A 72,089-nucleotide genomic window follows, 5' to 3' on the forward strand; every position below is an offset into this window, starting at 1 on the left:
TTAAATTTATTTTATCTCTTGGCAGTTGCAATATATGTCAAGCCATCTAAAAAGATAAACTCAATGCATGGACCAACAATCCTCAAAGAAATATATATATATATATATATATATATATATATATATATATCATTAACCAAAGGTAATTAACTTTCAATCTTAATTTATTACTCATTTTATTTATCAATATTAAATCATTTGGTGCTCTTACTTGAATTTTGTAACCTGAACCCTACATGTTTAACAATGTGAGGTCGATTTATGCATGTCGAATGTGAAAAATTTTCGAAAATTATTAGAGCTAAACTAGTCATCCTTGGGGTCGATTTGTGCATGTCGAATGTTGAATGTCAAACTTTTCAAAATTTTCAAAAGTTAGTTCTTATAATGATATTTTAAAGAAATAACAATGTTATATGTTGTTTTATATTATATACTTGTATTGTTCCTAATACATCTTTCCAACATAGAACTCTCTCTTTCATCGTGACCAACAAGTGTATTTACGATCAAACCTCTCATTGCTGGCACAATATCATTCCAAAAGTGATAATCCATATTTACATCATTGCTTTTCAATTCATCCATATTATATAGCCCATTTATAAATTATATGCTCTATTGATATATCTCAAGATCTAGAACCTATGTTAATCTTCATTGATCCTAATTTTTGAAACAAACTTTAACATTTACATATCCATAATTTTTCTCCTTCCTTTGCATTTTTTTTAATAAATTTTAAGGGCAATACTTAATGATGCATTACTTGAAGATATAATTGAAAAAGAAAACTTAGATCACACATCCAGATCAGACTCAATTGTTGGTCTCCAACCGATAACCAAGATTTGTGATGTTGCATACTTTACAATCTATGACGGTAAAATTCTATTCTTGGCAATAAATTGCCACTTATAGCATGTAACTATTAGCACAACCCAGCAGCCCGGCTTGATTTGGGGGATTCAATGGAGCGATAAGGTGTCTCAAAATTATTTGAGAAATACGGATGAGAAATCCTGCAAATCATGCAATGTTGATGGAGTGATGTTGAAGGATAAGGAGTCCCAAGGAGTAACGGATTCGATCCAAAATGGTAATTCAAACAAGATAAGGATCTCCTAGGAAGGAGGTGAGCATATCTCGGGATTAACCAAAAATCATCCACCGGAAATATTTGAATTTCAAAGATGATAACAGAGCAAATCATGGAGGTTTCGGACTTGAAGCTGCCAGCACAAATTCGGATATCATGCAATCTTTTAGGATTTTTACGTTATTGGTCATGCTATTTTTCCAGAAACAAATTGTTCCTTTTCTGGTATTTAAATAGTTGATGTTACTCTTTTGTGAGTATGCTTTTTTGAAGTCGAGTGTTCATGTTGAATAATAAACCAACAGTATTTCCTTTACTATTTTTTCTGTTTTTCATCTGTAACCAAAAAAACATACTAAATCCACTTTGTTATAACAAAATCACAATACTTTCCAACACTATGAAATATTTACAACCATTTTGTTTGAATATATGTCACTAATATGATGTAGAAACCAAAATTCTGGATAAAAGCAAAGATACACTGGTTGACTTGCACCAAATATTTTTTTATATGTCATGCATCTGGTGCAATAAGGGAACAAGCTATGAGCACAACAAAACGTTTCTCTATTTTCATTGCAAACATACAAGTATTTCACAACCACGGTATGTATGTTTTGTTCAAATTTTCAATTTTGATCACTCACATAAAAAATTTAATATATGGTTTCTATCCATTCTAACACAACTATATTTTCATAACTAATAGTTGTCGAGCCTATGTTGAAGTCGATGATGGTACATGATGACTAGCTACAGTTTTGTTTGGGGTAATTGTAGGGGAAGCATTAGGCTGCACAACAACAGACTTCATGAATCATACTGGCAAGGTAATCAACATGTACACATCTAAAAAACACTAGGTTGATAGGTGCCCCAACATGTACACATTAATATGTTATAATCTGCCAATACTCACTAAAGAAATATCTCAAAACGTTCATCAAACAATAATATATCTCTTTTAAAATCACTTTTTTCTATTTAGTCTCATATTTCACAGAACTAATGAGTACACAACACAAATAGAGTACAAAATCAATTTTATTTGGCCTTTGTGCCTATGTGTAAATTAAGTTTTAGATTTTGTACTATTTTTCGCCATTAATCTTATGTGCCTCCTTGTTTTTATATTTTGATTTTTCTTTCTTCTTGAGTAATCAAAGTATACATAGGGATGATTTTGTGGTTAGTATTTTTGAAATCTTTGAAATTGAATTAAAAAAATCTAGTACCATGCTATATATCATCAACTGGCAAGTCATATACCATGTATGTACATGCCAAATTTTGTTCCCCATGTAGCATAATATTAGTTTTTTTTTTTTTTTTTAATTCATTGAATTCCATCCATAAGTAATTTCTAGGAGCTCATTATGGAAAACTAACTTACAATCATTTTCTTTAATGCAACTGCATATCACTATCTAGAATTTCATTTCAATGTTAAGGTAAATTCTTTCTATAAAAAAAAAAAAAAAAAAAAAAAAAGGGATTCTACATTATCCACAAAAATGTGAGGTATATTGTGATGATTAAAAAAAAAAAAATCCTGAATATTTCTCTTTTCCCCAAAAAAGAGAAGTTTGATCGATTATGGAGATTTTGATAAAATAATGGAACAATATTACAAAAATGGTTCTAATTTATTTAAATTCCTTAGGGATAAATATAGGAACAAAAAATCTATTTAAAAATTTTTTCATATCTTCAACTAAGAATCCAACAACGTAAAAAATTAAATGCTCTAACGAGACACTTGCAATCTGTAGGCCCTTTCATCCCGTTTAGAGCATTTAACTTTTTGTTGTAATTTTATTAGTAGATGCTACGAAGAAAATTCCTTTAAATGATTTTTTGTTCATAATCATCTCCAGGGAATTTAAATAAAAAAAACTATCATTATAACGTTCCTCCATTATTTTATCAAAATTTTCCTCATTCATCTTCTTCTCTTTGGAAACAAGAGTTATGATCTTCTACGTTGTCCATATTTTACTCCTAGAACATATCCTCATATTTTGGTGGAATATACAATAACTATTACAAATCATAGAATCTTTTCTTTTTACAAGAAAGAAATTACCAAAAAAATTAGAATAAAAATACTAGAGAATTACTAGCTCTTCTCTTCTTGAATTCTAACAATTTCTCTTCTTGATCACTCTTTCATTTTCTACATTTCAATCACTCTAATTTCCAAACCAAACGTAAAAACATTTTATTTAAATATTATTTTCATCTTCAACATCCAGAACAATCTAACGACAAACATTCCACTATAGCATTTGTATTGATTTACCATGCTTTGAATTTTCTTCATTTACAATCTTTTTTTCTTTATTGATCATACGTAAACATCAAATTCATATCATCTAGGAGCATTTACTTTAACACCCCGTATTTTAGTGTATTTTTACTGAAGGATTATTTTTATTTATTCAAAAATTTATTCTCTTGTTTTAAAATTGTTGGATTTTTAGTTGGTTTATTTTTATGATTTTTAATTTTGTGAAAATTATTTTGAAGTGCTTTCTTATTATTAATTATTGTTATGCATTTAAATTTCTCTTTATTCTAAGTTAATTTACTGTTGGATTTAATTATTTTATTTTCATTTTATCATTATATTTAAATTATTTTATTTAACTTACTGTTTTAAAATCGTTTTCATTAGATCATTTTTCCGTGACCCAAGACGTGAGGATTGAACCTCATTTATTTTCCTCCATTTTCTCTTTCCTGTCTTTTTTTCTTTCTTCTTTTCCTTTCTTTGTTTCTTCTTTCTTTCCCCTGCTGCTCCCCTTGCGCACGACACCCACTCCCTCTCTCCCCCCGTGTGTTGCTTCTTCCTCACCCAACCCACCGCCGTCGCACTGCCGTGCGTAACACCGTCCCTCTCATCAGCTTCCCCACCGGCCGGCGACCACCTCCCTCCGTTTCCAGCTTCTCCATCGCCGCCGATAGCCCTCACGCCCAACACCAAGCCGCGACACCTCTTGTGTTCACGCGCTGCCGTCGCACCACCACCGGCCACCATCTCTTCACCATTTCCTCATCAACCTCCTAGCAACTCAATGGATCCAACCTCAGCTCCAATCCGTCACGTTGAAACCTATTTATCTCCATCTCTGATTTCGACATTTTTTGCCTAAAACCACCATTTGCGCCGCCACTCACAGCAAACCACCACCACCATTGATTTCACCGACCACTCTAGGCCTTACCCTATCAATTTTGGGTCTTGGTTTATCTTCGTTCAAAAGTGAGTTTTTGAGACCCACGACCACAATGCATTTTTGCACTGTTCTGCAGCTGTGTTGCCACTTCTTGCACTTCCGGGATCCTTCGAAAATTATTATATAGCAATGTAAGTACTTTTCCAAATAACTATTGTGATTTAAATGTATTTTTGCACTAATTCACATTATTGTGATCTGGTTGGACAAGTTGGACTGAGTACGAGGAGTTCGGGGGTCGGATGGATTGTCGACGAAGTTGTGTGTTTGGTTGGTATTGTGAAATATTGGTTGTTGGTATGGTATTGTTCATGTACATGGCATATTGCATGTATGATCATATTTGTAAAGGAAATTGAGTTTTCGTGTACTTGCATTCATGGTCATGTGTTTCATGAAAACTGAGTTTTCATATGTTAAAAGATTTTGGGTGCGTGTGTATCATGACCCCAAGCCGAGATAAGATATTATCTCGGTGGAGCTCCTCTGGTCACTCGAGAGCGGAATATACTAAGTGACGTCCTCTGGATTGTCGCTGGGCGACAACGTGATTGGACGAGATGGTCTCGTGCCGACTCCATGGCCCCTCTGCTGGCGAGGGCTAGAGGATGCTTGGCCACGAACGCGCTGGGTGCAGAACTGAGCATTGCTACGAAGCCAGGACGTGTGAATGATCCCTAGGGGAGATCATGGTACATTGGTTAATGGAATAATGGTCTATTTTCTGGGAAAATAGCGTGTGTGGAATAAAATGATTTTATGTGATTCATTTTCTGGGAAAATGAGATGTTATTGATTTGGGTTATTTTTTGAAAAAATGACGGAGCATTATTTTTTGGCCAAAATGGGATTTTGGCGTGTGTTGAAAAATATTTATTTTCAGGAAAAATGATTTTTTTTATTTGAAGCATATTTCATCATATGAATACATGTTAGTTGCATTAATGCATTTTTACCTCGTGGTTGTTTGTTTTATACTTACCTGCGGTATCGTTTTAGGGTAACAGATTTCGATGCAGATGAGGCTGAGGGTGTGCCTGACGATTTGGCTCCGCCCGAGGAGTGATTTGGGATCACTCGTTTTGGTTTGAGATTTGTAAAATATTTATTTTGGATAACTGTATAATTTTTAAACCTTTTTACTGATTGTTTAAATTGTATTAACAATTCTGGTATTTAGTTGACTTAATTATCCGTTGCTTTGTTTTTGTACACTGTTGCATGTACACACACTTGGCACTATCGTTGGGATGCGTGACCGTGTTGTCATCATCCTGACATCTCGATTCTCGTGTCTCCTTACATGGGGGTTGGGGGCGCCACAGGTGGTATCAAAGCAGTTCGGCTCTGGGTAAACTCATATGTCCCTTAGGTGAAGTACCAAAAATTTTTATTTTTAAAGTTATAAGTTAAATTATTTAATTTTGTATATTATTTTAATTGCTTTATTTATTTTATTTTATTGTATGTTACTTTGTTTGTTTATTTATTTTATTTTAGGTTACTTTATTTTGTTTAACTATATTATTTTATGGTAGGCTATTTTATTTGTCTATATTATTTTATTGTGTACTGCTTCATTATTTTCTTTACTTTTTCTTATGATATTTTATTGTTGGTTTTATTTATTTTGTCGTATATTATTTATTTATGAAATTTTATTTTATTTTGTTTTGTTCGGAGTTGAAAGGCGGGTTAAGAGTTGTGCTATGGCAGGAAGATGGTACAATTGTGAATGTCATTGTTAGACTTGAATATTTAGTGTAGTATGCCTGAACTCTTGGCAACTGGTTTGTTTTAATATCGAGGCTCAAACGACATGGTCTGGGTGAACTCTATGGAGTAGGAACTCAAGTCGCAACTGAGGAGGGAAATAGTTTTAAATCGCTTAGGTTAATTGAGGTCGTAGCTCCATAGAAATTATGTAGTGAATTTATAGAGTAGGAGGTTGTAAGTTCAACGAATTTCAAGGTTAGATTTTTGAGAAGTTCATCTAAGGTTTGTGATTCTATAGTTTTTTTAGGAAATAAGTTTATGGGATTTAAGATAGTAGGTTCAACAAGCAATTAAGGGATTACTTAGATTAGAAGTTTTTGATCTTGCCAACCTTGATAAACAACTTGTTAACATTTGAGATTTTAGAATTTACAAGCTTTATATGGTGAATGTTTTAGATTTAAGGTCGTCGATCTTAAGGATTTCAGGGAATGATTCTTATCTGGTTTATGATTTTATAATTGCAGAGTTGAAGGGTTGAATTATAATAGGATTTGAGTTCTTAGTTTTGTAGACTTGGTACACTAGCTTGGTCTATTCTATCAATTGATTAGTTGGTAACCATTAAATTGGGATTGATCAGAGTTGAGTTACTGATATGAGAATTTTTAGGAGAGAACTTCTTTGGAGATGGAAGCTAATGATCTAGTTTGTGTATTTTCTGAGGATTGAAGATGTTGATCTAGTTCAGAAAATGATTATTTTTAGCTCGAGGTTAGTGATAGGTTGATGATTTAATCCATATCAATTTTAAGGATAATAGATGGTGCGGACGTGGGAAATTATTCTTGTTGATTTCGAGGATATAGGTCCAGATGATGGAAATGGTAGTGACAGATCACTTGCACGTTTGGAGGATTATTGGTTCTGGCTAAGTGTGCATGATATCGATGCGTAGTAGTGGTGAGTGTGTATGCATTTCGGACAGTACAGGGGTCCTTGTCTCATTTTTGGCTTGGAAGAAGTGTCTTGGGTAGGTGTTGAAGATGAATAAATACAATAGTATTAAATTCAAGAGATTTTGGTTTGGAGTTTTTGGTGAGTCAATCGGAGTGTGTAGTCGAAACGGATTACTCAATGGAATGATGGTTCACAATAATTATTGTGATTATCTACATGAATTAATTGTGACTTAAGGTTACCTAGGAATTTAAATTTTGAGGTTATACTTTCTTTGGAGATTGAGCATCCAATTGATTGAATTAAGGACATTGTTATTTAACTTGAAGAGATTGATGGGTCGTCATGTATAGTGTATGATAAGATCTTGGAAGTTAAAGCTTAGGCATCAATGATGGATAATATGATCAAGTATGTAAGTCAATGAAGCATTAGGATCCTTGGGTGCTTTGCAATAGCTTTTGCTGGATTAAAGATTTGAGCAGTATGGCTTGCCTTGAGGTTTAATAGTGATGTGCTATTGAAGGAACTAGCCATACTAATACTAGCTTATAGGAGTAGAAATAGGTGGGCAAGTTACCAAGTAGGTTTTGAAAATGTTTTGGTGAAGTCAATGATAGTTCATAATGAGTTTAGTCACCGGTAGATTAGATGTTATTCTAAATGTCGGTGATGAGCTTTTGGGTTTAGATTATTGGGTAGAAGTTTATAGTTGTTGTTTTTGGTTGGTCAGGTTGGAATCGAACCTTTTAAGGTATGCTCCTTATCTTAGATGAGATGAGCGTATTTTGGGGTAATGTTACTTGTTTGCAATTTGAGATGTTAAAGTTGATTGATATTAGTTTCCTGTCAATGATCATGGATGTTTTTGCGGAATATTGATTTTGATCAAGGCAGCGGGAGTTAATTGAGTAATATGAGTGATAACTCCTGGTTTTGGGAAAGAGAGTATTTTCTTCCGAAAGGTGGTAAGAGTTTTCTGGTTAGTAGGTATGGAGTCACCTTGTACTCGATGGAGTTTTTTTATGAGGACATAAATTTTATACATGTGGTGAATTATCAGAGTGCGCAACAGAAACGTGATATTTGTGGTTGTAGTTAAGAGTTCGGATTTTGTGCTGATCTTGAGGAATTAGTGGTGACTTAAATTTTTTAGATGATGCTTGTAGTTGGAGATTAATCTTTTGGTTGTGCAAAATTTATTATTGATGTTTAACTTTGGAAGTGGCCATTAGGTTACCAAAGGTAGAATTCAATGGAGGTTTAGAAGTTGTAGCATAGGAGCTGATTGAGGTTAGCATGGATTATTGTATGGAGCTATTGATCATTGGAATTTTCTGGATATTGTATTAAGGTTCTTGTGGAAAATAAGATTTTGGATAGCATAGTCACCTAGGAATACTGGCCGTGATGTGCTGCCGGGGGACTAATACGAGTATGTTGGATATCGCCATGTTTTTTTTTTTTAAAAATGTGCCACGTGCCGACAAGTTAAGACTGAGCACCAAAGACCTATTGGTAAACTTCAACCTCTCCCTATTCCTGAGTGGGAGTGGGATGATATTCTATGAATTTTGTTGTGGGTTTGCCGAGGACCCTAGTGGAAAGAACTCAGTTTGGGTGATTGTTGATCGGTTGACCAAGAGTGCCCATTTCTTGCCTATCAATAATACCGACTCTTTGGGTAAGATGACTCGGTTGTATGTCAAAGGGATAGTGTGTTTGCACGGAGTACCCAAGAGTATTGTATCGGATCGGGACCTGCTGTTTACGTCTCATTTTTTAAAGAGTTTGTAGGCAGCTTTAGGCACTAAGTTGAAGTTTAGTACTGCATATCTCTCTCAAACAGACGGTCGATTAGAGCGTACTATTCAGACTCTTGAGGATATGTTGCGGTCTTGTGTCATGAAATTTCAGGGGAGTTGGGAGAATCATCTGCCGCTAATTGAGTTTGCTTATAATAACATTTTTCATTCCTCCATTCAGATGGGCCCCGTATGAAATTTTTTATGGAAGGAAGTGTAGATCACCGTTGTGTTGGGATAAAGTTGGCGAAAGTAAATTGATTGGGCCTGAGATAATTCAAAAAATGAAGGATCAAGTTCAGTTTATAAGGACTAAAATGGCAGAAGGTCAAAGTCGCCAGAAGAGTTATGTAGATACAAGGAGAAGAGACTTATCATTTGAGATAGGTGATTGGGTTTACCTTAAAGTCTCTCATACGAAAGGGGTTAAGCTATTTAGTAAGAAGGGAAAGCTTAATCCAAAGTATGTTGGGCCTTTTCAGATTATAGAGAAAGTTGGGCTAGTTGCTTATAGAGTTGCCTTGCCGGACTATTTTGGGAATGTCCATGATGTGTTCCATGTGTCGTCTTTGAAGAAGAGTTTTGGACAGCTAGAGCCGCGTTTTGTTGATCCTGAACACATTCAACTTCAGCCTAACCTTACTTATGAAGTTGCCCCGACACATATCGTGGATTGGAAAGAGCAAAGGTTAAGGTCCAAGACAATACCTTTGGTGAAGGTGTCATGGGGCGAACCATTGGCTCAAGATTTTTCTTGGGAGAGAGAAGCTGACATGAGGAAGCAATATCCATATTTGTTCAATTGATTCTGGTGGTATGTTCTTAAGTTTACCCTTAGTTGAATCTTATTCATGTCTTAGCCTTAATGTGGACCTTGCCAATTTCGAGGACGAAATTTTATTTAAGGGAGGAGGATGTAACACTCCGTATTTTAGTGTATTTTACTGAAGAATTATTTTTATTTATTTAAAAATTTATTCTCTTGTTTTAAAATTGTTGAATTTTTAGTTGGTTTATTTTTATGATTTTTAATTTTGTGAAAATTATTTTGAAGTGCTTTCTTATTATTAATTATTGTTATGCATTTAAATTTCTCTTTATTCTAAGTTAATTTACTGTTGGATTTAATTATTTTATTTTTATTTTATCATTACGTTTAAATTATTTTATTTAACTTGCTGTTTTAAAATCGTTTTCGTTAGATCATTTTTCCGTGACTCAAGACGTGAGGATTGAACCTCATTTCTTTCCCTCCATTTTCTCTTTCCTCTCTTTTTTCTTTCTTCTTTTCCTTTCTTTCTTTCTTCTTTATTTCCCCTGCTGCTCCCCGTGCGCGTGACACCCTCTCCCTTTCTCTCCCCGTGCATTGCTTCTTCCTCACCCAACCCATCGCCGTAGCACCGCCGTGCACGACACCGCCCCTCCCATCAGCTTCCCCACTGGCCGGCGACCACCTCCCTCCGTTTCCAGCTCCTCCATTGCTGCCGATAACCCTCACGCCTAACACCAAGCCGCGACACCTTTTGTGCTCGCGCGCTACCGTCGCGCCACCACCGGCTACCATCTCTTCACCACTTCCTCCTCGACCTTCTAGCAACCCAATGGACCCAACCCCAGCTCTGATCCGTCACCGGTGAAGTCTGTTTATCTCCATCTCCGATTTCGACATTTTTGGCCTAAAACCACCCTTTGCGCCGCTACCCACGGCAAACCACCACCACCATTGGCTTCACCGACCTCTCTAGGCCCTACCCTATCAATTTTGGGTCTTGGTTGGTCTTCGTTCAAAAGTGAATTTTTGAGACCCACGGTCACAGTGCATGTTTGCACTGTTCTGCAGCTGTGTTGCCACTTCTTGCACTTCCTGGATCCTTCGGAAATTATTATATAGCACTGTAAGTATTTTTCCAAATAACTATCGTGATTTAAATGTATTTTTGCACTAACTCACATTATTGTAATCTGGTTGGACACGCCAGACTGAGTCCGAGGAGTTCGAGGGTTGGATGGATTGTGGACGAAGTTGTGTGTTTGGTTGGTATTGTGAAATGTTGGTTGTTGGTATGGTGTTGTTTCTGTACATGGCGTATTGCACGCATGATCATGTTTGTAAAGGAAATTGAGTTTTCGTGTACATGCATTCATGTTCATGTGTTTCATGAAAACTAGGTTTTCATGTGTTAAAAGATTTTGGGTGCGTGTGTATCATGACCCCAAGCCGAGATGAGGTATTATCTCGGTGGAGCTTCTCTGGTCACTCGGGAGCGGAATATACTGGGTGACGTCCCCTGGGTTGTCGTTGGGCGACAACGTGATTGGATGAGATGGTCTCGTGCCGACTCTGTGGCCCTTCTGCTGGCGGGGGCTAGAGGATGCTTAGCTACGAACGCGCTGGTCGCGGAACTGGACATCGCTCATTAGGTAGTGGGTGCTTGGCCACGAACGTGCTGAGCGCGGAACTGAGCATCGCTATAAAGCCAGGACGTGCGGATGATCCCTAGGGGAGATCATGGTGCATTGGTTAATGGAATAATGGGCTGTTTTCTAGGAAAATAGCGCCTGTTAAATAAAAGGATTTTATGTGATTCATTTTTTGGAAAAATGACGGAGCATTATTTTTGGGCCAAAATGGGATTTTGGTGTGTGTTGAAAAATATCTATTTTCGAGAAAATGATATTTTTAGATTTGAAGCATATTTCATCATATGCATACATATTAGTTGTATTAATGTATTTTTTACCTCGTGGTTGTTTCGTTTATACTTACCTGCGGTACCGTTCTATGGTAACACAAATTTTGATGCAGATGAGGCTGAGGGTGAGCTTGAGGATTCGGCTCCGCCCGAGGAGTGATCTGGGATGACTCGTTTTGGTTTGAGACTTATAAAATATTTATTTTGGATGACTGTATAATTTTTAAACCTTTTTACTAATTGTTTAAATTGTATGAACAATTCTGATATTTAGTTGACTTAATTATCTGCTCTGGTGTTTTTGTACACTGTTGCATGTACACATACTTGGTACTATCGTTGGGATGCGTGACCGTGTTGTCATCATCCTGGCGTCTCGATTCCCGTGTCTCCTTACATGGGGGTTGGGGGCGCCACATTTATTGTATTTGGTGAGCATTGCAACACAAACTTCACAAAAAGAATGGGTGATTCAACGTGGTGTAGACGTAGATCAAATCAAACAATGGCACCACAAAAGATTCAATGCGCTGTCGATTAATCCCATAGAAGAAGACACAACATGATCAATTATCCTCCAAACCAGCCAAGTAGAATTTTCTTGTCCTAAAAAGAGATTTGCATCATCTATTCTACTCTTAGAGAAAAACTAAGATTTTATTTAGCGTATATTACTTTATTTTGGAAACTTGTCTCAAACTATGGTCTATTTTGAACAAATCTTTTTCTTTTGTATACTATCCAAACAACATGTAATTATTATATTTTCCTGAACTATCATTTTACATAGATGCTTGCTAAAATTAGTTTTTTGGTTCTATGCATTAAACTATTGATTAATCAATTTTATGTAAACACCCATATTATTTTTGCCCTTTGTGCACAGTAGTAATCTCCAAAAAAACTTTTCTCCCAACTAGGCAAATGTGCCTCACACGTTACTCCACGGCTAGTGTGTGTTTATATATAGCCCAAGCTAGTCATTTAAATCCATGTTTAGTAATATTAGCCAAACTTTCATCTAAAACATCCCAAGCCTGAGATAATAGAGTATTTTGTCTCCGTACCATAAATATGCTTCAAGATGGTGATCATCTTCATTGGCCTGCATGTAGCTTCTCCCTTCACTGCTCAATCTTATGATGTAGCCATTTTTTTGCCTTAGAACCTTTAATTCTTTTCGATTTAAATAGCAGATTTGGATTTTTTTTTTTTTTTTTTTTTTCCATTTTTTTAGCAAACTTAAGCTTTATTGTCAAAACAGCTTACAAATGATTATCAGTTTAAATGACTTGTGCAATAACATCAGGGAAAGTCCCCACCAAATATTAATGTCAGTTACAGTCCAAGCAAATTTTGCAAGCCTATGAGCAGTTTCATTTCCCATCTTCCAACATGTTGAATTAATTTACAGCTATTAAATCTCTGCATCAACTCTCGAGCATCTTTGATGATGCTTCCCAATATGGGACATAGAGTTTGCTGTGAGTTGAAGCTCCTATACTAATACAGAGAATCACTCTCTAATTCTTTTTTTCTTTTCTGGTTTGGATTGTCGAAAGAGAGATTTGTGAGCATAAATACGTTATTCACATCTGTGTGTCCTTATAATCTACATGAAATGTCTATTTATAATAGGGCCTATGACATATTAGGAAATACAATCAGAATATAAATACATATGCTCCCTCACCTATCCAAAAAAGCTGGGGAAGAGTCGGGACCAATCTTTTGGTCCAATATCCATTTTTTACTTTTACTTTTTTATTAGTGTTGTACTAATTGCAATAGGGTGTTTGTTGGGGGTATCCCACCCACTACTCATGTATCTAAAAAACTGGAGAAATGCATGATGGAGTCTAGATGTAGTGGTTGATCAAAACTAGCTAATATGCTCAGTAGAATCACAAAGAGATATGTGATATGCTGCAAAAGAAATGCGAGCAGTTAAGGATCCTTTCTTTGGGTTTCAGAGGGCACTCTAAATATACAATATGCATAATATGTAAGGGTAAACGAATTGGTAGAAAAGCATATTGCAACCATATAGAGTTTGACGACAATATCATGTAATGTAGAGCCAAAATGTCAGTTCTTTTTATATGCAACTTTTGTGAGTTTGTAGGCATGCATATGAGTAAGAACAAAGAGCATCTAGCTAGAAACAAAAAGGAAAAATTATTGAAAGCACAATTTAATTTTTTTTTTTTTTTTTTTTTTTTTATAGAAATGATAATTTCATTAATCTACGGAAAACAATTACAGACAATTATCAAACCATAAGGCTTGAGAAATACAGTCTGAAATACAATCTCACCATAAACTAATACTGTCAACCATAAAAGCATTCCTAGCCAACTTATGAGCAACCATATTACATCTCTATATACATGTGAAAAGCTACAAGTACCAAAACAATATGATAAGGTCTGAATTGCATGATATAGCATGCCAAGCATAGAATTACTCATACTGTCATCCTGTAAGGCTTCAACAATAAGCAAACTATCGCTTTCCACCACAAGCTTTGAAATTCTCATTGTAGCACATAATTGCATACCTCGAAAAATGGCTAATAGTTCAATAGCTTCTGTATCATCAAGTTCACATTCAAATTTACTTGCAGTCATAATAACAGTACCTGACATATCCCTTAATACAGCACCAATGCCAGTTTTCCCCAGCTCAACAAATTTTGCACCATCTACATTTAATTTCAACCAATCTGTAGGAGGATGTTGCCATCTGTAATGATTCTTAAGTTGTATCCTCGTTTTCTATTTCACCTTGTCAAACCTATTTATCGTATTTAGTGCATTATTGGCCACCTACTTTGGAGAGAGCATTACTTTCTCATGCACATACTTGTTTCTTCGAAACCAGAAGCTCCACATTAGCATAAAGAATGTAGCCAACTGATCATATAGTTTCCTGTCACAAAACTGCAAGGCCACATCAATAAATGACATGTTATTAGCAATAGAGACAGCAAGTAAATATAATTCCCACATTTTATGAATAGCGTTACAACTCATCACAACATGTGCAAGAGTTTCAAGTTCACTAAGACATAAAATGCAAGTGCCATTAGATAAAACATGCATCTTGACTAGCTACTGACCAGTGGGTAAGCCATCTTTACAGGTACGCCAAGCAAAAATTTTGACCTTATTGGGAACTTTCATCTTCCACAAGTGTTTCCAAAGGATGTGTTGGGTCTGTACATTTGATGCCTCTACAAGCTGGGTACCAATCTGAGCAAGAATGTACCTATAACAGCTTCGAACACTAAATTGGCCATTCTTCGAAGACAGACCACTTTATCTTCCATTTCAGTTGGGCACAAAAATACCTTAAGAATGTCTGCCACTATATTTGGATTGAAGAGAGATCTAAGCTTGTTAATATCCCACACCTTCTCATGAGCCACAAAGAGGGAATCTACTGTATCAAACCTTGAATCTGCCATTTTCACAGCCCCTTCTGCCAGTAGAGAAATGTTGCCTGGTATCTATTGATCTTGCCAAATATTGACTGACCTACCATCTCCAATACGCCACTTACACCCAGCCACTAACCATTTCCGAGCCTCCCAAATACCACTCCAAGTATAGGAAGGGTTTCTACCCAGACCAGTTTGCATAAAACTAATATTGGAAAAATATTTGGCCTTGAATAGTTTATGCATTAAGGAATTTTCATCTTGAGACAACCTTCATCCTTGTTTTGCTAGTAAGGCTAGATTAAAACTTCTAAGGTCCTTAAAACCCATCCCCCCAATAGACTTTCTTTGGCACATCTTCTCCCAACTTACCCAATGTATCTTCCTTTCATCACCCTTTTGACCCACCAAAATCTTGACATCATACTTTCTAACTCCTTACACAAACTAGAAGGAAGTAGGAAACAACTCATGGTATAAGTTGGGATCGAAAGAGCTACAGTTTTTAACAAGACCTCCTTACCACTGAACACCATCGTAGTCTTTTCCTTGTTAATTTTCTGGCTAGAAACAGCTTCATACTTAGCCAACAAATCTTGTACTCTCTTATTCTCTCCACTTCAGCTCTACAGAAGATAATACTATCATTCGCAAAAAGCAAATGATTTATGTTGGGAGCCCTTCTGCAGATTTTTAGGCCTAAAATATCCTTCCTCAAACCAGCAGCTCTCAAAAGAGAGATCAACCCTTTAGTACAAAGAAGAAACAGGTAAGGAGACAGTGGGTCCCCTTGTCTTAGACCCCTAGATGGTACTATTAGACCCTTAGCCTCTCCATTTATCAAAACAGAAAAAGACACAGACCTGACACAACACATAATCAAGGCAATAAAATTCTGATGAAAACCCATCACCTACATAACATATTTATGAACCCCCCACTCAACTCTATTGTAAGCTTTACTCATATCTAACTTTAAAGACATGAAACCCTTTTTTCCTCTCCTTTTTTGTTTGAGATAATGAGCCAATTCATATGTAATTAGTACATTATTAAAAATAAGACTCCTCGGAACGAAAGCTCTCACTAATAACATTGGATAAAGTTGTTTTCAACCTATTAGAGAGAACCTTAGCAATAAGTTTGTAAACCACATTACACAAACTTATCGACCTATAATCACTCACTTTAATGGGACACTTCTTTTTGGGAATAAGCGTAATATGTGTATGGTCTAGAGAGTTAGCGAAAACACTTGAATTTAAAGCTTGAAGAACTGTTGCTGTAATGGAATCGCCAACCACGTGCCAATATTTCTGAAAAAAGGCCGGTGACATCCCATCAAGGCTCAGTGCCTTCGTTGGGTTCATCTGCTGTAGTGCTACCTTCACCTCTTCAACATGAAATTCTTTAAGTAACTCCATATTCATCTGAGTAGAAACTTTTATGGTTAAAGGTTCCAAAAATTCCAAGAAACCGTTTGGATTAGAACTTGTGAATAGTGTCTGAAAATAATTCAGAATGACCCTATCTCTCTTAGCCCCTTCCTGCCATTGACCACAGTCATCCTGAATCTTCACAATCTTTTTTTTTTTCTTCCATCCTTGAGAAGCTTTCATGTGAAAATACCTAGTATTATTGTCCCCCTCTTTAAGCCACAACGCCTTAGATCGTTGATGCCACATAACGTCATTTCTTTCCAACCAAACCTGAACCTCCTCTCTTGCCAGATTCATAGCATCTCTACTAACCCCTGCAGGATCTTGCTCATGCAAATTCCTCAATCTGGTCTGGGCTTCATTAAGCTATCTTTGAACATGTCCAAAGCCATGCCTATTCCAAGTCCCTAGCTGTTTACCACAATCCTGAATTAATGCCTCAACTTCTACCATAGTAAAATGGCTAGAACATCCATCCCAAACTCCCTTGATAATATCTTCACAAGCCTGTTCACCCATCCACATAGCCTCAAAACAAAAAGTTTTTATAACTCTAGGAGGCACATCTACCCCTTCCAAATTTACCCAAATTGGTGAATGATCAGAGTAAGAGACAGCCCCACGATGAACTTTGAAATTAGGAAAGTAGGTCCACCAGTCAGAGTTTGCTAAAAATCGATCCAGTCTTTCACTAATGCACTGGCTACCCTCTCTCCTATTACACCAAGTATACTTATTACCCGAGAACCCCAAATCTCTCAAATCACATTCGTCAATGAACTCTCAAAAATCAGACAATTGCCTCTCAGGCCTAAGTTTACCTCCTTGCTTCTCATGATGAAAAAATAACTCGTTAAAATCTCCCATAACCAGCCATCCCTTTCCATGCACACGGCTAACTAATCTAAGTAAACTCCACGTACAATGTCTCAGGTGTGTTTTAGGAAACCCATACACTGCAGTTAAAAACCATTGCCCCACAAACAAGTTAACATCTTTAATAACAACGTCAATATCATTAGAAGAGTAATTGATTATAGACAAATCAACATCACAATGCCATAAAAGAGCAATTCCACCTTTCCTACCAATCGAACTAACAGCCAAACAATTTGTAAAATCCATCTTATACTTACTGGAATCAAATTCTCGAGTAGATAAGCGAGTCTCCTACAAGAACAAGACATCAGGCCCTTCCCTCTTGACTAGATCATAGAGGGTCCGAATGCCCCGTGGGTTCCCAAGCCCACGGGCATTCCGTCTTAATAACTTCTTGGCTGCCAGTGGTGCTAGACTCCAACCACTGCCAATACCTCCGAATCATCCTTTGAAGTCGCATCCCTCTGGCCATGCGAAATCTGAACACGTTTTGCAACTATTCCATACAAAAACCCTTTAGGACTTGCCCTCTTTCTCTTCTTAGAAGCCCCTGTAACTGAAGTGAAGGACTCTGCTCATGAAAAGAAAGAGATGTCATCATTTTATTAAAAACCGACATACGCTTCCATTTTCTACTTGTGAGCCCATCAGGCTTTGTTTATGCTGGCCCATTATGAACTCCCTCCTTTGTTTTCACATCCAGTTCTGGAAGCCCATCAGGCCCATCAACTACCAAGACGTGGCCCAGAAGACTGGTAGTAATAGGCATCGTTTGAAAAACTTGACCGTTGTCAACGGTCCCTAAGCTTTCGCCCTCAGTGAATTCCCCATTCCCCATACCCTGAAATTCAGCAACCGTAGTCTCCTTACTTTCCTTGAATCTGCCTTCCTACAAATTAGGCGTATCATCCTCATCCGTTACAATTCAAATAGTTGATTGACCAGCCTCAACACTTACCGCCACCTGCACTTCTCCTTCAGACGGCTGTCCTCCTTGCAACTCTAATGCCTGCAACCCACCTTAAGCAACCAGAGCTTGTTTGCAGGAACTTCGTCTCTCTGTTTGCCTACTGATCCCCGATCACAATACCCACTAGCACAAAGCCACATACCATATGGGAAAACTATCTTGCTTGCAGAATCAACAGAGTTCTGAAAACTTGAGCACTCCTTATCACTATATCCCAACCGATCACCAGTAGCAAAAATTAGGGAGTCTCTCATAGGAGAAACCGACCCAAACTGACTTACCATTCCCAATAGAGAACTTCGAGCCCCTAAGCAATAGATTGGCAACCAAAAACTTAACTCGAACCCTCAAAAACTCTCCCCACGCAATTTCACCATCATCTACATCGACTGCCTCAACAGTCCCAACCTCCTCCCCCAGTAACCGAGCCACATAAGCATTCCTAGCCATCAAAGGTAAATCATGAAGCCGAATCCAGAAGCTAGTTGACGATAACTAGATCTGTTGGACCTGCTTACGACCATCAACCTCCCCTCCATAAGGACCAGATGCTTATCAAAGGACCAAGGGCCCTCTCGAAGAACTTTCTCCTTATCCCTACTATCTTCAAATTCAACAAGAAGAAGCGAAGAATTAAGATTACAAAATTTGACCCCTCTCACCAGGCGCCATGCTTTCTTCATAGTACTTTTAAAAACATCCCTGTTGAAATGTCGATCAATAAACAGCTTTAGAATCAAACATTTGCCCTCACACATAAAAGTTTTTGCCAACTTCTCAGGCTCCGCAACCACCTCCTCATTTTCTTGTTCAGTCAATGAGAGGCGTGGTAGAGATCATTGAGGGAGTCCTCCATGATCACAAGAGGAAGGAACAGACAACTGTACTAAGGTAGTATGATCGCCTCTACGTAGGAAACCCTAGAGAGGATAATTGGAAAGTACGAAAATTGTGTAGAGTTAAACGTAATACGATGCTATGCCAAAAAAGAAGGAAAACAGGGAATAAAGCACAATTTAGTTTGATTGCATAGAAATGTCTATAATCTACAATGCCCATGAAACTTCAATATAACTTCATCTACATATGATACATCAATATGCAAGAACAAAGCAACAAACATAATGATAGAAATTAACCTTAAACTTCAAGTTACCCCGTGATCAGCCCTAGAGAAGATCTTACAAATGTTTGAAGGCAAAGTCCTTCATAGTTTCCATATTCGCTCAGCTTTTATCAAAAGTCATGTAGACCATCAACTTGCAGTCACATATATAGAAAACAAAAATAGTTCTCTTGAAAGAATAAGAAACTATTAACACCTGTTTAAGTTGTTGAACTTATTTCTTTATACTTTGTTTTTTGACAAAGTTCAAACAATCACAACTTACGAAGTCTATGAAAGAGTTACCATAGGCACAACTTGTTGAACTGTTGTGAACTTGAATACAAATTGGAGGGTGTTAATGCTTGCATCAATCGAGAATTTTACTACCGTCGCATTTCTCTTAAATGAGGGTGTTAATGCTTGCATCAATCGAGAATTTTACTACCGTCGCATTTCTCTTAAATGAGGGTGTTAATGTAAAATGAGTGTGTTGGCATATTCATGTGACAAACTAAGTTAGGCATATTATAATTTTTTATATTATGTTATATATTATATGCTAAATTTCTAATTAATACAAGATGAAATTCTAATCTTATTATTCAAGTATATTAATTTTATAACATAAAATTAATTTTATAATTTTTAATATAACATGTGATATAACATATAAATTTTTAATCTTAAATATAAACATTAATATTAAGTTATTAATATAAACTTACTTTTGATATATATATATCAATGATAAATACATTTTTGACATGATAAATTATAATATTATATATATATATATATTCTTTTTTTAAATACATTTTTACACATTTAATCATATATACTCATAAAAGTCTAGAACTTATATAGACTATAGTTAAATTTAATAATATACTAGTATTTGTTAATTATTATAAACTATTGTACTTATATTATAATATAAATAGACCAATAGTTTAATATATATAAACATTATATTGTTACTAACATAGATAACCCGTAAAACCGAATAGAACCAAAACTAGGAGTTTTGATTTTGGTAATAAACCGGTCCGGTATCAATTCTTAAATTTTTAAAACCAGTATATACCGGCACGGTTCTAAAAAATATATAAAACCAAACCAAACTGGATCTGTTACCCATACCCAAAACTGGGTTTAAAATTCGATCTAAGTACCAAATCGAGTTTATCCAGATTTCGACCCAGGCTAGTACCCGGATGAACTCAGATTTTTGAAACCTGAAAATCCAAATACCAGATTGTACTTGGATTTTTTTTAATTACTTTATAAAAAGCTTATTTTTCAGTGTTTTGAAATTCATACCGTACCGACCGGTACGGTCGGTATTTTGTGTACCGGAGTAGTGACCGGTACATGAAATGTATGTGTTTCATATCGGGTCAAATACCAGCCATACCAGCGCGTTTCAATCAATACTAGCTAGTTTTCAATGTACCGGCCAAATTATTATTATTTTTTGTAATTAATGTAAAAATTTTGTCTTTTTCATAATTTTCACTCCAATTCTCACATTTAATGACTACTTTCTTAACTTTCTTTAATCCTTTTTTTCTCGAGGACTTAAGATGAAATTCCTACTTCTCTTTTCGTTAGGAAGATAAGTAATTATTATTTTAAATAGTTGGATTGAGAACTTAGAAATATTATTGAGTTTTGTAAATATGTGTTACAACACTTGTTATTAGTGAAAAAAAAAAGTCCAATCTTCCATTTCTACCCTTTTCCTCTCTACGGAATAGGGTTTTTTTTTCTTTTTGCCGCACGGTTTGGCTTTCACATGAGGCTGCATGGCAGCTGCAGATGGTGGCACCGATCAGCCTTCCTTTGCCGACCTGGTGGCTGTCATCCCTCAACCCATACCTGAGATGATGCTAGTGCCCAGACCTCCGAAGATGGTGGAAGGAGAGGTTTATTTCCAATTTACCAAAGAGGAGATCGCACGTTCAATGGAGCCGTTCCGCTATTTTGTCGTGCTCAAGTTTCTGAAGCAACGCCCTTCTCTGGATGTTGTGCGTGCGTTCATTCACAATCAATGGGGGCTCTCGGCCATTCCAGTGGTATCTTCAATGAGGCGATCTCGCAACATCTTTGTACGTATGGCTAATGAAGCCGACTTTACCAAGGAATTGTTGTGGGAGGTCTATGAGATTAACGGGATATTTTATCATGCCTTTAGATGGTCTCTGGATTTTAATGAGGATGAAGAGCCTTCAAGGGTTTCTGTATGAGAACGGATAATCTGACTCGTTGTGCTATGAAAATGGATGGAGCAAGATTATGTGTGGAAGTTGATGCTACAAAACCTCCCTTGACTCATTCTAGATTGGGGTGCTGGGGTTGTCTTCGAGTCGAAAGCAAGAGATCGTATATGAAACACTCCTTGCATATTGCTCTACTTGTAATATGCGGGGTCATAATTCGATGACATGTAAAACTGGACAAGCTGGAAAGAATGGGAAGGTTCAAGTTGGTAGGAAAGGCCATTTGGAGATGGAAAAACTGGTAGTAAAACTGGGGGCAGAGCCGAGTGCATCTGATAATGTTGAAATTCCTCCGCCTGTTGCTGTTGTGGAAAATACTAAGATGATTGGAATGGAAATAGAGGATGTTGTGGAGGGGTTGGTGTCTGAATTAATTCCTCCGTCGGAAGATCAATTGGTGCAGTTGGTAGAGTCGTTTGCTGTACAGCCTACTCCCAGCAGTAACTTGGTGCCACCTACTGAAACAGAGGCTGCAAAGGATATGGTGTTAACAGATGATGGCTCAGATTGTGCTGGGAATGTTATGGGTATGTGTTGAGTGGAGCCTTCAATGGATACTCATTAGAATAATCTTGAGGTCCTGATTGCGTCAATGAAGGGTCCCATAGTGGTGCAAAGTCTGCCGTTGATGGAAGAGGAATCAAATCAGGAAGTAAATGAAGAGATTCTTATGGTGGAAAATATTTCTTCGGAACCGAAACCAGAAAGCCAACCAGAGGTTTTTTCACAGGATAAAGAATATCTTACAGAGTCTGAGGTGAATGAAGGTAAGAAGAGGTATAAGAAAAAGATGTTTATTAAAATGCGAAGTTCTTCTCGAGTTCTTGCTCGAAATTCTAATCCTACTCAATGATTGATTCCATCTTGGTATGGAATATTAGAGGGGTTGGGACCTCTAAAATCATAATAAAGATGTTGATTGGAAGATTGAAACCGAAAGTCGTTGCTATTTTAGAACCATTTCAAAATTTAGAGGGTGCTCGTAAATTGGCAAGATGTCTAAATTTTGATAATTTTATTTCTAATGAGGTGGAAGGGGGAAAAATCTAGATTTTCTGGAGTAGTAATTATGTGGTGCAATTTGTTCGGATGGGAATGCAATTTATTTCAATTACAGTAGGTGATGATGCTGAGAAGTTTTTGCTTTCAATGATTTATGCCAAATGTACTTGGGTGAAAAGGTGATACATGTGGGAAGATATCAGCATTAATAATTTGGGTTCGGACCCTTGTGTATTTGTGGGGGATTTTAATATTATCCGGAATGACTCAGAAAGGAGAAGAGGTAGACCTCGGCCTAATGTAGCTATGGATGAATTTAATGATTGGATTCATCATGGGGGTCTTATGGAAATGCCTACGAAAGGGAGTGTTTTCACTTGGTGTAATGGGCAATCGGGTTTGCCCGCTCATGGGCACGGCTTGATCTCGCCCTAATGGATAGTTCTTTCATTAATTTGTTTCCTAATTCTATTTGTTCCCATTTGTCACGTTCTACTTCAAATCATGCCCCCATGTTCATTGAGTTAAAAAAGGATCCTTTCTCTTTTGGATCGGTTCTGTATCATTTCCAACAAATGTGGGTGGATCACCATGGTTTTCTGGACTGTGTTCAGTCAGCTTGAGATTTATGGGTGGAAGGGTCTGCTTCGAGAATGGAATAAGAGGGTCTTTAGCCATACTTTGGGTCGTATTGATGCTCTTGAAAAACAGGTTGAGGTGATTGAACAATAACTTCAAACAAATTGGGAGGTAAACTTGGAGAGGAATCTACATGAGGCAGTCTCGGATCTGGCTGGTTGGAGGCGTCGGGAAGAGATGAGATTGGCACAAATGGCTAAGTTAAAATGGAAGGTGGAGGGCGATCGCAACTCAAAATTTTTTCATGCTTGCCTTGCTAACAAGAGAAGGAAAACAATGCTGGAAATGAGAACGAATGGGGTGGTTCATGAGAGTCCGGAAAGCATTCACCAAGGGGCAGTGGATTTTTTTCAAACTTCACTTCAAGGAGAGCCACCCGTAAAGTAGCCTAGACTAGAAGGGCTCATAGATCCGGTCATCTCAGAGGAGGAAAATGTCTCCCTGCTTCACCCGCCTATGCTAGAGGAAGTGTTTGAGGCTTTGTCATCCATTCCAAATCATAGTACTCCAGGTCCTGAAGGGTTTGGGTCGGGTTTCTATAAAAGCAATTGGGAGGTGGTTAAAGTTGATGTGTGGAAGGTAGTACTGGGATTCTTTACGTCTAAGCACCTTTCCAAATTTTTCACAACCTCATATTTGGTTCTTATACCAAAGATGGAGTCGCCCACAGGTTTTGATAAGTTTCATCCCATTAGTCTCTATTCGGTGTTTTATAAAATTTGCTCCAAGATTATTGTCTCTAGATTAACAAGAATAAGGCCTAGCCTGATTTCTCCGAAACAATGAGTCTTTATTCCTAGAAGAAGTATTTTTGAGAACATTAGCCTCACCCAGGAATTGGTGCATTCTATTAATAAAAGGATCCACGGGGGCAATATTATGCTAAAAGTGGATATGACAAAAGCTTATGATCGTGTGGATTGGGTGTTTTCGATAACGGCCTTATGAAGGTTTGGTTTTTCTTCTCAATTTTGATTTGATTCATTCATCTATTTCTAGCCCTTGGTATTCTGTCATGATGAATGGTATGGTTAAGGGTTTCTTTATGTGCGGTCAAGGTCTTCGTCAAGGTGATCCTCTATCACCTTATTTATTTATCATTCAACAAGAGGTCCTATCCCGATTGATCCATAGGAGCGTGCAAGAGTGTAATTTTGGTCTTTTCTCTCAGGCCCGAGGTACGCCTATTGTCTCTCATTTTATGTATGTTGATGATGTCATGATTTTTTCTAATGGAAGTCAAAGGTCAATTCGGGTTCTTCAACAAATTTTGAGTCAATATGAGAGGTGGTCGGGACAAACTATCAATGTTCAGAAATCTATTTTGTATTGTTCAGATAAAATTTCTACTAGGCGCAAGCAGCGACTTTTATGTCATACTGGCTTTATGGAGGGGAATTTCCCTTTTAAATATCTAGGAGTGCCGATAATTCTGGGGAGACTGAAGCAAGCTCATTTAGAAGACATGGTGAATAAAGTGAGGCTACTTTCTATGGGTGGAAAACTTGTTCTTTTGAGGCATGTTATATCCAGCATGACTATACACATATTTGTTGTTTTACAGGTTCCTTAAGTTACTATCTCCAAGGTTCATAGATTGATGAGTTCATTCTTTTGGGGAGAAGCCGATGGACGAGATAAAAAGAAATTGATGGCGTGGAATCATATCATATTTGTAAGCCTGTGGAAGAAGGGGAGCTTGGTGTGCAGAGTCTTCAAGACACTCAGAAAGCCTTACATTTGCGCTTTGCTTGGAACCTTATTCAAGGTAATTTTTTATGGGCTAATTTTTTAAAGCAAAATATGTTGGATCGAATCCGTGGTCTCTCATAGAGACTAATAAAGGATCCAGATTTTAGAGAATAGTTTCTAATTTTAATTCGTTGTTGTTAAATAACTCAAAGTGGAAGCTTAGAGAATGAGAAATTTTTTTTGGTACGACAAATGGAGGGATAATGGTCCTCTGATTAATGAGATGCCTCTAGTGGGTTCCCTTTTAAAAGTTAAAGATTGCAGGTTGTCGGATAGTTAGGACGTGAGTTCTTGGAGAATTTTGTAGGGTAGGAAAGGGTGGATGAGATTGTAATCTCTTTATCTGGGCCGAATTATGGAAATGATGTTCTAGTTTGGACTCCTACAGATACAAGTATGTTCTCTACAAAATCTGTGTGGAATTGTATTCGTATCAGAGGTACTCCTATGGATTGGCATGCGTGGATTTGACATAATAGCCTTCCCTTAAAAATGTCTATCCATTTTTGGAGGGCTTGGCATATGGCCTTGTGTGTGGATGATAGATTGTGTCATATTGGTATTCCTCTTGTTTTCAAATGTGATTGTTGTAATAGTGGTCATATAGAAGACACTAACCATGTGCTCTTTGAGAGTGATTTTCCACAAAAAGTTTGGTCCTTTTTTGGCAATCTTTTTGGTATATCTCTTAGTAGATCTTGGAAACAGAATGCTGGGACTTGGTTCAGGCGCGCTAGCTCCTCTTCACAGGTGAGCTTTATTGTTGGCATCATTTCTATTATTGTTACTTGACGCCTATGGAGAAAGATGTGTCTTGCTAGGATGGAAGATATTCTAGAAACTCATAAATCTGTTATTCATTCTATTTGTGTGTGGTTAGGATCTCTTTGTCAAGCAGCTAAGCAAATCAAGAGTCTGTCCCACAGGGATGACATGATCCTTGAGGCCCTACAGATAAATCTTGTGGTCCCGAAAGTTCCATATTCCAAAGTGGTAAGGTGGTTTAAGCCACCGTTGGGGTGGTACAAATTGAACACGGATGACAATAGTATCGATAATCCAAGTTCCTGTGGTATTGGCGGGGTTATTTGTAATGATTCAGGTGGTCATGTCCAAGCTTATGCCTCTCATATTGGTTTCAGTTTTAATAATAAAGCGGAACTCATGGCACGCCTTCAAGGTTTGAGAATTTGCAAATCTCTGAACATCTCTGATGTGATAGTTGAAATAGATTCTATGGTAGTTATCTTTTGGTGGCTCAGAGGGAGATGTGATGTGTGGTACTTATAGGATTTTTGGGAGGAAATTGTTGATTTATCCTGCACAATTCATTGTCTTTTCCAGCATGTTTTTCATGAAGATAAGAGGGTGACGGATTGGTTAACCAAGAAAAAAGCTTCAGGAGCTAAATTGGCCTATTCTAATAATTGCAATATGCCTCGGATTCTTCGAAGCCTAATTCTTTTGGATTCTTTAGGCCTTCCCCCTTTATGATGTTAAGTCTGATTTTTTTGTGGTGTGTTTTTCCTTTTTGATCCATAGGCTTGTCATAGTTGGTTTTTTCTGGTTTGCGATTTTTTTGAGGTTACCCATGGATCTTAATTTGTTACCACAGTATTTCTCTACCACAAGTGAGAACTCTTATTAATAAAGATGGAAGGAGGTCATTATTGGATATGTAACCTTCTACTCTTTAAAAAAAAGTATTTTAACTTTTTAAGGGTTGCATTGATATTATTTTGAAATATGTAATTATATATCGATTATCCCGAAACAATATCGATACCGAAATATTTCATTTCAGTGTCTTAACCGAAACGACCACTGAAACAATATTCAAAACATTGCTATTTTTTCATTATTTACAAGGAAAAAAAAACATATTGAAAAAAAGCATAATACTAACTCATTGAAATTGAATATTTTCCAAAATAATATAAATATATCAAAATAGAAAATTACATTTTATTTTATTTTTTTAATAAAAAAACCTATATTTTATTAAATTTTTTTAAGAGTCATGTTGAAAAGCATATTACTAATGCATTGAACATTGTTTATAATAATAAAAATATCAAAATGAAAAACTAAATTTTGTCAAAACTAACTAAAGCTAGAAACATCTAATTACCTTTTTAACTAAATGCATGTAAAAAATAAATAAAAATAAAAATCCAATATTCATCACATAAGATGCATGCAACACATAATGCAATCCACTAAAAAATACATTATTTGGTATTTATAAATTACATTACAAAACACAATTACAATAAATGAGTTACAAAATCAGTAACAGGGTCTTCCATCAGTGATTTAATCTCACACCAAATAGCAACTTCAAGTGAGAGAAGAGAGACGCAGCCAAATAGTCCATTGTCAATTCCTGCAGCCAAGTCAAAATGCTCATTAACTAGTTTTGCATATTATATTCAAATAGAATATTAAAAGAGAGTATAGAAAATGAGTATAAAAATTGATGGTTTTATGTAAAAACATTGCAGCACCTCAAAATGGATTTGAAATTAATGACGATGCATCAAAGTAATGTCGAGAAATGCACCCAAACAATCCTATAGCTAAAGGGCAGTCATAGAAAAGATGCATATCAGATTCAATATCCCCCAAAACATCTATTGTATGCTTGCATATGCATGTGCTAGTGTGAAGTCAGCTTGGAACTTGGAAGATCGACAAAAATATTGCTTTAGATCGCATGTGAAAAAATTCAATATTGCTTTAGTTTTGCTACTGGTACATTGAATAAGGACAAAAAAGATGTGTCTACATATACAATCTTCTTCATTCTTTTATTTAAATCACAACCTATAGTCCTCCTTTAAGAGCCTGTCAACACAGTTTGCATCAAGTGCAGGGAGGATTACCTTTCCAACGATTTTTTAAGAGCTAGCTCTGCATCGAATAAAGAAATATTGATGTCAATCTTCTTGTAGAATCACTGCAAATCTCTGCCCCTCCGGGGGCAAAATCGATCATCCATGAATTATAAGAGTAATATGATGCTACTTTATATATAACAAGTTCAATTATATTTCGATTATTTGAGATTTGGCCAATGACAAGAGAGCCTAATGACCGTCAAAGGCCTGTGACCTGGTTGGCATAACCCCCAGTCTCCAAAATGAAGGTCTGGAGTTCAAACCCCCCACCCAAAATAAAAATAAAAAATAAATAAATAAATAAAAAGAGAACCTAATGACCACAAACAGGGCAGATCTGTGGAATGAATCACACCAAAGGAAAATTAATTCATGATCAATTAAATGCCTCGAGTATGTTGTCATAATTGATTGCTGTAAACTGTAAACTTCGTCAAAACAAACAACTATGCAACAAAACAATTGAAAAAGGCAATGATCAGCTATTAAACAGAACCTCTATGCATTGGAGATCAGTTACTGCAGGAGCTTCAATGGCATCCTTTGCTGGTGAAATTTCTCTTTCCAATCGCCAAATACTCGAGCTTCAATCACAATGCATATTTTCCGCCTGAATCAGTGAGCAAGATGATGTAGTTAATTAAAAATGTAATGACCTGGAAACTATTCCTACTTCCATTAATCACAAAATACACAAGCTTCAATCACAATTCATATTTTATCTGTGCGTAAAGAAAATCATGTCCTTTCTGCTTGAGCTTTCTCCTTTTACAGTCCATGGAGATATGCTCCAATGTTATTGGATTACATTTTTCTTTAAAACCCATGATTACCAATAATAATAATAATAATAATAAAGCGCAAAGCAAAGCAAAGCTATATACCTTGCAAGAATGGAGGAACGTGAGAGAGAGACCACAACACCAGCCATTTGAGGGTAAAATACAAGGCCCAAGTTAAGGAGTGAAACAGCAGTAGAATATAAATCGTAGACTCCATTTTGACTTCTCAAACAACAAAACTCTGCTACAAAATGAAAGTTTTCAAATCCGAGTCATTTTTTATTATTATTATAAACAAAGTCTAGCCAATCACATAATATAAGTCCAAGAGATTCTATTACCTCCAAAAAACTCTTGTTTTCACAAACAACAAAAAATAAAATTTATATAGCAATCCGCCAATCCGACAGACTCTTGAAATCTGAAAGACATAGAATAAGTGCAGTGATAAATGCATTTGAAAATTGAAGACAAAAAAAAAAAAAAAAAAAAACAGAACAAAAATATTTATTCATTAAAATTAGAGAGCACCAAGTAATTGACAACGCAGATCTAGAAATAAAAGTAAAAATAAAACCCCAAGTGGTGAAGGCTTTGGTGTTGGGGTATCACTCCCTTCAAGGTCCAAGGTTTAACACCTCATGAGTGCAAAGAATCTTTTGAGGCCATACCCCCTGGTGAAAACCCAACAATTTAACCAATTCCGTGTAGGGAAACTTCTGAGCGTGCGGTGCACAGGACCGGGATTTACTCTGCAAGGGTAGGTTCGAAGGGCCCTGCCTTGGAGAGGTTCCCCGATATAATAATAATAATAATAATAATAATAATATAAGAAGTAAAAATAAAATAAAATATGAAATAATAAAAGAAAAAGAACCAAACCTTGTTTCCAATGTAGCCCATGACACCAACACCAACGGTAGACACCTTCAAGTTCTGAATGTGTCTATGCAAAAGCTCCAACGGGCCCATATTGTGAGAAAAATCCCAACCATCTACTTACTTACCATCCTCACATATGATGATCTTCGTTTCCTCTTCAAGGAGGAGGAGGAGGAGAATAAGAAGATGGAGAGAAGGAGATGAAGAAGAATAGGAGGTGCAGAGGACACAAAAAAGAAGAGGAAGGCTGAGCGGCGGGACCTAGGGTTTCAAAGCGAGAGAGAGAAAGAGCAAGCTCCATTTTTTGGGGGGGGGGGGGGGGTGTTACGTGCTAGTGATTAAAAATCTTCCTTTTTTTTTTTTTTCAATAGAAACCAGGTACCCAGGTTGCATAACTGTACCCGACCCGGATAGGGCCTGGTAGGGTGATCCAGTTTCTAGACCTGTTAGAACACAGGCCAGAACCTGCATCCGGAATCCGGTTATCTGGGTTCTGGACTGGGCCGAGAAAAATCCGGCCCGGATGAACAGTCATAGGCCTTGTTTGTTTTCGCAAATGAGAGGAAATGAGATAAGATGAATTAAGATTAAAATTAAAAGTTGAATAAAATATTGTTAAAATATTTTTTTTTAATATTATTTTTGTTTTGAGATTTGAAAAAGTTGAATTGTTTATTTTATTTTGTATGAGAATTTGAGAAAATTGTAATGATTAGATAAGATGAGAACAGTTGTGAAAACAAACGAGGCCTTAGTCTCTTTCCTAGAAATATCACCAAAAGACCACCAAAACTAAAGACACTCCCAGTCTAAAGAAGTCATGAGTAGCTGTATTTTTTATCATATTTTTAACTAGCTACATTCCTGGTATGTGCCAAGCCAAGCCAAGCAGCAGAACACTTATCGTGGGAGACTGTATGATAGATCTACTATTCCTTGTTGAAGTTAATAAGATAAATTTTCTGAATTTTGGCTGACAATTTTAAATGGAAGCTTGCTTTCCATCAATATCACCTCATGATGACTATATTATGAGTTCTGCTCCAAAATAACCACAGAGAACAAAAGAAAGCACAATCGAATAGATAAAACTGGAGAAAGACAACTTTTTAATATCAAGTATTATATTTATTGACCAAGAGTACCTACCAATACGATGCCATAAGAGCTGTTGTTTCATCAGACTTGACAAGGATTCAAGATATGATATTCAACCATCTCCTTTGAGGTTACTAACCTGTCAGACTGTGTATCCAGAAACATAAGACAGAATACGGAAAGGGCGAGAAAGAGTCAGAGAGGCAAATCTGCTTTAGAATATTGCATCTCAAAGGCTGTACAGACGAAATAATCAATCTAATTTTTTTTTTTAATTATGATATAGACTTGGAAAGAAACAGATAAAAGGAAAAGTCATCGCGCATCCCCTAGAATTTATTGTTCATGGATGCAAGTTCAACACTATCCTTGCATAAGTTATTTCAGAGGGAAGTAGAAGATAGTTTGACAGGAGCTTCCTGGAAAAATAGGACTCACCAGGCCATGAGATCACTAGAAAATAATAACTGAATGGGATAACAAGATGTGCACAGTAAGAGAGAATTAGGCCCCAAAGCTGGGCCATGGTGTGTAGATCAGGCATTATTATTGTACTAACCATCACTTATGAAGATTTCACATCCAAATGAAGTAGTTAATTCCTCAACAATCTTATGATCTGTATAAAGTGGTCCAGCGTATGAGAATGTCGTCCCAATCAATGTCCAGAACTGTGACCAGATGGTTACCACCTGATATTGCTCACTGTAAATCAAATTGGGATGTGGCTTTCAGTCAGTTTCAAATAGAATTGGTGCGAAAGTTATAATCAGAGATTTTGAAGGTAAGGTTATGCCTACTTTAGAAAAACCTCTGGAGATCCAATTGGAACCAGTTGCTGCAGAAACTTTTGGTGTGTTGGAAGCTATGAAGTTTTGCCAAGAAATAGGACTGGGAAAGGTGATATTTGAAGTTGACTGTTGACAGGCGGTTAATGGTTTGAATGATCCTAATCTGAAGTTATGCTCACATGGACAATTAATTGACAATGCTAAGAGTACTCTGAAACAATTTCGTTCAGCTCATGTTATTCATGCCAAAAGGGATGCTAATGTTGCAGCTCATTCTCTAGCCAACTCAGCATTGTCTTTATCTTATTTTCCTGTACACATGGAGGATGCTCCATTATATGTTCAATCCACAAATTGTATATTTCCTAATGCATGAAATTATTAGTTTTACTCAGAAAAAAATATATATATATATTTTATTCTAATCTCTTTTACAAAAAAAAATCAATAGAAATAAGTAAACTGCTTTCAATTTAAGATGACTTGATCATTGTCTTCAAACAGGAAGATTCATAGCGATTAATTACCTGTTTCCCAGCTTGTATGAAATATACGACAAGCATTTGTTTAAAACGATTACGACTGTCCAAAACTAAAATCAACTTCCAGTGCATTCTTATAAAAAAATGGTAATTATATTGGGCCAATTGGGTCAAGTTCTGTATGTTCAAACAGAGTTCTGCAAAGAGACCGGCCCTAAAGAATACCTTAACTGCGATAATCAAAGTCTGCACATCAGGTGCAATCACACAGAGAGAGAGAGAGACAGACAGACAGAGAGCTGCTGTGTGTCGAAAGCTCTCGTATTATAAAATACAAATGAGACAGGGAAGTATACTAACATGGATTCCAGCGGCTAAAAACAGTGCAGCCAGTGAACAAAACTTCAAAATGGGAATCCCAAGCGAATGTTTTTCTTTGAGGCTTCTGCCAATCGCTTGATCCCTTTGGCGCATTTGTAGAACTCTAACAATTCATCAGCAACATCTTTCGGGTGACACTTGACAAACACCTTTAAAAACCTCATCTCTGTCATCCTCAGTGCCCTAAGCATTGTGGGTCGCTTAATCTGCGAATCAAGACCCATGTCATCTATCTTCCCTGCAAGAAGGACTCGTGGCTTTAACACAGTATCCAAGCTAGAGTACAATAGAAATGGATACTGAAGGACCACACTGGCAGGAAGCTTCATCGTGCCCAAAACGAAAGTCATGTTCCTCTGTACCTTATCAACTGATAGTGTCAACATAAGGGGGGATCTCCCAAAAAGATTGAAGATTTCATCATTTGAAAACCCGAACTTTTCAAAATTTCCCACCTTTTGACGGATTGTTTCGTGGCGTGAGATGCCGATGATTGTAACAACATATTTATACATCTTGGAATCCTTGGAAATCCCAGTTTTGCGAATATATTCCATTTTCTCTTCATCGAATGAAGTTCGAGGTATCATGGTGGGCCGGGAAAGGAGCATAGGAATCAAGTCCTTTCTACTAACACCCACCTCTTGATACAGTGCAATGGCAGGCTTGATCATGTTATTGAAGTCATATGTTAAAAGTGAAGGGTCCCTAACAATAGCTTTAGCAAGCACTTCCCTTGACTCAAACAATGTCATAAAAAATTCAAGCCGCTCATCAAAGCAATGATTTATTCGAAAACTTAGAAACTTGGAGCGACAATTGATCATCTTCAAAAGATCATGAGCTCCAATACCCAAGCCACTGAGCATGTTAAGTTTGGATTGAAGGTCGGCAATGTCGGCCTGGCGTAAATAAGGGCGGCGGACAATTATCTTCGATATATCATCATCACTACAACCCCATTTCCTCAGAACATCAATGGAGTTTTTTGGGTGGTCTACAACTTCTACCCTTTCAACTTGGGTTGGACTTTTTGTCGAATACGTGGCAGTCGTGAAGACCAGCAAAAGTTTTGAAACTGATTCCCTAGGAAATGAGAGCAAATGGTGCGATGAAAATAATAATTTAACCAAAGCGAAGGCTTTTGGTAACATATCAATCTTGCAATTGAAGAATCAGTGATAAGGGCTTTATGGCTAGGGCCACACTCAAGAATCAGGATGAAATGCTCAAAATGGGAAACGTGTGGGCATTAATTGATTCAGACGACTATTTGAATACAATACAACATCAGCATATATTGACATTCATAGAAATCCTCACAAGCCCAAACTTCTTAGTGAGTTTCACCAAATGGATTTTCTGCAAAATAAATACACCGAAATAAATAAATTAACGTGCTTAGAAAACAATAAAGACGACAAATATCTATACATGTGATAAAGAAGGAATTGCCTCCAAATTTATGAAATTAATATAATTATGATGACCAAAATCTATTTAAGATAAGATAAAACCGCAAGTGTAGACCCTACTCAGTAGAAATTTATGTGATGATTTGAATTAAAGTATCCCTCTATAGATCTCATATTAGATAGAAATATCTCTGTTACAGATACTGATTTGGCCAGTATATCGCTACCACTGTTATTGGGTTAAATTAAAATGCCTTTGCTACATATCTGAATGGACTAAAATAGCCCTACAACAAATCAAATTAGACAGAAACACCCTTTCTTCAAATCAAACCAACCAATAACAACCAGAAATCTCCAGAACTATTAACAACTAGAAATCTCTAGCACTATCGACAACCATAAGACCTCGTTTGTTTTCACAACTCCTCTCAATTCATCTCATCTCATCTCATCTCATTACAACTTTTTCAAATTCTCATACAAAATAAAATAAACAATTCAACTTTTTCAAATCACTAAACAAAAATAATATTAAAAATATATATTCTAACAATATTTTATTCAATTTTTAATTTTTAACTTTAATCTCAACTTATCTCATCTCATTTGCAAAAACAAACGAAGCCTAAATCTCCACAACAACCTTCATCTTCATTTTCTCTCTCACTCCCGACTCCCCCATCTACCCCCATTCTTCTTTGAGTGCAAATGATTGATGGTAAGAAAATATTGGGAATGAGTTTGATCACGGTCACAGGGAAGGAATACCAAGATCAAGATCATGCAATTGAGGAACTATATATGAAGATAGAGGGCTAGAAAAAAAAACTATTAACAAGGAGTACTTGAAGGTGGTAGGAAAAGCAAAAACAAAATACAAAAGTGCATGAAGCAATTTGTAATGCCCGCCCTTGTGGTAGGTCTTTCAAAAATAATTTTAGAAAATGAGACGGGAATTAGTGAACTTTTTATAAATTTTTCCTTCTCTTTCCAGGATATAAAAGATTCTACAATTAAAATTTAAGACTTGCATTTATAAATCTAAGAGAGTTTTGCAGCGAAATTCATTAAATTAAAATACAAGTCATTTTACAAAATATGATTTAATATATTACATAAAATGCCTAGGCTTCTCTCACCTTTTCCTTGGGCCGTGTAAACCTAATGTTTCGTCCTCATTTTATTCTTGGGTGGGGCATACATAAAAACAAAATGAGTCAAATACTCAGTGAGCATTACTTCATACTATAAAAATATACTAACATAAGTTTCATTCATGCATTTCTCATTTATATACATACTTTACATAAAACATTTTCTTTTCTTTGAAAACATTACCATGTGAGGTTATTTTCTTTTAAAAATATTTTCATTCTTCAGAACATTTCCCACTGCAGCAAAGAAGACAAACAATTTCCAGATATCCTCAACAGTTCGCTCTTTGTCGTTGAAGCACCGCTCGTTCCTTTCATCCATAGATACCACATAATACACAAAGGAATCATCCTCCAAGCTGCTGCCAACTGAGAGCTTTTGTGCCGCCTATTCCAACATGCTAGTAAATCCACCACTCTCATTGGCATAACCCAACTCAACCCAGCTCTACTAAGAATCCCAACCCATAACTCCCTAGCCACCTCACAATATAAGAGTAAATGATCAATCGATTCACCATTTTTCTTACACATGAAACACCACTCCACAACAACCATGCCACGTTTCCTCAAATTGCCAATCATCAAAATCTTCCCAAGTGCAACTGTCCAGGTGAAAAAAGCAATTTTAGAAGGCACAAACGCCCTCCAAATACTCTTCCACGGAAAAGGGAATTGTTGTTGGCCATGCAACACCTTATAATAAGATTTAACAAAAAAAATTTTGCTCCCCGTGTGTCTCCACAACATTCAATCCCTCTCATTTCCTCCTAATTTCAGAGAATACAAGAAACTGAAAAAATCTGCAATCTCATCAAGTTCTGAATCCTGTACATTTCTGATGAAAGTAACATTCCACTGCACAGACCCATTAGCACAGCTCAACATCTCAGAAATAGCGGCTTGCTGATTTCCAGCCAAGCTGAAAACAGCCGGGAAGATAGAATGAAGGGCTCTCTCACCACACCATTCATCAAACCAAAAACGAATTCATGCACCCTCCCCAACCTCAAAATTATTATGTTTTACAAAACTGTCCCATCCCTTTCTAATATATTTCCATAAACACACACCATAAGATCCCCTACCCTCCTTCGAGCACCATCCCCTATCACCTTCGTATTTTCGATCAATAACCTCTCTCCACAATGAGTCCCCTTCCATTTGATACCCCCATAGCCACTTCCCTAACAATGCCTCATTAAAATTACTCAAATTTCGCACCCCCAAGCTTCCATTCGCAATTGAGCAGCACACCCTATGCCAACTCACAAGGTGGAATTTATTCTCCTCTCCCATGCCACCCCATAAGAATGCTCTAAACAACTTCTCAATCCGGTTTGCAACTCCAACCGGTAAAGGGAATAAGGAAAAATAATAAGTGGGAAGGTTGGAAATGAGGCTTTTAATGAGGGTTAGTTTTCCCCCTTTTGATAAATATAGACGCTCCCAACCTGATAGTCTTTTCTCAATCTTTTCTACAACACCATCCCATATGTTCTTTACTTTGAACGACGCCCCCAACGGAAGCCCAAGATATTTCATTGGAAGAGAAGCAACTTTGCAACCCAACAAATCTGCTACAAGGTTAATATTCCTCACATCTCCCACCGATACCAATTCTGACTGGCCCAAATTCACCCTGAGGCTCGAGACAGCATCAAAACACAATAAGATAGCCCTTAAAACTTGAATCTGTCCACTGTCAGCATCACAAAAAATGAGAGTATCATCCGCAAATAATAAATGGGAGTTTGAAGTAGTACCATTGTTAATATTACCTACCAAAAAACCAGAGAGAAATCCCCCTACAGCAGCCTCCACCATACGACTCAATGTTGCCATCACTAAAACAAAAAGGAGAGGGGACAACGGATCCCCTTGTCTCAGACCCATTGAACTCTGAAAAAAACCACAAGAGTTGCCATTAACTAACACAGAGAATCGAGCAATCGAAACGCAATGTCTAACCCATCCACAACACCTATTCCCAAAACCACATCTTCTTAGCATATAAAAGAGAAAATCCCAGCACACGTGATCGTATGCCTTTTCCATATCAAGCTTGCAAAGAACCTCCGGAATACCAATCCTCATACGGCTATCCAAACACTCATTAGCAATTAGAATCGAGTCCAAAATTTGTCGTCCCTTAACGAAAGCGTTTTGAGGTTTAGAAATGATTTTATCCATCACCATGCTCATACGATTAGCTAACATTTTCGATATAATTTTATAGATCTCACCTATCAAACTAATAGGATGGAAATCCTTCAACTCATGAGCACCGACTATCTTAGGGATGAAAACAATGAAAGTAGCATTTAGGGACTCCTCAAACTTTTGACAAGAATGGAAATCTTGAAATACCCGCATAACTTCTACTTTCACTATATCCCAACATTCTTGAAAAAAAGCCATGGAGAAGCCATCCGGGCCCAGAACTTTATCTTTACACATTCCATTCACCACCTGATGCACCTCGTTTTCTTCAAAAGGCCTCTCCAACCAGCTGACTGCATAGAAATCCAGCTGGTCAAAATTCAGACCATCCAACTTAGGACACCACTCTTCTATCTCGGTTAGAAGATCTTCATAATACTACACTATGTGATCTTGAATCTCATCAGGGGTGTGAAGCACATTGGTACCGGAATGAAGTACCTCAATAGCATTATTGTGCCTGTGTGAATTAGCCATCTTGTGAAAAAACTTAGTACAACTATCCCCCTCTTTCAACCAAAGCACCATTGATTTTTGCCTCCAAGAAACTTCTTCCATCAATAAAACCTTCTCAATTTCAGTCCCTACCTCCTTTTTCCTTAACAATGACTCCTCATTTACCTCCCCCTCCTCTAAAGCATGCAACTCATCCCAAAACAGATTTTTCTACACTTCAATATGCCTAAAGACTTCATTATTCCACTTCTTTAAATCAAACTTTAGAGCTTTAAGTTTACTTGCCAAAATAAAGCTAGGAGTTCCAGAAAATGAGTAAGATACACACCAATTCCTAACTTTCTCCACAATTCCATCAACTGCAAGCCACATATTCTTGAATTTAAAATAACGCCTACCTCCAAGTAAGCCACCACAATCAAGCAAAATGGGAATATGATCAGAACAAACATGGTGCAACCTCTTCTGACATAAATCCGGATAGTGAGTCTCCCAAGAAGGAGAGACTAGAAATCTATCCAACCTTGACCCCCCTCTACTGTTACACCAAGTATAAACCCCCTGCCAATGGAAGATCCACAAGATTCATATAAAAAATCAGCTGCGAAAACTCTTCCATAGCCACAGATAAAGTAGTTGCATCCGTCCTCTCACTGGGAAACCAAACAATATTAAAGTCCCCACACAAACACCAAGGCACATCCCACAAATGAAACAAACCCGCCAACTCCTCCCACAAAAGCCTTCTCTCCTTATCCACATTAAGCCCATACACACCCGCAAAAGCCCATCGCCACCCATCCTCAATGGTTTTAAAAGAACCAGCCACAAAATAATTCCCAATGCAATATTCTACTAACTCCACCACCCACTTATCCCACATCAACAACACACCTCCTGAAGCACCCAACGAAGCAAGATAACTCCAACCCACAAAAGCATAATCCCACAAACTACAAATGATGTTTCTATCAATAAAACTCAACTTAGTTTCTTGAAGACATACAATATCAATTTTCCAGCTACAGAGGAGGGATCTAATACGGAGACGCTTGTTGACATCATTTTTTTTTTATAGGTAGTCATAGAGATTTTATTAATAGAAAAAGGCAAAGCCTAGGTACACAGGTAGTATACATGAGAAACACCTAGCTAGGATTGTGGAGGTACCAACTCGAAAGGGAGGCCCTATGAAAGTCGGTTATAGACTCTAAATTTGGAAAGGCTTGGGAAGGTTGGTGCTCGAATGAGATACGAGGCACATATGTAGTGGGGTTATGGAAATATATAAGGGGACATTGGGAGACCTTTCGAGGACATGAACATATTGTGGTGGGTGATGGTTCTCGCGTCAGATTTTGGTATGATAAATGGTGTGGTGACCATAGCCTTCAAGACACCTTTCTTGCTATTTTCGAGCTCGCAAGAGAAAAGGACGCAGCGTTGCCGATCTTTTGGTCCTTTCAAATGGCCCCCCTCAATAGAATATTGACTTCATTAGGGCAGCCCAAGATTGGGAGGTGGAGATTATTTTAGAGTTCTTTGCGACATTGTATTCAGTAAGTATGCCAAGGGACATCGGGGATAAGATGCACTGGAGTCATTCTAAGAAAAGCAACTTCACGATTAGATCATTTTACCAATCTCTAATGAGTCCTGGATTGACCATGTTCCCGTAGAAGAGTATATGGCAGACGAAAGCTCCTTCAAAAGCGGCTGTTTTTGTTTGGACAAGATCCTGACCACAGATAATCTGAGGAAGCGCTGGGTAATTGTGTTGAATTGATGTTGTATGTGTAAGAAGCATGAGGAATCAATAGATCATTTGCTTCTACATTGTGAGGTAGCCAGGGTCATGTGGGATGATTTTTTCACAAGTCGATTTGTCCTGGTAACTCACAGGTGGCGGCCATTTGGCATATGGTTCTTATTTGTATGTGTTGGTGTATCTCGAGGGAAAGAAATGCAAGAAGCTTTAAAGATTGTGAGAGAACAACGGAGGAACTAAAACTTTTCTTCTTTAAGTCATTGCTTTTATAGGCGGGAACCATTGTTTGTAACGGTCTAAATAATCATGACCTTCTTCTTTCGATCATTAATCCCCTTTACATTCCAAGAGAGGATTTTAGGCTTCATTCGATGACCAAGATCCCCTCCCTTTCAACCTATCCCTCCCCACACTTCCCTCCTTATTATCATAATTAATGGAGCATTTAAACGTCTCAACTCCCTATCCTTTTGCTACCGACTTCAAAGTCGTAGGTCTTCCTGCTTCAATGGCAACAAGAAGAGCCTTAAACTACTCCTCAAACCTTTCACAAGATATCCCCATACATACTTGTAAATCTTCAACCTTTTTAAAAACCCAATCTGAGGCACTTTTGGTTGAAGCAAGAGACGGGAGAGTGCATATAGGGATCGGGCTACATGCATCCTCATCAAAGGTTTCCCCCTTATATAATTCCAACTATAAAGTGGCCTCAACCACATCCTGCTCAGAAGAAGCCTCCTGCTGTAAATCTCCAGAAAATGCTGAAACAAAGCAAATGCTCATCTCAGTGTGCAGAAGATCAACTCGATGAAGGGGTTTGAATAACAAAGAAACTAGGTCCATCAAGAATGCACTTCATTAGTCAGAGGAGCCACAGACACAAACGGATGACAAACCACTTCACTCACCTTCCCCTTATCGGCTTCGCGATCAACGATTTCTCCCTCTTCCACCTCCAACGACAGCGACATCTCCGACGCACCACTAGATGAGTCGCCGATGACCAGCGAGAGTTTCTATGCAACCTCCGAGACCATCGGGTCAAGTGGTGGTGCCGTCGTACCAGACTCACCCAAGCCTCCCGATATACCAGAACTCCCGAAATCTGCAGCTCGGGCCTTAGCCTTCCATACCCGTTTTGGGCTTTTCACCAAGCCCGGCCCACTCACTAGATCAGACATACACAGCCCTTTAGAAGGTCCCTGGCCCAACTTTCCCCTATGAATCCCTCCGCTGAGCCCATCCCCCTAACGCAAGCCCATCCCCACCCCTTTGACTTCCTCAACGCACCGTATCGTCCCCACCCCCTTATCCTCCTCAACGCACCGTATCATCCCATGAATATTACTCTGCAACTCATATATTTGAGATTGCATCTCTAACAGAGCCCAAAACAAACTTTCCTTATTAAGACCAACAACTCCCTTGCCAACATCCCCTGCCAACATCCCCACTATGCTGAGCCCCTACAGAGACGGTGACACCACCTCGCAGGCAAGAGCTACCACCCAGCCTAACAGGTCCTCGAGCACAGTCTAACCTTGGTTTCTGCAGAGCCTCCATGTACGACCGGGCAGAAGGTTGATACGGGGCTATCGTCACTGGTGGTGCCGACCCAACAAAATGGCCTTCTCTGCCAGCCTCCCTCAAAACCTCCACCAGTTTTCTCCATCCCCCTACCATCTCTATCTTCAAGAATGAGAAGATAATTTCGGTGACCCCCAATTTGTATTCCACCAAAAGCCATGAACGCCCCTTGGGAATTGGAACACCTTTGGGCTATGAAGCCCATGTCTCCTTTCCAATGTGTTGTATAAAATTCCCTTCTCCCCACCTTCAGGCAATCCTCCAACGCTTTGGTGGACCAACGTGCCGTGGCTAACTCCAAGTGAAGATTTTTCTCAAACTTCCACACTCTTTCAGTAATGTGCACCCATCGTATATCGCTTACTACCTCAAATACCTTAAGTTCGAAATAACAGCATTCGACATATCCATTTTCCCTTCCCATACGTGCAAGAAACACTCAGTCAAATGCCCATGAACAACATCACAAGCCAACTTACAAAAAAAAAAATGAAAAGAGTGTACGGAGAGAGAATAGAGAGAAGTTCTTAACTGTGTTATATATGATATAATACTTACCTAGACTCCATGCCATTTTCATGTCATGCAATCTATTCATGTGTGTGTCAGATGACAATCTACATTCATACATAACCTTACGCCATTCCCTTTTTCATTTACATATGAAACTTAAACTTAGAACTTGTATAATAAAACTACTCCTAACTCTTAGGGTACATTTGGATCCAAACTCATCTCAACTCATTTCAACTCATCTTATCTAATTATTACAACTTTCTCCAATTCCAACACAAAATATAATAAACAATTCAACTTTTTCAAATCCCAAAATAATAATAATATTTTAACAATATTTTATTCAATTTTTAACTTTCATCTCATCTCAACTCAGTTCAACATCCAAACGCAGCCTTAGTGCATTTTCTTCCACATGGCCTTAACCTCCAATTCGTTCCTTACTTAAACTTCCTCCATTTAGACTAGTCATCCTCCAACAATCTCCTTCAACTATTTACTTGCATACTTCTTCATAATATTCCTAATTGTGCAAACTTACACGTCTTGGTATTCATAACTTCCCTTTCATTACACTTGTACAAGTCACCATTCAATCCTAGTATAATCATTTTCCATAAATCCTAAGCCTAAACCATAGCTTAATAAGCTTCATACACACCCACAACTAGTTATATAACCCAAAGCAAAATATCACTTCAATATTTAGTACCAAATTCATATCATTTTATTCCATCCTTCCATACACCCAACTCAACTTATAACACGTAATGCTCCAATGGAAGGCCCAAACCACATGGCCTATACTCCAAAAGGAATAGTCGATGATACAATTGGAGCCTCATTGGAACCTTATAAAGAACAATAATTTCTCTTTCCCAAGCAATGTGGGATCTCATACACCATCTACCCCTATCCATATCATATGGGGGTTATCACAATCTACCCCCTTTAAATTCCCGATGTCCTTGTCGAGCCTGTCCATTATAGGTGGTATGACTCAAGTCCCACATTTCTGGTTGGGATAAGTTCTAATAACATTTGTAACGCCCCATAGAAGGCCCAAACTACATGGCCTATACTCCAAAAGGACTAGTCGATGATACAATTAGAGCCTCATTGGAACCTTATAAAGAGCAAGAACTTCTCTTTCCCAAGTAATGTAAAATCTCATACACCACCTACCCTTATACATATCATATAGGGTATCACACACATAATAACATATTTGCTGCCCATGTACACCAATCCAACACAATTACAATATACAAAGATTAATAAGCTTCATTCATGGCTCCACACAAACCCAACCTTCACAATTACTATATTCAACCAATCAGCTTCTTAACAATACATACAACACATAAATATGCCTATTTCGTTCGTATCAATAAAATTTACCTCTTACTCATCAAAAAAACAATACATACAACACATATACTCAATCCAAAGTCCAATTAATTCCACATAGAACAACCAACACAACCCCATAATTCACAATCTCCATGCTTCACTTACAAATCCATTTCAATCCTAACCACACCTCACTTCTTCTCCTTCTATCACAACCAATATATTCAATATATATAAATATAAATCTGCCTATACTCAAACACAACACCAGCAACATCCATATACACTACATAACATAATACTCCTTGAGACATAGAGTAAAATTTATACCACAACTTAAGGCGCTGAGCAGCGAGGGAAGCGTGCGGCTGAAGTGGGTTGACTTATGGCTTCAGTGGTCTGAGGTGGGCTGAGCAGTGTTGGGCAGTGGGCCTTGCGTGGAGGAGCCCGTGGTGGTGCTGCGCTCGATAATGGGATTTTGGTGGCTCAGACGTGGCTGCGCTGCTGGACTTCAGCTGGGTGGTGCTCGGCTTACGCTTAAGGAGGAACAGTGGTGGTACTGGAGAGGGGGACAACAGCGGGTTAGCGAGAGAGAAGGCGAACAAAGACAGAGGGAAAAGCAACGGACGGAGAGAAGCACTTACCGACGGCAAAGGAGCTCGACGACCGCCTGGTAGCGCACGGTGGCACGGGGCCAGAGACAGTGCAGAGTAGAGGCAGAGAAAAACGGTGTGGGGCTTTTTTTTTTCTGGACGGCGAGGGGTGGTGCTCGACGGAAAGGGGCTTGGTTGCGGCGTCGTGTGGTGGTGATTTTCCGTGGCTGGCGTGCTCGTGGTGGCCGATGGCGTGGGTGGCGGCTGAGAGATGGGAGAAACGGAGAGAGAGAGAGAGAGAGAGAGAGAGAGTCTGCTACCGTGCGTGTGGTGGTCGACGTGGTGGAACCGGTGGCGTGCTCGTGGTGCAGCTTTGTTGCTGCCCTTCACGGTGGCCGGCGGCTTGGCACAGAGGCGAGAGAGAAATCGGGAGAGGGACAGAGGGAGACGGCGCCAGGGGGGAGATGGGGGAAAAGAAAAGTGGAAGGAGGGGAGGGAAGTTTTGGGCAACGGATTCGGACTTGATTGAAAATAAATGTCATTATTATTTCATCTTATTTCACTTTATATTTCTAAAATTTAATTTAAATTCAAAACTTTTAAACTAATTATTATAAATATTTTAAATTAATCATTACACGTTAAGACCCTTATATGTTCTTGCTGTAATTCTTAATAGAATGTATGGAGAGGTGGAAATAGAGTGTTGCTGCAATACACTAGCAACAAGGTGCACTACAAATATTCGATGAATTGAAATAGTGGAAATGAGTATTATGAACTGCAGTGATATTTGAAATTATTACATTGGAACTCATTTGAGATAGTCCCTTCCTCCTACAACAAACTACAACTATGAATTCACTCAACATCCAAATCCCTTCCACTCAGCATCCTTACACAAATACAAAAAACTCTAACTAACTTGTAGGCTAGACTAACGTTACTTGCTACTCATTGTGAATGACAGGATGTACCGTTTTGGTTATAACCAAAACGTTGTGTCTTACAACTGAAATAAAAGGTAAAATACTTAGTAAAAGGAACACCCTGCTTTGGCCTTTAGGAGTCCAAAAATGTTGCATATAACAATTAAAATAAGACTAACAACTTCTTTAAAAAGGAACACACCGCTTTGGCTTATAAATGCCAAGACGTTGCGTCTTACAATGGCAACTCAATCCAACTCTACTTTAAACGACGCCGTCCTCACTTTTTCTTACTTCAGATCAGTTCCAGTTCAGTTCACTTCACTTCGATGCTTTGTGTCTTCGTTCCAGTTTAGGGTTTCTTCTTCATTTCGGTGTCATAATAAATCCCCCATTCTTCACAATACCTTGCCCACAAGATGTGGGTAAAGCTGTTGTAGTTTCCACAGTCTTTCCCATGAGTTCTCTTCATATCCCAATTCCCTCCATTTAACCAAGATTTCAGTTATCCCACAATTTCCCTCCTTTCTCAGATGACGATATACCACCTTTTTAGGCTTGGGAAGAACTTCACCCTTCGAATCGACGGGAGGGAGGGTGGCTAATGGCTGAATTGAGTTTCCCACCTTCCTTTTGAGGCATGATACGTGGAAGGTAGGGTGTATTTGGGACGATGGGGGCAGCTTAAGCTGATAAGCAACCTGCCCGATCTTCTTTACTTGAAATGGCCCGAAATACTAGGGAGACAACTTCATATTTCAGCAGTGTGCTACGGATTTCTATCGGAAAGGTTGTAACCTCAGGTATACCGATTCCCCTTCTTCAAGTGTTCTCTCAGTTCTATGCTTGTCAGCTTGTATTTTCATTCGGTTTTTTGCTCCTTCCTAGTTCTCCTTAAGGATTTTGATAACTTTGTCTTTGCCTTGTAATGTTCGGTCCACCGATTGGTTGTTTGAAGTCCTTGGTATGTATGACAGAAGTAGTGGGGGGGGGGGGGTACCCATAGAGGGCTTGGAAAGGTGTCATCTTAGTAGCTCTATGATTAGATGTATTGTACCACAATTTCGCATTTATTGAGGGCCTTCCAAATATTGTGTAGCTCTGTCATCTTATGTAGTTCTGCCATAGCATCATAGGTAACCTTCCAAGCATTTATTTAAGGCCTCTGTCTGTCCATCAGATTGGGGATGGTAGGCAGAGCTTAGATTAAGAGCTGACCCATGTAAGGAAAAGAAAGATTACCAAAAAGAACTCACAAATATTGGGTCTCGATCTGTCACGATAGTTCGGGGTATGCCATGTACCTTGAACACATGATTCACAAACAAACTAACCACCCCAGCCGCTGTGTAAGGGTGGGACAAGGGTATGAAGTGCCCGAATTTTGTGAATCTATCCACAACCACTAAGATCACATTAAAACCATTGGACCTAGGGCAACCTTTTAGTGAAGTCCATGCAAATGCCTATCCAAGCTTGTTGGGGCACGGGTAAGGGTTACAACAACCCCGATCTAAGGGCTAAAAGGGATTTTTATTGGAAGAGCATGAAAAAAGATATAAAAAAGGTGGTGAAGGAGTGTGTGATCTATCAAGCAGTGAAATATGACTATTCTGCCCTTCTTCAGTAATAAACCTTGCTGCATCTGGTAATTTCTTAGTAACACAGTAGCCTCCCTTACTTGTCTAAGGATCTCCTTAAGCTCAACTCACTCTTCATAGCTGGCCTTAAGTTCCTCTACCCATTCGGGTGTTGGAAATGTTTTCATGGCTAAGGCTCCACCTTCTAACTCACTTTCTTCCTCTTTTCTTGACAATGCATCCACTACCACGTTTTTCTTTCCTTTCTTGTAAGTAATAACAAAGTCGTATCCCATTAACTTGTTCACCCACTTTTGCTGAGTTACGGTTCCCATGCGCTGCTCCAACAAAAATTTTAGGGCCTGCTGGTTCGTTTTAATCACAAAGAATTGTTCTAGAAGATAGGGTCTCCACTTCCTCACCGCCATCACTAGCGCAAGGAGCTCTTTCTCATATGTAGAGAGAAGGAGTTCTTTTCCCTTTAAGGCCTTGCTCATATAAGCTAGTGGCTGCCCCTCCTGCATCAAAACTTCCTCCATTCCTCTTCCACTTGCATTGCACTCAATCGTGAATGGGTGGGTGAAATCTGGCAACCTAAGTACCAGGGGCTGTGTTACAACCAATTTCAACTCCTTAAAAGCTACGGAAGCAACCCCATTCCATAAGAAAGCATGTTTTTTTAATAAATCCGTTAAGGGTGCAGCAATAGTCTCATACCCCTTTATAAACTTAAGGTAATAACCCGTCAACCCCAAAAATCCTCATAAGGATTTGACATTGGCTGGTACAGGCCAGTCTAGCATCGCAATCACCTTTCATGGGTCAGCCATCACTCCTCTTTCACTAATTATATGCCCCAAATAATCTACTTCATTGATCTCAAATTGACACTTTGTCAATTTAGCGTACAACTGATTCTTTTGTAGTACTTTCAGCACCACCCGCAAGTGCTCCAAATGTTTTGTCCAGCAGCTGCTGTACACTAAGATATTGTAAAAAAAACTAACACAAACTTTCGCAAAGAAGGCCAAAACACCTCATTTATAAACTCTTGGAAAGTTGAGGGGGCATTAGTCAAACCAAAGGGCATCACGAGGAACTCATAGTGTCCCTCGTGAGTTCTAAAGGCTATCTTCGCTACATCCTCGGGTACCACCCTGATTTGGTGGTATCCGGATCTCAAATCCAGCTTTGAAAAAATCAACAACCCGTGCAACTTATCCAAGAGTTCATCAATAACTGGGATAGGAAACTTGTCCTTTATGGTTTCTTGGTTAAGTGCTCGATAATCGACGCACATACGCCAACACTTATCCGTCTTGCAGACCAAAAGCACGGGAGACAAGAAGGGACTTGTGCTAGGCCTTATTACACCTGAGTCAAGTAATTCAGCCACAATCTTTTCAATTTTAGATTTTTGGTAGTGTGGGTAACGGTAAGGTCTAGCTGTGATGGGCTGGGTCCCTTCCTTAAGGGGTATTCTATGGTCTTGGGGCCTTGAGGGTGGTAGTCCTTTAGGAGTTTCAAACATCTGTGCAAAATGTTTAATCAGTTTCTATACTTTCTCAACCCCATCCAAGGACTGCGCTGGATTTGTCTTCGAAATTAGCTACAAAAACAATCATTTCCCCCTTTGCATGGATGCAAGCATTCCCTTTTCCCCTTTTGCTAGTGTTAGACCCTCCAACCTCAGTCCCAACAACTTCACAATTTTTCCAAGATACAAAAACTTCATGAACAACTCATGAAAATCCCAAACCATGGGCCCGAGGGTTTCCAACCAATCTACTCCAAGAACTACATCACAACCACCAAGTGGTAAAACATAAAAGGAGGGATGAAATGATATACCTTGCACCTTGATTCTGGATTTACTGCAGTAGCCTAATCCTCGTACCACTTGCCCATTATCAACTTTGACAACAATTTTTTTAGCCTCATCAACCACCAACTTGGCTGTATGAGCAATAGACGGGTCCACAAAACTATGTGTTGACCTGGAGTCTACCAAAAGAACCACTTGTGTACTCCCTATCCACTCCATTGAGTGCATAGTCTTAGAACTAGGGGTTCTCGTGATTGCATTCAAGGAAATCTCGGGTTCCACCACCATCCCTTTCTGTTTTAAGTCCACTTCATTAAGCGGTTCAGCCGCCATAGTAGCCTCCTCTTCACCTTCCTCTGTCACCTCTAACTCTTCAACTCCTTATAGAAGGTATACCTTAAGGTTTTCGCAATTATGGTTGGGGTTCCATTTCTCATCGCAATGATAGCAAAGTCCATTTTTACGCTTTTCATCCCACGCTGTAGAGAACACTTTTTTTATAGGCGGGCTGAATTTTTGGTTGTTAGTCCCACTAGCACCACTATTACCATAGGGGGTATAATTGTTACCCAAACTAAAGGAGCCATTCTCACCTGAGAACTTCATTGACTTCTTAGTGCTAGCAAAGTATTCTTCTTGAATCTGGGCCAACCCAAATGCTGCAGTTAAATTGCGTGGGTTAAACATGCGAAGATGCAACCTTATTTTGTCCTTTGAGCCACTGAGAAAGCAACTCAGCTTATGGTGGTCGGATAAGCCCCTCATTCTATTCGAGAGTGCCTCAAAACTAGCCTTATAGGCTGCTATTACGGTGACTTGCTTCAACCTTGTCGAAGTTTCCATAGGGTCGTCATATGCAGTTGGTCCAAAGCGAACCAACATAGCCCTCACCAAAGTTTCCCAACTCACAAACTAGGCTATATATCTAAGGCCTCTTGGTACCACACTAATGCTTCTCCCTCCATGTGGTATGAGGCCAACAATAACTTTTGGGCAGGGGTGGTTTGGTGGTATTCAAAGTATTGTGATGCCTTAAAAATCCAAGCGGATGGGTTTTCTCTAGTAAAGTAAGGAAAGTCCAAACGAATACCTCTTAAAGTTGGTCCCCTTTGCTGCACTTGTTCATTATCTTGATAGTTTTGCAAGTCCCGTGCCATGTTCCCCTAGAGAGCAACCAAGGTTCAAACTATTTCATTGAGCTGGTCCAGCCTCTCATCAATGGTGTTGAAGCGTGTTTGGGTGGCTAGATGGCTCTCCTCCAAGGCATCAATCTGTTGTTGCATTTGTTTTGGATCTAGTAGCGTCAGCCACTATTGATGGATTTTGGGTTCTTGTTTGTAAATTTGTCTGGCTGTTTATGGCTTTTCTGGGTTGTAATTTCTGGTTGTCTGGGCTGGTTGAGGGAATATGGCTTCTGGGTTGTAAATCTGTTTGGCTGTGTATTGTTTTTCTGGGTTGTAAATCTATTTGGCTATCTATGATTATGGGTGAGGGTGGGAAGGCGACTTTGGCAGGATCAGTGCTCAAGTGATACCACTTGTTAAGACCCTTGCATGTCCTTATTGTAATTCTTAATGGAATGTATGATGGAAGAGGTGGGAATGGAGTGTTGTTGCAATACACTAGCAACTGGGTGCACTACTGATATTCGATGAATTGAACAGTGGAAATGAGTATGAAGAACTGCAGTGATATTTGAAATTGCTACGTTGGAACTCATTCGAGGTAGTCCCTTCCTCCTGCAACAAACAACAGTTATGAATTTACTCAACATCCGAATCCTCTCCACTCAGGTCCCATTGTAACGCCCGTCCTTGTGGTATGACTTTTTATAAAATGATTTTAGAAAAGACGATGGGAATTACCGTTCGATTTAAAACTTGTTACCTCTATACCCAAGGTGTAAGACTCTACGTTATAAAATAAAACGTGCTTTGAGAATAAAAGAGATTTACAACGGAAAACATTAATCTTAAGATAAAAAGGCCTTTCATACAATTAAAACTCTCATACCTAGACTTCTGTGCTCTTCCCCTTAGGTCGTGTCCGTCCTGATGTGTACTGCTCATTTAGTTCCTATGGGGGGGAGGGGCACACAAAAAATAAAATGAGTCGAATACTCAGTAAGCATTACTTCATACAATTAAAATATAATAGCATGGGTTTTCAAGCATGCATTCATCATTCCATACATACTATACGTACATGAGGCATGCATTCTTTTGAAAACATCACTAGGCAGGGTTTTTCTTTAAAAATGATTTTCTTTTCGTAAAACGTATCTCCTGTCAGTGCCTTAATTTCTTAAAGAACTCAGTGCATTCATACATTCTTTCTTATTACTTTCTTTGGCTGGTACACACTGTTACACCCGTGTGTTGGGGTTAGCAGTCTTCTTTTGAACCCGGACTTCGCCCATGGCCATGAGTTGAGAATCCTTTTCAATCAGGGGGTAGCACTAGGTGCACTACTAGTACTACTTACCAGGCATTGTAATCAGCACAGTCCTTTGGTACCATTTTCATTCATTCATATGGTTGTTACGTATTTTCATACATTAAACGTTCAGTCATTTCTTTCAGGTCAATCCTTTCAGTCCTTTCCTTTTCAGTCATTTTCATTTATCAGTTCATTCATAGAAAAACATCACTTAAAAGCATGAGGTTAAACATTATCTTTCATGGCATCATTTAAAGCATCATTTCATGGCATTTTTAAAACATCAATTCATAGGGACGTTTATAACATTTTCTTCACATCATTTAAAGCATCGTTTAAAGCATAAGGCATAAGCCTCAACCTTTTTTCGTAGAAAATACATACAATAGATATTGCTTATAGTCATCCATTCACATGCATACAATTAATACTTTGGTTGCATAAAAATGGGCTACCAAGAAGGTTACATACGTATACCTTTAAACGTTATACTTAACATGCTTTCGTAAAACATCTTTTGTGTCATTTCGTAAGCATCGTAAAGAGAAAGTATTTCATTTTTATTTTCATATCCTTTAGAAAACTCTAGAAGAGTATGAACGTAATACTTACCTGGACTCCATGTCATACTCATCTCATGTAGTCCATTTATGTGCGTGTCAGATGGCAACCTACATACATACACGTAACCTTAGCGTCATTCTCTATCTACTGCATAAGCAACTAAACTTAGAATAGAACTATACTTCATTTGAAACACTCTCCTTCTATCTCGTGCTCTTACGTGTCCTTTACTATGCTAAAACCTTTGGGATCTACTTACGGTCACTACCTCTTCCAAACTCAAGGTCTTACCTCGAGTACTCATCTACTAAAGTGAACCCATGATTCAGCTTAGGGTTAAGACACTAAGACCTTCGTTTTACTCTTCTTACTGACCTCATCCCGATGTATGACTTAGACCGACTTAGTCAAGCATCTCAATCCTAGAAAATACACCCGTCACTACCTTCATGTATCTTAGCTCACTTTAAGCCAGCTCTGAGGCTTAAGTATCGTGCTACCAAGCTTAGGACAAATTACCCATTATATATGGCGAATCTGTCCGGCACATGTGTCTAACCTGATTACACATGTACCTTACCCCTTTATCGCCTAAGACCAACATATAACCCATTAGTCATTGGCTCGTATGGACAAGCGTCATACTTCGATACCAACCTTCTCTTAACCCGACTAGCATGACTCTTCATGCTACCCGTCCTTCTTGATAGTTCATCCTAACACTTAACACGATAAGACTCCATTCATAACTACACCTTATGTCATGTCAGATAGTTCGAGACTACTCCCAAGCTATATCGTGACCTTGTCACGTGACCTGACATCCCACTACATCACTCTTATGCTAACTCCCCACCCATCACAAGCACGACTTCTTGTTTAACCATGTCACTCTTTGACATTCTCCCATCATGCTTCCACTGCGCACTCTTACACTTGTTCTGTCACTTCGCACATACTCTCAGCTATAAGTCAACTATACGATGACACATGTCACCTTATTCTACAAGCCAAATTGTAACTACTTTGGGATATTGTTCCACAGTTCTCGACACTACTCATCACGCTCTACGCTCATCAACTACGTAACCATCCTTATCTTCATGACACGCCACATGGTGTATCGCTTCATCTCATGGAGTAAACTCCACATGTACTCCCTTCACACATACTACGCCACATCACTGCTACAACACACGCTTTACACCAACATTTCACAGCACAGTCCATAACACTTCATAACACGCTATACAGATAAGCCCAACACTTCACTACACAGCGAACTCCACAACTACTAACAGTACAGTCCCAACCTAACCAACCAATTAACATAAAAACGAAGGTAAGGGAAAGAGAGCTATACTATTGATGGGATAACCTGTGCGTTGCTCGTTGTCCGGCATGGCCAATGGCGTCAGAAGACACTAGCTTGGGCGATAGCGGTCACTACCAAGACCGTACAACGAGAATATTTCAGAGACCGAATCTAGGATTCTAGTGGGTGGATCTGGGCTATGCGAGGGTGGCCGACATGGTGGGAGTTCATAGGTAGCGGGTAGCACCGCGTATGGTGGCAGTCAGCCACGTGCAATGGCTGCTTTGGCCACTAGAGGTGGCTAGAGATGCGGGTTTGGAAGGGGTTGAGCATGGAGGGGCTTGGGAGGACCTTGGCGACGTGGTGGTGGCATCGGTAAAGTGGTGCGGCAGCTTTATGTCGGCAAATCTAAGCCATGCGTAAGGGAGAGTCCGAGAGAGAGAGGATGTGCATGAGGGGTAGATCGAGGCTATGGGTGGCTGGGGTAGGCCGATGGTGGACAGAGGAGGCTCAAGACGGCGGCTGGACGCCGTGGGTGGCGACGTACGGCAGTTGAGATGGAGGAACCCGTGCGTGAGGGAGAGAGCCAGTGTGTGTGAGGGAGGGGCTACCGGCTTCGGGTCAAAGGGAGGAGGAAGGGGGAGGCCAGGGGGCGCTCGTGGTGGTGCTTGGTGGCCTGGGTGGCCACGTACGGTGGCGCTAGGAGCTGCATACGGTGAACCCTTACATGAGGAGATGCGGGCATGTGTGGGAGAGGGTGGCTGGGAGATGGAGGCTGGGTTTGATGGTGGGAGCTCGCCGGCGTGAAAGGGAGTCACCGGTAATGGCGGTGAGGCTGGGCGGCTCACGGTGGCGCCGGGCTGGGCTGAAGGAGATTCTGTTAAGGGAGAGGGGGCATACGCATAAGCTGAGGGAGAGGGAGGAGAAAGAGAGGGAAAGGGGAAAGTGAGGGAGAAAGATAGAGGGCTTAGGTATTTAATTCAAGCCATTCATCTTGGAATTTTCAAAACAATCTAACGGTAAGAGATTAAATACTGATTTAACTTAAAAACATTGAGAGGAATTAAGATAGAATATTATTTAAACTAAGCTTTAGTTTATAAAACAATATTCCTTCATCATTAATGAAATGATAAAGTCTTATTTAATATCTTTAAGAGAATAAAATCATTTAATTAATTAGTGTTTTCAACATAATTTAAATCACATAACATTTTAAATAACTGAAATCATTTTAATAAATGATATTAAAATGATTTCCTACAATTATGATATTTTTGGAGCTCTTCAAAAATATTATAATTGTCTTATTTAAGATTAAGCTTGGTTCAATAACACTGAAAATACCACATATAAATATTTTTAGGACATTTAAAATATTCAAGGACTTTAAAACTCTAGGCTTACTTTAGAAATCACATAATATCTTTAAAAACACGCTATCAAGATTCAGCTAACGAGAGTCGCAATCGAATTTGTTTACATCAGTAAGAAGGCTAGACTAACGTTACCTGCTACTCACTGTGAATGACAGGACGCATCATTTTGGTTCTAATCAAAACGCTGCGTCTTACAACTAAAATAAAAGGTAAAATGCTTATTAAAAGGAACGCTCTGTTTTCACCTTTAAGAGTCCAAAAACGCTACGTATAACAACTGAAATAAGACTAACAGCTTCTTTAAAAAGGAACACACCGTTTTGGCTTATAAATGCCAAGACGTTGCGTCTTACAATGGCAACCCAATCCAACTCTACTGCAAACGACGCCGTCCTCACTTCTTCTTGCTTCAAATCAGTTCTAGTTCATTTCACTTCAATGCTTCAAGTCTTCGTTCCAGCTTAGGGTTTCTTCTTCATTTTGGTGTCATAACATTACAACTTTTTCAAACTTTCAAACAAAAATAAAAAAAATAATTTAAAATTCTCAAATTCTCAAAGAAAAAAATATATTATAAAATTCTAATCTAACAATATTTTACTTTTATAAAATTTTTAATTTAATTTTTTTCTCTTCTTTTCCAAAACCCAATAAATACTCAACTCAAACTATCTCACTATTATTTTCAAAATATCTTATTACTATTCGCAAAATTCTCATCTCATCTTACTCTCCAAACAAGCCCTAATATCCAATGGTAGAGAATAAACATAAAAGAAATGAAAATAAATTAAACAAAGGAAATAGAGAAATGAAAATAAAATAGAATGAGACTATATTAAATATTTAACATTGTTTTATTGATCTAAAAATAGTATTTTTCACCATCAAATAAAATGATGAGTTTTAATAAATGTTTCTTAGAGAAGTAAATCCATCCAAATAAATAGAGATTTTAACGTAAAATAAAATGATCAATATTAAATAATACTTTTAAAGAAATAAAATAATTTTGTAAAACTATATTATTTTGGGGCTCCAAAATTTAAAGATAATTACTTGAAAATTAGGATTGATTCAATGACACTAAAATACTCACATTTAATATAATTTTGAACTTTTAAAATATCTAGAGAATTTTAAAATATTGGGTTTGATTTAAAAATCAAGTTAGATTTAAATAAAAATTTGTGATTTAAAATGACTGGGCGGGACTCCAACCAGAGAAAAAAGAAGAAGAAGAGTGGTTTAATTATAAGAATAATTCTTATATGGTCAATGATTTAAAACAAACGAAAAGTGTTGTAGTCATTAATTCTCTATCGTCTCCAAGCAACATGCAATATCATTGCAAGGTGGATTTAATATTTGCCAGTTTTGATATATAGATGAAAAGTCGTGTAATGTATCAATATTGGTAGTTTGGAGTAAAAATTAAGTATAAAATTAACGACTATTAGTTAGATGGTGGAAAATGTATTTTCCTCTGAGTTTCAGATGAAACTACAACACTTTTCGTATTTTGGTAGGCTTCCGCTTAGCTAGCTTTGATGAATTTAGTCATCCTGCATGTATCTTTGCAAAGCAATTGCTATTTTGAGGATGTGTTAATAGCAAAAATTACACAATAGGCCAAAAGGGAGGAAGGAAATATCCCCAGCCTACAATGGTGATTTGGGCTTTCATGTGGTGCTCTTTACGTTCATCCATAAGATAATAATAAATAACTAAATAAAAATAAATAAAAAGAGACACAGAGATTTACGTGATTAGGCACGTCTACGGATTGTTTGAGGGTAAAATCTACTATAATAGATGATTTTATAATGTCTCATGGCCTCACAAATCTCACAGTACAATGGAGAAATTTAAGATTTTGAGAGGTTGAAGATGATGACTCCCTTGAGAGAAGATATGTGGAGTCACTGTGCGTGGAGGAGTATATGCATAAACAAGTTGTGGAGAGTCCCCTTCATTTGTAGAGATCTATTTTCTTCCTTGAAGTGATCGAGTGCAACTTGCCTTATGAAGCATTTTCCTTTTAGGAGTCTGAGTCAACTTCTTTTAGTTTATCTCTTCTTTGCCTTATCTCTTCCATGCCTTATCTCTTAGCCTTATCTATTTCCTTATTATTAGTGATAAGTTTTCAATAGGCTGGACCCAATCAATTTTATCCCTAATAGATGCCCGTGATTCTTAAGGTCAACTTGTTCAACAAGTAGGCCTTGAGAATCTTCACGTAAACAATGATGGAGGAAACCTGTAGGAAATTGCAGAGAAACCAATTCTAGGGACTGGTCCATAGTTTGTCACTGTTATGCAATGCAATGGAGATCTCCAAGAGCGATCCTTAAGAAGAATCCTTGAAATTTGTATTAAGGGCCTTCGAGGATGGGCCTAGGAGAAATTTGTTTGTAAGAATGTTTGCATAATAATTGAGTGTACTGATGATTGCATATAACTGTTTATCGTTAGTAAAGTGCGCATATTTCCGTACTTGGTGATCGGTTTTGGTTTTTGGTGGCATTAGTGGACTTTGCCCCATGCTGCGATTTTTTGTTGGTACTTAATGTTTCCGTTTTAATGAAGATGTAAGAGGTTGTTTGTAGTAACCCGCACTTAAGTGATCAGGGAACTTGTCGACCCCTGGATCCATCTTAGGTGGTTGTTGAGCCCGTTGACTTGTTCTCAAAGGAAACCTATTGGCGGCAGTTGCGGCAAGTGGAGACACTCAGCCTATGTTTGGCCGGAGGATGCCCTGACCTTGCTGATGGGGCGAGTGGAGTTACTCGCCTTTAAGTGTAGCGGGAGGGTACCTCAACCGCTTAACTTTAAGTGTAACGAGAGGATGCCTCTACCGGGTAACTTTTGGTGAGGAGTGAAACGCTTTGTTTAGTCATTCCTTCCTTTGTCACCATGAGGGTGAGTGGAGACACTCGACTTGAAGTGTAGCAGGAGGATGTCTCGATCACATTACTTTTGGGAAATTTAAGAATAGTAGAAGGATTTCTTGACCGCATAACTTTTGGCAATGTATGTGTAGTGGGACGATGCCTCGATCGCGTAACTTGGGCGAGTGTAGTCACTCGTTTAAATATAGCAAGATGATGCCTCGAGCGCATAACTTGGGTTAGTGTAGTCACTAGGTTTAAGTATAGCAGGAGAATGCCGCATAACTTGGGCGAGTGGAGACAATCGGCTTTAAGTGTAACAGGAGGATGCCTCGACCGCATAAAATTGGACGAGTGTAGGAACTCGGCTTAGCACAGAACACCGACTTTGGTGGGAGATAGACTCGACCACGTTGATGTTAGAGTTGAGCTCGACCGCTTTGTTGTGGTGGGAGACAAAGAGTGACCGTACTCTATGGCAGGAGTTAGAGCTCGATTGTACTAAAAAAAGCAAATAGGTTAGATTCGATAATCCAAATCACAAGTTTGAGATTTACAAACCTGAACCATTTGGCTTGAGTGTGGTAAAGGGTGGTGACACATGGGCGATGCTCGTTGGTAGCCATGTTTTGGCAAGATACTCGAGCGATGCTTGAGAGGGGCTTCGCAGCTGGTGTTTCTCGCCACACAAGTGATCTCCAATGAAGTATATTCCTAGGGCATACCTCCACTAGGTTTCTTGTGAAAGTTCGAAAGAGACAAACCAAAACAATTTAGTTGTTGCTTCCAATTCTTCCCTGACTGAGATTGCTCACTGCTGAATGATTTTTGCACGGGGAAATTGTTCGTCCTTGAGTGCCTTAGTAGCAATAAAAATTGTTTTGTCTCTTGATATTTTTGTTCGTTCACTCTCTTAAAGGCAAGGCAAGTTTAACTCCGAGTCAAGTAGCTCCACTCTTTTTTTTTTTTTTTTTTTTTTTTTTTTTTTAACAAGGTTAACGAAATAAAAGGAAAATAATAGATTAGTATGAAAAATCTTATCTTTTTTTTTGGATGATCTCACAAGCTAAAGAATCATCATTCTCCCATATTCGGTGTAGATAATAAATCGATCACATAGACATCGCCAACTGTTATGAACGTATTTCGCACTCCTGGCCACCCGTAACCTACAACAAGAAGAGAGAAAAAGGCTCAAAGGTGTAGGGACACCTCAAATGCCTAAGTTAGGAAAATTGTTGAGATATTGATCGTGGATTAGAATGGAAATGTTTGCATACCTCCTTGAATGCTAGCTAATGGATATATATATATATATATATATATATATAGAGAGAGAGAGAGAGAGAGAGAGAGAGAGGGGCAATGGGCACTCTCCGGAGACTCATAACTGCCTTATCTCTTGTTTGAAACTAGATTGGGGCTCATTATTTGAATTTTCCTCTTGTTGCTTGTAATTAATCTAATCCGTAGAGAGCTATCGAAATATCTTGGACATTGGGAGTTTGTTAGCTTTTCATTTCACCCATAATGTGCTCGTGGCTATAATTTATAGCCTGCATGATATCTTTAGCTAGGGCCCAGCTATCTGGGCCTGATCCCTAGGTCATGTAATAGGCCCAAAGAAAGGAATAGAAAACATGTCTTCTCCAGGATACATTTTTACCTTCTAAGTGAAACTATCTTGGACATTGGGAGTTTGTTAGATTCTCATTTCACCCACAATGTGCCCGTGGCTATGATTTATAGCCCGCATGATATTTTTAGACGGGGCCCAGCTATCTGGGCTTGATCCCTAGGTCATGTAATAGGCCCGAAGAAAGGAATAGAAAGCATGTCTTCTCTATAATACATTTTTACTTTCTAAGTGAAACTTAAATCTATTTCTATTCTACAACACCCGGCCAATCAAATGCATGGCTACACACAAATACGCAATAAATTAAAATTGGTCAATAATCAACATATATTTGATTTTATGATCACAAAGCAGAATCTAAGGGGTACTTCATTATAAGCAATATTGTTCTTTCTTCTTTATGGAAGCTTCGTTTAGGATTTGAATGGGCATCTGGTTCACACACAAAAAAAAAAGCCATCTTGTAAAAGTACTTAGATTAGATATACATGATTTGAGACGATCTTGTGTTGTTTCAAAAGATTCCTTCCTAGCTTTCTTATCTTCTCAAACACATGATAATCATCAAATCACAAGTGATGCATAAATGATCTAGACAGTCTTCACAATATAAATTATATCTATTCTATTGTTCTCCCTCTAGACACAACCTTTTTGTCTCCTAGAACACTTTATTTCTAGAGGCTGGCTTTTTCGCTCTTAATTTGGAGACGTATGGACTAACAAAAGTTGGTATGCTTTTGATTTTAAGAATAATGGGTATATTTCTTTTTTATATTTTGTTGGGAAAGTGTTAAATGGAGGGGTGCCCACGTGGGGCAGACCCCCTCCTCTCCTATGTATAACCCATGACTTTAAGCCATGCGTTACTTGCTTGTAATGCATGGCTTAAATGCCTTTACTGTCATTTATTTGGCAATTGAAGGCTGGCCAGCTGTGTGGGGTGGGCTATATATAGCCCCTTCAATTGGTTTTTTTGGATCATTTGAAATACACAAAAGCTCTCTCTCTTTTTATTATCTCTTGAAATAGTATTTAGGTTGTGGATGTGTTGAGTGTTACTCTAATCTATACTACATAGTATACTTCGCCATTAAGAGGAGACGCTTGAGGTTTGCTAAACTAGATAAACTTGTGGAGCAACTTAGTAAGCTGTACTTGAGGTATTTTCTGTTGTGCTTTCTTACATTGGTATCAGAGTAAGTTTTTAGTTATTCTCAGTTTATATTTTTTTCTTGCATATGCATGAATCTGGGTGCCAATTCTTTTTTATCCTTTTTTTTTTAATCCCATAAAATTGTTTTGTGAATTACGCATCAGAGGTGCTGCGCTCACCACCGCGCCATTGCGTGGTATTGCATGCACCACGCAAGTTGCAACGCGACCAAGCATGGTGTTGCGTGCACCACAGTGGGCGCTGTAAGCATCGCTGTGGTGCCACACCCACCAATGAGGTGGTGCAGCACCACCAAACCACTTGGAGTTTTGTTTTTCTGGCGGATGAAGCAACTGAGACTGCCTGGGGTGGTCTCTATCGGTGGCCCAATCTAAAGATAGGCAACTTGCAACGTTGGAACTCGCGCTTCTTCATATGGGTGCTTCTTCTTTCAAGGAGGCTATAAAGATGAATGTGGAAATGTGTTAGAATCTAAATATTATCTTTGTTTTTTACCCAGGTGGATGGGCATTTGATAGCATTTGGCTCGTAGAAGTATGGACTACATCAAATGGAGTAAGAAAAGGCAAGGCAAGTTTCTTTAGTTTGCTGTTGGAGTGGAAAATTTCAGTGGAACTAGTATGGAAGCTGTTCAAAAATTGCACCCTTACTCTAAACCTTGAGAACAAGGTTCTTTAGGGGGAGGGGATTATTATGAACCTAAAACGTTTCAGTTTGAAGTTGTAGCTTGAAGAAACGGCGTTATGCAGCTTGAAGAGAAGTGTTGTCGTTGAGGCTTGGGGAGAATAAAATAGTTACAAGGTTTCTCAAGTCTAAGTTGTGCATTTTGTCGAAGTGTGAGTTTTGGGTCCTTTAGTTTGACATTTAGTATTGTTATTTTTATTGGTCATTTTACAGTTATTTCCTTTTTGTTAGGGCTATTGTATGGGTATGAGGGAGAGCCGAGAGAATGAAAGGGAGAGTTGGAAATTGTCAAGGTTTTTGAAATTTGTAAGGAGGTTGGAATCACTCAAAGCAATCCTTTTTATCAATAGAATTTGTGACTCTCTTTAGCATTTTCACAAGCACTTCATAGCCATCTCTGATTTCCATTACAACATCCATCGTTACATTCCTGTTCCCTTTCCTAGTTACATCACAACAATTTACAACAAGGTTCATAACATTAACACAGTATCCAAGATAGAGTACAATAGAAATGGATACTAAAGGACGACAATGGCAGGAAGCTTCATCTTGCTCAAAATGAAAGTCACGTTCCTCTGTACCTTATCAACACTCTTGTCAACATAAGGGGGATTCTCCCAAAAAGATTGAAGATTTCATCATCTGAAAACCCAAACTTTTAAAAAATTTCCACCTTTTGATTGATTGTTTCATGGCGTGAGATGCCGATTATCGTAACAACATATTTATACATCTTGGAATCCTTGAAAATCCCAGTTTTGGGAATATATTCCATTTTCTCTTAATCAAATGAAGTTCAAGGTATCATGGTGGGCTGAAAAAGAAGCATAGGAATAAAGTCCTTTCTACTAACACCCACCTCTTGATACAGCGCAATAGCAGGCTTGATCTTGTTATTGCAGTCATACATTAAGAGTGAATGGTTCCTAATAATAGCTTTAGCATGCACTTCCCTTGACACAAACAATGTCATAAAAGATTCAAGCTGCTCAACAAAGCAACGATTTATTTGACAACTTAGAAACCTGGGGCGACAATTGATCATCTTCAAAAGATCATGAGCTCCAATACCCAAGCCACTGAGCATGTTAAGTTTGGATTGAAGGTCAACAACGTCGACCTAGCCTAAATAAGGGCGGCGAACAATTATTTTCGATATATCATCATCACTACAACCCCATTTCCTTAGAACATCAATGGAGTTTTTTGGGTGGTTTACAACTTCTACCCTTTCAACTTGAGTTGGACTTTTTGTCGAATATGTGCAGTTGTGAAGACCAACAAAAGTTTTGAAACTGATTCCATGGGAAATGAGAGCAAATAGTGAGATGAAAATAATAATTTAACCAAAGCTAAGGCTTTTGGTAACATATCAATCTTGCAATTGAAGAATTAGTGATAAGGCTTTATGGCTAAGGCTACAAGAATCAGTATGAAATGCTTAAAATGGGAATTGTATGGGCATTAATTGATTCAGACGGCTATTTAAATACAATACGACATTAGCATATATCGACATTCATTGAAAACCTTCCAAGCCCAAACTTCTCGGTGAGTTGTACCAAATGGATTTTTTGCAAAATGAATATACCGAAATAAATAAATAAATTAACATGCTTAGAAAACAATAAAGACAACAAATATCTATATATGTAATAAAGAAGGAACCGAAAAAGTTGAAGGAATATGTTTTGGTCAAGTTACCAAAACAAAGTGTATTAACTGTAATTTATAGAGAATTACAAGTGACAGCCAACACAAGAGGTTGCTACTGATAAGTATAAATAATTCAAATGATAAGGATAAAATACAAGTGATAACTCATCCGATAGGATAAGTGGTGGTTGTTACATATCAGGTACCATAGTGTTTATCTATGGTCAAGTAGTTGCTTATCTTTAGGAACGATATGTTGTAGATGATGATTGTCGATTTCAGATTTATCAAGTTGGTTATCTTCAATGTTATCTCTAACAAAAATTACCTCCAAATTTATGAAATTAATCTAATTATGAAGACCAAAATCTATTTAAGGTAAGATAAAACAACAAGTGCAGACCAAAATCTATTTCCTTATATAATATGAATACATAATGTTCTTGTATTCAAATTTTTTCTTTCATTTGTATTTCTTATGTTGTTATGCTGTGTAATTGTATTTTGCATCTTTGTTATGATTGATCGTGTATACATGTGTTTTTTCTTCTTATGTAGACTTTGTCTCTTTTAATCAATGTTGATTTTGACTATAAACAATTAGACATTATGTCTTGCTAAATATAGGAATTGTATCTGCTCTTAGATACGAATTTCACATTGATCGTGCTGCTCGTTAGTTCTTTTCAATATGGTTTTCTACCATTCCATGCAATTGTTGGAAGAATTATTTTCTTCACTAATATAATGAAAAATGGTAAGGTTATATTAAGAAATCAACAAAATTTTCTTGGAGATCCAATCAATTAACATTTTTATATATTAAGTTCTTCTTTTAAAAAATTCACAAGGTCGTGGCAAAAAACCAACAAAATCAAATTGTGTATAGTACCTTGTTAGATGAAAAACAAAGAAGACCTACGTTGAAAAAGAAGAGAAATATATGCTTAACAAAAAGTATCTAAAAGTGATGTTGTTCAACTGGGATAATCTTCTCTATTTCATGTTGATCAACCAAATGTCTCGAACAATAATGTAAAATTTTTTATGAATGATATTGAGAACTCATTAAATAATAATAATAATAATGTATCTTTTATGATAATATTGACACCAATGAGATGTCCTCCCCACAAGAGATTGAATGTTCCCAAAACGTCAATGTTCTTGCAATAGGTTAGCAAATGGATGCATCTGAAGTCAATGTAACAAATTCTCATAATTTGAACAGTTCTGCAGATTCTTTGGCACCTAGATCAACAAAGGCATGTATAGAAAGTACAGACAGATTTAATCAACTTGTAATTCAACAGGTTTATTATTTATACTTTTTTTTGTGATACTTTTTCATGAACCCTTATATTATTTTCATTCAAAATAATGAACATTTTATTCAATACGCTACTTGTCTTGTTTGATGCCAACCTAGTTTTGAAACAATTAAATTAGTAGCTTGTTAGGATAAGGAACAAGTATAGAATTGAATCATGCTTCTTCTCATATTATTTTTGCCTTTATTACTCCTTCAATGATATGCTTAATCAAAGTATTCATACGCTTTTAAGAGATTGCCACTATTGTTTGGTGTATGTTTGTTTAGTGTCGTAGGTAAGCGGTATCAACAATCCATTAGCCTTAGGCAAATGTTACAAACTGTACCACTTTAGGTCGATTCCTTGTTATTCGTGCTATACTATAGATTTTATGGAGCAAAAAGATTTTATCATAAAACAAATGGACAAATGATTTTTGCTATGTTGATGGAACAATTGTTTTAGTTACGAATGATGTTCTCAATCAACTTTATCATCTATTTACTTCCAACACAGCTGAAACTACCAAATCTTTTACCTATGTTCGCACATATAATAACAAATTCTCTTTTATATCCTTGGAGTTAAATTTTATAGAGATTTGTATAGAAAAATTAAAAGAATTTACACATTTCGAGCTCAATGACAAATTTATCATTACATTAACAATTTAGTTCTTTTGGATGGACATCATTCTTATTTAAAACTGTATTTTTATGATACTGAACACAAATTAAAGAACTGCATTTCTGACTCAAGAAGATTGGATTCATCGATTACTACTCAACTCATGTTATCTTTCGTGTTAATCCACATTCTATTTTCTTTTAAACTTTTAGTGATCTACCCAAATTACAAAATCAAGATATCTATATTAGATCAGATCCTGATTTAGATCAACGTATTTTTAATACTCCTACAATATCACAAGTGGTAGTAATTTGGATTGAAAATGATGATTCAAAATAGTGAACAGGGTGAGACATTGTGATGTTCAATCATGCAGACAAAAGTCATATAGTTTAGTATTATTTTGATTGTTATGATCCAGTTCAATATCCATTGTTATTTCCGTTCGGTGACGTTGGTTGGCACCAGGGCATACAAAGAGTAAAGAAAGGAACCACATTATCACATACTTAAACAACAACATCAATTGATCCCCAACAATCAATCTCGGCAAATGACTTACTTAGAAGAGAACAATAAGATCAGAATAATTTTCCTATTTTGACATTTTGATGTTTAGGCCTTACATTTGAACTACCTAATCTTTCACCATTCATTTTTTGTAGTGCTAAATAAAAAAGGAAAGAACCAATTATTTCATGCTCTGAATACTACTATTACAAGTTACAAATCAAAGAAAATATCAAATCTATTTTGCTATTCTCTAATCGTTTGTTACAGCAATTCGTAGTTGATATGTATATTAAGATTGAAACATCACGGCTAGATTACTTCCATAATAAACAACAATAAATTTGATCTGAGGTGTACTGATGTATTCTTGATAGTATTTCACTTGAGGAAACTAGCGGTTCCAAAATTGGGAAAGGAATTATTTTGCCTTCATCTTTTATTGTGAGTTCAAGAGATATGCAAAAAAAAAAAAATATATGGAAGCAATAGCTTTAGTCTAACATTATGGAAAATTTGATATTTTCATAACAATGACATGTAATCCAAGTTGTCAAGAAATCTTGAATGGATTGGGGCACAACAAAAGACACAAAATTGCCCTAGTCCTAACTTTTAGAGCACAATTAGAAGAACAAAATGATCAATTATTCAAGTGGCAAATTTTTTATTTGGAGCCAACAACATGAAATGTGGACTCCTTGAAAGGAAAATGTTATAGACCGAATCGTTACAATAAGCCCATTTGAAGGTGAAAGCTATTATTTACGAATATTATTAAATCATATAAGAGGTCATTTATCATTTAATCACCTCAAAACAATTGATGGTGTCATAGCTCCAACATTTTATAAGGTAGGTACCATGCATGGTTTGTTGGAGAAAGATAGTAGCTTTGAAGATTGTTTATATGAAGCATTTTTGTACCAAATGTCATACATTTTGAGTCGACTATTTACAACGATCTTGCTTTATTGTAGTCCTACAAATCTAAGAGAACAATGAGAACGTTTTGAACAAGATATGTCAGCTGATTTTAATATAGTAAAAAAGGCTTCAACAAATATTAAAAGATAGGTTTGGCAAAGTATTTCTTTTACACTTGAATTTATGAGAAAATACATCAAAATGTTTCATCTTCTAGATGGTGATATTTGTTTTAATAAGGACCAATTTGAATCGATGGAAATTAATGATGAATTGGCTATCATAATTCTAGAAGAAGATGTTCTAGCATCAATGACTCTTAATGATAAACAAAAACATGTTTATGATTCAGTCTTACAGAAAGTTTACTCAGATGAAACAGCTGCATTCTTTATTGATGGTCTTGACAAAACAGGGTAGACATTTCTATATAAATTACTTATTGCTACAACGAAATCAAAACAATTAATAGCACTTGCAACTGCATCATTTGGTGTTGCGCCATATATTTTTCATGGAGGTTGGATTGCACATTCACGATTTAAAATTTCATTGGATTTTGATAAAAACAGCACATGCAGTTTAGCAAACAAAGTGCACTTGCAAAATTACTACATATTGTAAGGTTAATCATATAGGATGAAGCTACTATGTCAATAAAAGAATCTATAGAAGTATTGGACAAAATTCTTTGTGATATCAATGGTTTAGAATTATAATTTGGTACCAAAGTTGTTATGTTTGGTAGAGCTTTTTATCAAATGTTGTCTGTGGTTTGTAAGACAAGAATATATTGATGCCAATTTAGTTTCTTCTTACTTATGGTCTACATTGACTAAGATTTGCTTCACTAAAAATACACGAGCAAAATTAGATCCAAATTTCTCAAATATCTACTTCAATTAGGCAATGGAGTAGCACCAATCACAATTGAAGAAATGATAAGAATTCTTGATGACATGCTTATTTTTTATCAAAATGATGTTGTCTCTTTGGATAGTTTGATATATGTTGTTTTCCAATATATTTATGATCATTTAGAAAATTTATCAGAATTGATGAATCGAGCTATATTAACACTTAAGAAAAATTCAGGTTATAAAATAAATGTTATACTCATTCAAAGATTTCCTGGTGAACTTAGTAAGTAATATAAATTTGATGAAATAATAGATACATCTAAACAATGTATTATGAAGGATTTTTTAAATATTTTAATACCAAATGAACTTCCGCCCCATGAATTATTACTTAAAAAAAACTGTCTCATCATGTTGTTTAGAAACATTGATCCTTTAAAGGGAATATGCAGCATAACACGTCTGATTTGTCGAAACTTTGATTGTAACGTCATTGATGCAGAAATTGCAATTAGTCACCATATTGGAAAAAAGTTCTTATACCAAGGATTTCATTCATACCAAATGCTGATGAAAACAATGGCTTCTCATTCAAACGAACTCAATTCTCTATCAGACTAAGTTTCACAATGACAATTAATAAGTCATAAGTGCAAACATAGGATTTTGTTGGTATATATCTACCTCAACCAATATTTTGTCATGGGCAATTATATGTGGTATAGTCAAGACTGCTGCTTCGATAAAAATTCTAATAAGACTAATATTGAGTGATGGATTTGAAGAAAAATACACAAAAAATATTGTTTATAGAGAATTATTAAGATTGGGATCTTCATGATTACATTATGCATGTAACTGGAATCAATTGTGTGAATTCTTATTCCAAACAATTTCTTTACCTATAAAAAAATTGGATGTATAACTTCTTCTTTTTTTTATGTTTATTATTCTATTAATTGATTTATTGCACTTATTCCATTAAAATAAAACTTATATACTAATACATTTCTTATCTTTCTACATGACTAACTCTAAAATGTGGACTATTTGTATATTAATAAAAAATATCACTCCAAATATAAGGAATTGAAAAATGAAGAAGATTGTAACAGACAAATCACCTATGCTAACAACATAACACTTGCCAGTAAAATACAAAAGTCTGACATGATCAATCCTGATGTATAACACTGGTTACCTTTCATATTTGGGAAAACAAACTAAACCTCTATGTTCCATACTATAAAACGGTATTTTAAAAATAATCATTATAGTTGATAAGTGTTATTTTTATATAATTTTTATCACTCTTTTATTTATGAAAAATGTCATTTTCCTTTCAATACTATTGATTTTATTTTATTTCTACATATTTTTATTTATTTTCTTGGATTTGAAGGAATGAGAAAATTTAGTGCAAAAAGAAAGCATTTTGATACAAAAAAATAGACTATGGATCCAGACCGATGAAAGCTAGCGAGATCTGAATAGAGCCGATGAAATTTGGGCGAGGAGCCTTGTCCCGTAGACAGCAAAGAAATTTCTCTCGCCCAAAGGCGAGAAGACTTACTTCTCGATAGACGAGGAAACTCACAACCAGAAGGCCCGACCAGAAGACGTGAAGATTTGGCGACAAGGCTCTAGGTGGTTAGATTGGACGACTAGTCTAAACGATCAACTTAAAAGACCAACCTAAACGACATCGTGAGTAACAACTAAAAAATGCGAGAAGAGTCTTTCGTCCCAGTCAGGAGTCTTTCCACTCGGTAGGCGAGGAAAGAGCTGTGTGATCTTTGTGACCTTCACGCTCGTTCATTTGTGACCTCCACGCCAATTATATTCAGTGCACATAGCATCTACTCGGTGGGATAATTCATCCCGACCGGGATCAATCTACTGTTGACCACCAAATCCGAGTTCCACAATCAATCTGTTGGCGACCAAATCCTTTCGAATTCCGCAGTTTAAGCTACATATCACTGAATCTTCCATTTTAGATAATCTCATTATTTTTGGGATAATTTCTTTTATGTTAACATTTATCTTTAGAAACTATTTTCCAGATCTTTAGGCTAGATTGTAGCCACAATTATCTTGTTTCCAGATTTGAATTTTGACATCTATTTAATCTTGACTTGTGGGATGAATAGAGCCGAGTTCTGAATTGGAGTCGAGAGTTTTTATGTTTTAGAGTCTAAGTCTGAGTTTAAAGTTTCAAAATTTATTCTTCAAGTGTTTTTTTGAGAAGGTGGAACTGGAGGGCAGAGGCGAGAACTGCATGTTTCATCAACCGACTTCAACGAACAATACCAGTTTTATTATTTTTCTTTTCAAGTCCATTATGAACTAATTATATTTTCTAGAGATTTGATGTAGCCTAGCATTGAACACAATTTATATTCCAAGTTGTTTTATTTTCAATATTTCCATGATTGAGTGTTTATTCCTTGTTCTTAATGCTTACAATTTTCTAGCTACCTATTGTTCGATCTTTGGATTGCAATGAGACCGAGATGTGATTTATGATTAAAACTCTAGGATTAAACACCATTAGTTGAGCGAAAGTAGAAATGTTTTACCGCGATTAATGTGATTTTCAAGAAAAATTCAAACAACTTAATGAGTCTCCAATTAGTTAAATTCACATAGAGATATGAAGTTATTAGTTGGAGATATTTTTGGTATTGTTCGAGAGAAAATATTGAATAGTTAAGAGATTTTTATCATCAACTTTGGATAATTGAGATTTTATAACAAGGAAGAATAAATTGTATGGGACTTGCTAGGTGAAGTCAAATACTCTAAATCTATTCTTATTATTTTTAAAATCTTAATTTTAATGTTCTTTTCTTCAGTTTAATTTAGATAAACCATTCTTCAAATTTTTGTTTTTCAAATAGCATAATTAATTTAGTCAATATCATAATCATTCATTGTGGATTCAATAATTGTTTTCTTTAAAACAATTTACTACTTGTTACAATTCTATACACTTGCAGATATATTTTTATGCGAACATTAGTCTTTAAAACCACATTTTAATTCGTTCCAACATATTTTTCAAAATATTACTTTTTTAATAACCAAAACTTAACTTTAGAACCAAATTAGCTTATTATACTAATTACATTATTTTTATGTTCTACAAGGTAATCAACTGCAAGCTACCGTAATTGGCAAGGATATTGATTTACGTGATAACACTTTACACATTTTTCAATCATATTATATCAACAATGCATATGTGAGGTCCTTGGATCCTAACATATAATCGAAATACATCAATGCCAATGGATCTTAAATTCATGAACAAATATTGAGAAAATTTTAAATGATGAAGAACCATTGCAGCCACCAGAGTACAACATTATCCCCTTTAGCGAACTTAATGTCTACAAAGACACAATCGCAAAGTTAGGTAATTCTCTAGTTAGGTAATGAAATTCTTTCATAACTTCAATTATTAACAAATTAAAAAACTTAAATCTAATTTATTAGATCTTTTGGCGATTGCAATATACGTCAAGCCACCTAAATAGATAAACTCAATGCATGAACCAACAATCCTCTAAGAAATATATGTCATTAACCAAAGGTAAAAATATGTTCTAAATTATTTATTTCTTATAATTAACTTTCAATCTTAGCTTATTACCCATTCTATTTATCAACATTAAACCATTGGATACTCTTACTTGAATTTTGTAAGATGAATGTTATATATTTAACTATTTGGGATTGATTTCTGCATGCCAAATATGAAAAAAAAATTCAAAAATTAGTGGAGCTAAACTAGTCATCCTTGGAACACGCCTAAGAGTTGGTTCTTACAATGGTCTTTTTAAGAAATAACAATGTTATATTTTTTAAACAGATTTTAGCATTTACACTTCCATAATTTTTCTCCTCGCTTTGCATTTTTTTATAAGTTTCAAGGGTAACACTTAATGATGTACTACTTGAATATATAATTACAAAATACTTGAATCACACATCCGCATCAACTGTGACGCCCCCAAATTCTGTTTGGAATTTGTGCAACACAAGGTTACATGCTCCTGTTTATGACAGATAAAAGATGCAATGCATCTCGTATGCAACTAATAATATGCAATATTCATAACGGATAAGTTTTTTTTTTTTTAACAATACTATGTACCAGATAAGATATATCCCAAATTAAAATAAGTATACTTCATAAAAGTCACATGATAACTAATATCCAAAAGTTACAGTGCTTTGTCCATAATATCTGCAACATTACTTGTGTTGGAAATAGAGCTCTTCAAGTACATAATCAAACGAACATTATAACTACTAGACTAGCCTAAAGAGTAGCTTAATGCAACTCGGTTAGGATAACCATAACCCTATCTACAAATTGGAGCATTGTAGCGATGAGCTCCTCATCGTTGCGTCATGGCCTAATTGACCTAGTCCAGGCGATCCTCTGCCGATTCTCCAGGTCCTGACACACAATCTACCATTTTGGAGAGAATTACAGTTGAGATGACCATGATAAGATTTGATTACAAATCTCAGCAAGTTAGTAAAGAAATTAATTAACATTTTAAATATGCATGCATGACAATAAAAGCATGAATGCATAATATCATCATAAATAAGCTTGACATGACTTGACAAATACATGACATGTGCTAACATGACTTAAACTTAAATGAAAGGAACTTGAACATGGACTGAACTTGACATGACATGAACTTATACGTGGAATAACATGAACGTAAACATGAAATAAACGTGACGTGAAACTGAACATGGAACTTGACATGAACTGAACATGAACTTAACGTGAAATCGAATATGAACTTGAACATGAAATAATCATGAACTTGAATGGTATTTTTGTCTCATGGGGTTACTACGATATCCTTGTCTCATGGAGTTGCTACAATATTCTTGTCTTATGGGATTACCAAAATGATGTCTTTGTCTCATAGGATTACCACGGTAGAGTAGTCTTATCTCATAAGGTTACCATAATTTAATAATAATAACATGAATAATAACTTGACTGTGCGTAGATGTAACATGACAAGATTTTAAAAATGATGTTTTTGAGATACACAAACTGTACTCGAGAGATAACATGACATGAAATGAAAGGACAAATGACATAACATAACATAAATGTGAAATGTACGCAAGACAAATGACATGACGTAACATGAAATAGACCAATATTTTGTGACATGACATAACATATAACAAACAAACATTTCGTGACATGGTTGACCATTACAAATGAAAAGCACCATAACATGAAACTTAAAGCACTTCCATACTCATCTAAACAACTCTAATAATATGGATTGTCTCTTTCTCGATCAGTAACCACTACATATAACGAAAAATTCATCTTTCAACTGGAGTCACGCCCAGCATATTTGTGCATTGCATAAATATTCTCAAAAAAAAATTGAGATGAATTAGATTCACATACTTGGAAGGACCATGTTCTTGGAGCCGTGGTGGTGATAGAAAGAGCCCCTGGGAGTTTATGGTAGGATCGATTTCTTGAGGTGCAGTGTTTGCAGATTTTTGGAATGGTGGGTTTCATTTGTGTCGACATTTGTGACTTTGTAATGTAAGGGGCTATAGAAATGACCAATTTCTACACTGTTAAAATGATGCTCGATGGTTAAAACCCTAACGGGTAGTTCGCAGGCTTTGGGTCAGGGGCAGGGAATCTTTGTAAAAGGAAGAGATCGATGTCGTACGGTTACCAAACAGTCTTGAAACCCTGCTAGATTGGAAGGGACTTATCTCTCATGCGATCAATGGACCTGGGTTGCCTCACCATGGGTCTTGAGATGATCGCAATAGCTCGGGTTGCCTTCCAATTCCTGCATATGAAGATTTTTCCTCGATTGCATATGAGATGCCCCCTCACCCATGCCGTGAAGTGGGCTGAACTGGTGAGGTCCAGTGTCGATGAGGGCAGGAGGTGGGTCTGCCCACAGTGACGAGCCTTGCGTCGAGATGAGGGGTGCGTGAAGGGGTTGGGTGAGGGGCATTCGTCGTTTTCATTACACAATGTAAATAGTCCGTTATGAGGAAAGTAAAAAGTAAAGGTCAAGAGGTGTGTTTGTCATATTTGAAAACACATCAATGCACTTTAATACACATCAATACACCGTTTGAATTGGAGATAATTTTACCGTACGGGATGAGTTAAGATGAGCTCAACTCATCTTCGAATCCAAACTGGGGCTAAAAGTTCAAAAATACACTTCCAATATATTTCTAACATACTCCTAAGAAATATCATACTTTCAATCATTAAGCAAAAATCACAAATCCATCACCAAACTTTCGGCTTCATCACTTAA

The 72,089-nt window shown here is 37.3% G+C and overlaps 2 protein-coding genes and 1 long non-coding RNA gene across 16 annotated transcripts; all 3 read right to left on the reverse strand.

The window, feature by feature from the left end:
- Positions 1-27,223: 27,223 nt before the first annotated feature.
- On the reverse strand, positions 27,224-29,686 carry LOC121235226. 3 transcript variants are annotated; one of them, XR_005934546.1, is made up of 4 exons: positions 29,590-29,686; positions 28,810-29,128; positions 27,911-28,535; positions 27,224-27,411 (listed from the first exon to the last, which is right to left on the reverse strand). It is a non-coding gene; the product is annotated as an uncharacterized LOC121235226 (long non-coding RNA). The 3 variants fall into 3 exon arrangements; XR_005934545.1 differs by lacking the exon at positions 29,590-29,686 and having other exon boundaries at positions 28,422-28,535; positions 28,810-29,182; XR_005934544.1 differs by lacking the exon at positions 29,590-29,686 and having other exon boundaries at positions 28,810-29,182.
- Positions 29,687-30,552: 866 nt separating this feature from the next.
- Positions 30,553-43,873, reverse strand: LOC121235222. Of its 12 annotated transcripts, none has more exons than XR_005934535.1 (6): positions 43,464-43,873; positions 43,150-43,378; positions 32,321-33,703; positions 32,006-32,070; positions 31,488-31,789; positions 30,553-31,392 (listed from the first exon to the last, which is right to left on the reverse strand). XR_005934535.1 is itself a non-coding variant. In XM_041131527.1 (4 exons), the coding sequence occupies exon 3, from the start codon at positions 33,493-33,495 to the stop codon at positions 32,365-32,367; it is 1,131 nt and encodes a 376-aa protein (XP_040987461.1). In that variant the 5' UTR covers positions 33,496-33,703; positions 43,150-43,378; positions 43,464-43,873; the 3' UTR covers positions 30,553-30,834; positions 32,321-32,364. The 12 variants fall into 12 exon arrangements, 5 of the variants coding, with proteins under 5 accessions (XP_040987461.1, XP_040987459.1, XP_040987462.1 ...); XR_005934539.1 differs by lacking the exons at positions 31,488-31,789; positions 32,006-32,070 and having other exon boundaries at positions 30,553-30,627; positions 30,739-30,834; positions 31,126-31,392; positions 43,464-43,870; XR_005934540.1 differs by lacking the exons at positions 31,488-31,789; positions 32,006-32,070 and having other exon boundaries at positions 30,553-30,627; positions 30,739-30,834.
- On the reverse strand, positions 37,988-39,810 carry LOC121235225 (exodeoxyribonuclease-like). The gene is made up of 2 exons (XM_041131538.1): positions 39,689-39,810; positions 37,988-38,657 (listed from the first exon to the last, which is right to left on the reverse strand). Exons 1-2 carry the CDS (start codon positions 39,726-39,728, stop codon positions 38,134-38,136), a joined length of 564 nt encoding a protein of 187 aa, XP_040987472.1. The 5' UTR covers positions 39,729-39,810; the 3' UTR covers positions 37,988-38,133.
- Positions 43,874-72,089: the final 28,216 nt, after the last annotated feature.

Source organism: Juglans microcarpa x Juglans regia, chromosome 6D, assembly GCF_004785595.1.
Source record: "Juglans microcarpa x Juglans regia isolate MS1-56 chromosome 6D, Jm3101_v1.0, whole genome shotgun sequence".
Classification (NCBI taxonomy): domain Eukaryota; kingdom Viridiplantae; phylum Streptophyta; class Magnoliopsida; order Fagales; family Juglandaceae; genus Juglans; species Juglans microcarpa x Juglans regia.

Excerpts from the sequence above, each read along its gene's own strand:
- LOC121235225 (XM_041131538.1), bottom strand. The coding sequence starts at position 39,728 with ATGAAGCCTAAAATCCTCTCTTGGAATGTAAAGGGGATTA. Across the intron at positions 38,658-39,688 it reads TTGGAATGTAAAGGGGATTA|ATGATGTCAACAAGCGTCTC; the intron begins ATGATCGAAAGA and ends TATAAAAAAAAA.
- LOC121235222 (XM_041131527.1), bottom strand. The coding sequence starts at position 33,495 with ATGTTACCAAAAGCCTTCGCTTTGGTTAAATTATTATTTTCATCGCAC.